General features: G+C 34.1%; 1 protein-coding gene across 4 annotated transcripts; it reads right to left on the reverse strand.

Annotated features, from left to right (window-relative positions):
• Positions 1 to 414: 414 nt before the first annotated feature.
• LOC123546703 (cholecystokinin receptor type A-like) lies at positions 415 to 35,966 on the reverse strand. Of its 4 annotated transcripts, none has more exons than XM_045333195.2 (2): positions 35,854 to 35,966; positions 415 to 5,213 (listed from the first exon to the last, which is right to left on the reverse strand). In XM_045333195.2, the coding sequence occupies exon 2, from the start codon at positions 4,663 to 4,665 to the stop codon at positions 3,463 to 3,465; it is 1,203 nt and encodes a 400-aa protein (XP_045189130.2). In that variant the 5' UTR covers positions 4,666 to 5,213; positions 35,854 to 35,966; the 3' UTR covers positions 415 to 3,462. The 4 variants fall into 4 exon arrangements, with proteins under 4 accessions (XP_045189130.2, XP_045189128.2, XP_053406992.1 ...); XM_045333193.2 differs by lacking the exon at positions 35,854 to 35,966 and adding an exon at positions 23,227 to 23,405; XM_053551017.1 differs by lacking the exon at positions 35,854 to 35,966 and adding an exon at positions 11,282 to 11,551.
• Between the last annotated feature and the right edge of the window lie 28,680 nt (positions 35,967 to 64,646).

Genomic DNA, 64,646 nt, shown 5'->3' on the forward strand with positions numbered 1-64,646 from the left:
AGCATGGATCCTGACCAGACAGCGCGGATGCGCAGGCTGGTCTGAATCCGTGCTGGTCGCAAAGCCACTATGTTGGTTTTGTCATGGCGCGGCTCAACTGATTATTGATGAAACACATACGTTTGTTCCATTAGTAATGAAACCTATATCGAAATTATATGAGCCGTGCCATGAGAAAACCAACATAGTGGGTTTGCGACCAGCATGGATCCAGACCAGCCTGCGCATCCGCGCAGTCTGGTCAGGATCCATGCTGTTCGCTTTCAAAGCCTATTGCAATTAGAGAAACCGTTAGCGAACATCATGGATCTTGACCAGACTCGCGGATGCGCAGGCTTGTCTGGATCTATGCTGGTCGCAAAGCCACTATGCTGAGTTTCTCATGGCGCGGCTCATATAAAAGCATTGATTGCAACCGTGAAAGCGACGCGGTAGCAGAATCATAGTCTGTTCATGAAATGCATTGAAATATACTGCACCTCTCATGTCCCTTAGTACCGGCGTAAGGAGACCTCTATCAATCAGAAAATTAATATGGAATACATCCCATTAGAAAATATTGTGTCCACTTTCGGAGAAACTTCGTACGCCAATCATATTGCTTACAAGGTAATAAAGTATATATGAAAATCTTTTTGAATCGTATAATGTAACGAAGCAATATAATATCAAACACAGTTTAATTCGGTCTGTATGTGAGAGGTTATAAATATACAACACCCCTCACGCCCCTTATACCGGCTTAATTAAAACACACTTATTCAATGAAATATGATATCTAAGACTTTCGTCTCCTCTTCAATATCACCCCATACTTCGAGGATTTTATGATGTTTACTCTATATTCCCTCCAGTGAAAAGTACATGTTCATGCAATATCCTTTGCCTTAATTCATGTTAGCACTAAACAAATTGTTATTCCGGAATCCAAACACACTGAATGCAATAACAATGCCTCTGTAATTAATAGGTCAAGAGAAATTTACAAAAGAATTGGGAATATTCTATTTGACATAAAGAGATGACATAAACTGCACTGGAGGCGCTCGTCAGTGTTACGTCATATCCAGCTTTTGTTTTAATGGCGCTACTGATATATCATACCTACTGAAAAATAATAAAAAGTAAAAATATTTGTACTTCGTTTTGTTGTTGAAGTTTTCCTTTGTTGTTGACATTTTTTGTTTTTGCCTATTTTTAAATGCTTTTAAACTCGTGTAATTTAAAGTTTGTCGAATGGTACTGGCTCCATTAAGGCGATCAATTTCAGCCCGTATTAACGTAACCAAATATTTGCTTTTAAGAATAAGACCAAACGGTCAATTAAAACGTGTAACGGTAAACTTTGTAAATGCATTTCTTGCATGCGAGACAAGATTTTCCAGTGTTTTATCGGTGCTGAAAAAGGTGTAAAATGTCTTCTTTGCCGTTATTCATTAATGAAAGCGTAACTTCATGCGTTACTATAATAAAATAGTGCTTTATTGGAAGAATACGGTATGCAAGAAAAAGATTATGCCACTGGTAGAAGGAGCGGATAGAAATATCTGATTCTCGGGTAACTGTTTTTGTGGTAACTCGACAGAGCCTCGTTACCTCCTTAACAGTTACCATCGAGCCATATATTTTATTCGGCACATTGAACCAGTAAAAAATTCTTACAGTATGCACAATTTCTGGCAATTTTTAAGTTTCCTTACAGATGATATAGACTTAAGCGCATATTAACATCTCAAAATATAATTAGCAGCCCATTCACCTATTATTATATTAGCATGTTTCAGATATCATTCCAGAATGCTCCTTAATGTTCTTATGACACAGTTAGTTAATATAGATTATTGTTGTCATTTAGAACTAAATTGGAATCGATCCTACTGTTAATGAACAATATAATCACATAGCGCTCATTGTTTTCACAGATCGCCGATAATTGGATTTTCGGTGTTTGATAATGTCATGCGATTATCTAATTTTCAAAGGTTATTCTAAACGTTACTATATGTCGATAGAGTGTTTGTTTGATAACTACAAACAAACTTCTTGTCGAAAGCTGATCAGACGTTCCATTGACCTTTCGGCTAATGAAATGATCTTTACAAGGCAAGTAACGTCAGTTAATTATAGACTGTACCATGTTGGCGAGAACCACTGGCCTAAGACCACAGTTATTTTTACTATATGTTCTATATAGGCACTGGACACTATAGCAATTTTGCATGCATTCCAACCCCTATAAAAATACCTGAACTCAACAGAACTATCCAAGAGAAAAAATTCCAGCCACAGTAAACATTGGGTTGACCGGCTCTTTTTTCCACCATTTTGAACCAAATCACATGCGTATGAAGAATACTCTCTAGATGGCCGCAAACAGGCAAAACAGGCCCTATCAAAAAGTCATGTTATGCATATTCTGACATTTTCATTCTGTCAAATTGTACATGTACCTACTATTTCATATCTCCTCTATTAAATCATGCCATTTATTGCAGGTCTTTCACTCAAAAATTCACCAATATTCACCATCAAACAGAGGAACTATTTTCCGCGTAACCACTTCCGTATTGTGGTCAACCAAGGGCAAATAACTGTGGTCTTGTGCCTATTTTTTTGTTCCATTGTCTTTATATTAATCGGTTTACATTTATTGATAATTCTAACACAGATTCATCCGCGAGTGTCTATATTTAAATGTAAGATAAAACGTAATGCTAAAACTGCTGCATCCACTACTGTACATCTCTGTTTTTATTTGCGTTCGCTTGTGTAAGCTGACTTATATAATCGCTAATCTTTTCTTATTACGGTAGTGGGTCAGCAATGGTACTCGGAAATCTCCGTGTTATTTTCGTTAGGTTATTCGGTATTCTTCAGGCGCAAAGATAACGCGCGCATGGTTTGCTGTAAAAAACGGAGAATGCCGAAATCGCATACGGGGAATACATTACTCGGCCAGTTGTCATAACGTGCCCACTGCGTAAATAACTGTTTTAAATGTCACTCTGAAACTTCACAAGGTTTATTAATTTTTTAATATAAGCCCGTAAATTACACACCATGGTCATGTTCTAAGCGCGAAATCAACGGTGTTTGATTTTATTGGCAATTGTCTCATAGAAATTATAGATTTTTTTACTGAAAAGTTTGCCTTCTTTTATAATTTTCTTCAAACCTTTTAGTCGTTTAGACGAATGTGCATAAATTTTAAACAGGTTTTGCTGGTCAAATTACCCGTTTGCATGACGGGATGAAAAGAAATCATAGTATCGACGAAATAATAGAAATACATGCAAAGTGATACTTCGATCATTACTTCATATAAAAGGTCAGATTGAAATAGGTATACTACCAGTTGGCAGTTCATGCAAAGAGATGAAAAGTGCACGTTGAGATCTTTTTGTATTCTTTGGTATGATCAACATAATGATTAATGAAATCAAACACACACAATTAACCATTTTATCGTAGGTCTTCTGTTTCCATAGTTTTTGCTCTTGACACCATGCCATTTTTGTCCCCGTCTTTTGACTGTGAAACTGTCACCAGTTTCTGCGACTGTAATATTGACTGTCGTCTGCCTGTTGCAGGAAATATAGATCGCAAAATCCAAAATAATCCTGCCAAAAATTCTTTGTTACAAAAACAGTAAACGAACGGGTTAAAAGCTGAACATAAAAGATACGACTTTAACAACAATTGAAACACAGTTTTACCCGCGCTTGAAAGTGTGGTGTAGAATTCCGGACGCGTAAGTCGCAGACACACAACACTTAAACATGGTAAATAACAGATTTCATATAAAACTGTAAGAATAATCATCATAAATGTGATTTTTCGAATCCGACATGCAGACGCCTCTTTCGATTTGCCTTCTTGTTGGCATAAAGATTCTTTCCGTCGTTTGACTAAAGTTTTTACCACGTGACCATACAGAAATATGAAAGCAATAAATACTATTATTATAGAGATAATATATACAGATGTAGTCACTACGGCGAAAGGAAATGCAAGTTGTGTCATAGCGTCATCCATTAAACATGACTTTCCGTATATTACCATAGCAACACCTTCCGTGCTAGAATTGGTTAAGTTGTCAATGACTTCATTTTGTACTTTAAATAAAGGAATCGTCTGCGTTCCATACATAAAAAACATCGGTAACGCAGTTATGACTGAAAACACTATATTTATATAGCACAGGTATCTCGATGTTTCCGCGGTGAATTTCTGTTTCCAAGGCTTGCAAACAAGCCTATATCGTTCAACAGCAATGATTAGAAGTGTTAGGCTGGATATATTATTCACAGTGTAAGAAAACCATCGGAAAGATTTGCACAACCATCTTATGTCCCAATCGAAAAAGTGTGTCATTATAACAAGTTCTGTTGGCATGACAACGGAACATGTTAGTAAGTCACACGTCGCCAGTGTCATCAGAAATTGTCTCGCAATCGCTTTCTTCAGGCGCCGCGTGTAAACAAGCAAAGTTAATATATTTCCTGGTATACCAATAATCATTAAGATACAAATCACCGTAAATGTCGGTAAAAATATATGGAACTGTTTGTCGTTGGCGTTGAATATCACTGTGGAATGAATGTCTCTATGACCTGGATAGACGAGGACATTAGATGCAACTATGTTATAACTGATATTTGACATTGTCAGCTGTACAATGACGTTTTAAACACAAGAGGTACAAAGATCTTAAGTTGATATCTTGCAAACTGCTTAACAGAAATTATTAGTTTATCAGCTAAGATAACGATAGCTCATCTAGAACTGGTAGCTTTGAAGCTCATATAATGACAGTTCATGTGGAACGGGAGGTTTTTGACGGCTCATGTAATTGTAGCTCATGTGAGTTAGGTAGCTTGACAGCTCATATAATGGCAGCTCGTGTAGAATTGGTAGTTTGACAGTTTATGTGGTAGGAGCTCATGTGGAATCGGTTGTTTGATAGATCATGTAATGGCAGCTCATGTGGATCTGCTAGTTTGACAGCTTATGTAATGGCAGCTCATGTGGATCTCGTAGACTGACAGCTCATGTGATGGCAGATCATGTGGATCTCGTAGACTGACAGCTCATGTAATTGCAGATCATATGGATCTGGTAGTTTGATGTAATGACAGCTCATGTGAAATCGGTAGTTTAAACAATCATTGTTGGTACGCATACGCCAAACAAGTAGTTTCGATCTTGTTTACCTGAAATGAATATATCCATAATACAATATCCATTATATTTGTGTCCGTCAAAACGTTGAAGGATTTACTTTTTTCAAAATGCTGTATATACCCGTAACCCTGCAGTCAGTACATTTATGCGTACTTACATGTAATTAAGCCAGTCAGTCATAAAAACTACATACGATATTCCATAGACCTAGTGTCGAGTTAATTAAAGTTCCATACACATCTTTAATTAACGTCACATATAACATATATTTATATGAAACGCACACGCAAACGTATCACTTCTCCAACCTGTAATTTCAAGCATAGATCTTTATAAAATGTTCTATTTAGAAAATCGGTCGTAATGTTACAATCAATTTAATACCATGATCAATGCTGTTTTGTGCACCACTTATCGCATATTTGCTTTCTGATTTATTATAAAAGAGACATTTTTTGTGAAACAGTAGGACAAACAAAGCAAAAGTATTTTATCTAAGTTATCGCATAATCTTTTTGAGTCATATATTTGGATTATCTGTTACCGAAGGAACCACATACCATAGCAACAAAATATAAAAGGATTGCATGTTTTCCTTATTGTCATCTATCCATGTATCAAGTTTCATGAAAAAAATATACTGTCTAAGTTACAACATATTCCGCCATTTATACTTGACTGAAGGACAGGCAGAAGGACAAACGGAAGGACAAACTGAGAAAATAGAATAATGTGCATGTTTTCCACATTGTTTTCTACTAATTTACCTTATTTCGTGAAAACAATCTCTTGTACTTTTTAAGTTAATGCAGAATTCACATTTTTTGTTATATATTATTTCGTTCCTAAGTAACTGTGTTTTTTTTTTGTTTTGTTTTTAGCCATCGCAAGAAAATATTGGACATGCATATTTTCCAAATAACCATGAATCCATGTACCAAGTTTCATGAAGATTATCTTGTACTTTTTTGGTGACGAACTGAAGGGGATGGGGATGAAGCCTAAGTCCCAGCCTGTGAAACACCGGCACTCGACTAATAAACTCCATAGGCAGGGCTGCCATTACTATAAACTGCGAAAATATTTTATATATTTCGCTATCATAATTCAGATTTGTTTTTTAGATTTAATATGTATTTAAGGAAATTTCTGCTACAATGTTCATCAAAATTTGACTGTTATTGGGAATGCATTTTACTTGTTTATCTTTGTAAGTTGTATCAAATTTCTTTTACAAATTTAGTAAGATACTGGGATATGGCTAGTATCATACATAATGTACACGATTACTTCTTGACAAACAAAAGTTAAAGAACTCAACGGAATTGCTTTGATTGAAATACACGAGATATGCTCAAAGACTCATTATTAGTACATTTATGTTAAGACTGAGAATTTGTGCGCAACATTAACTAGTTTAACTCCCCAGTAGTGTTTTTATCACTGACAGTTCAAAGGCTGGGTTATATTACTCTTGTCATCTAATGTTCTTGCTTCGTCCGTGTATTTTGTGTAGATTTCAGTCATTTATACAGGATTTTGCTTTTGACAGCCTGCATTTATAGAAAGTGACTATTCATATTTTGATTACGGAATGCAATATTTGAAGCCAAATGAACTATTTAACACTGACGACTGTGTAAGTTTCTTGTAAATATCTTTCTTTACAATTCAGTAAATTATTATAGAATAAAACAGAACTTCAGAGGTAATATCTTAACAAATCTGTTAGATTCGATCACTTCCATTTCTATAATAGTTCTAGCAGTTTCATCGTTTTAATAAAATGAATAGATGACTGATAAAAACGTCCATTGACGTTTCTTTCAGGAAAGCACAAATATTCAACACAATGTGATATCCATAAACATGCCGTTATTTTCTCCGCTATAATTATATCTCATATCTTTCGATTTTTATTATATTTGCTTATTTTTCCCTCAGTGAGCAACAGCCTGTGCATTAATTCATGTTAGAACGTAACAAATAGTTATTCCGGAATCCAAATGCTTTTATTAAATAAGGAATGGTTGGATCAATAGGCTTCTACTAAAATATAGTAGGTTTGTAAAAATATGGAACTTAATGACATAGTATTGAAGACTAGATCCACATGTAAAGACATAATAAGTGTAAATCGGGGTGAGGAAAGGTCTAGAAAATGTGGAATGGCACTTCAAAATATAATTGTATATTGTTACTCAAAGTAAGCCGTCATATCAATTTCTTTATAAACAGTTTTTGACAAAGTTAGAAAAAAAAGAAAATATATTTTGATTGAAATACACGAGTTACGCCTAAAGGAACTAGAGCTATCACTGAAGGTGATGCATGTATCCCCCGCTGTACGCACTGTACATTGCAATTTGAAGTCCCATAACTCTGCAGAGTTTTTATTTAAAAGAACGTAACCTGCATCATGCACAAGTAGGGTTGGTACTGATTACTTGTGTGAAGTTTCATTAAGTTGTGTGCAATGGTTCGGGAGATTAGGCGCGCACAAGTTTGCATATGCAGATTGTATATAGTATATTAACCAAAAAAAGTCCCGTAAAAATGTGCAGATTTTTTTTTGAAAGAACCTTACATGCACCATGCATAACTAGCTAGGGTTACTACTGATCACTTGTTTTAAGTTTCATTAAATTATGTGCATGGGTTCAGGTGCACAAGATTGCATGATCACTTGTGTGATGTTTCATTAAATTGTGAATTTTGAGAACAGCTTATACTTCACACATAATACTTACTATATAATATCTTTATCGTTTAGCTCCAGTTTGAAATCAAATGTTGCTCCACACTGCATGCATAACACCACATTTTATTTATTATTCTAATACAAAAACACGGCGATATGTGCCGTCATTTTGACATATCATATTGTACAATACAAGCGCAAAAAATTGTGCTACCACATCTGATCTACTTTTTTGTAGAAAAGACACTTCAGGATCGAAACGATATAATAACAGAATGGTGTTAGTCTCGCATACCCTGACTTGATTATTAGCACTGAAAGGCGCACAGAATAACATCAACGATCTACTAGATTATTTCGCGGAAGATGTTACCTACTGCGTTTTGATATCATTAAATCACAGTTTCGCTGATATTATGTCGACCTTCTACATTTGGTGCTATACATGTGCCATGAAATAGTGCTTCTCTCTTTCATCCGATGTTTACATAGAGGACATGAATATAAAAAAAAAACTATAGCAGAACCATATTTAAATACCCCAAATCAGTAGAATAATTTACTCGGACTACGCCCTGCTGAAATTATTCCGCAGGTGCACAGCTTCTTCGTTGTGTCAGATGATGAAATGAAACATGGTTCTGCTTTTCTTAATTATAGCATTGCATAGCACACTTGAAAACCACTTCAGTATTTATGGCATTACCAATTCATCTAGATTATTGCTGTCATTTGAATTTAAAGATAAATCGATCCTCAAAAATAACAAAATGATGCAGCGTGTATACATATTTTAAAAGGCGGCGGAGGATAATTAGTTTTTTCGGCGTAAGCTGAATAACATAGATTTTGACCTAGATTCTGTAGTTATCGGGACACGGAACAGGCCTAGGTGCGCGCTGAGAAGATAAACCATTTATTAAGTCTTAACTGACATTGATTATCCGAAGGCACATATTAAATGGAACATATTTAGTAGTTTTGTTACCCTAAACTAAAATGATATATTTTAATTTAAAGTTTTTAGTAATTTTATCACCGCTAGAGAAATCGAAAGTAAACTTCTTCCCCCGTTGCGTACCTCGCTTATGGATGAATGAGTGATGGCTTGTTGTAACTGTAGAGTCAGTATACCCGGTGTCGGACTGTACGCGGTTTCGCACACACGGCAAAGTCATGCTCTTCGTGAAAATAAAGCAGAAAATTTAACGATTCTTTGTTATTGTTTCACGAAACTGAGTTATTCCCTACATAATTTGACACCAGGGGTCTTTCCCCACTGGAGCCTCGCTCTGGCAAGAGCAAACACAAACAATAAAAACACCAATGGAGGCCAGTAGGTCAGATGAATATTTTTAAATTTCATGAAAATAATGATTATGCAAACAACAACAATGTGCAAATTAAATTTAAAAATCACTATTCCATCATATATTCTGTAAGTATTTATATTACTTTACCCAAATAAAAAAAAACATTTCAACATTTATTGAAGGTATCCCAATCTGCAAATGTTTGATTTTTTGCTTTAAGTTTTTTTTTAACTGAGAACTTAAATCAAGTAATTAGAGTTATGGGGGTCACTAGTGATTTAAAAAGCAAGTGTTTTTTTTATGTCAGCTGCTTTAGCCATTTCAGTCCAACTAATTGTTCACTGGTCGACATATTGTGCTAGTGGGTTACTTATGGGGGATTCTGACCCAACACGAAATTATTTCAGAATCAGCCCAGGACGTCAAGTCACTTTGACCTTCTATCACTGAAAGGATACCTCTTGATCATTTAAATTTGCTACTTAGTTGGAATATTTGCAAATGAATAATGTGTTCGTATATGCATATCCAAATATTTTCTGTCTGTACATTCTGTTTAATTCTGAATTTTTCATGCGCCAAACATTATTACCTCTACGCCGTTTGTCTTTTTAAAGACATTTCTTGTTTCTGTTTGATCTTTTTTATGCTCATGATATTATTGACTTCTGTTTTACTGGGTTTGATGCAGTTATAAGTTATAACATCCATAAACGAAGAACATACAATCAATTCCACTTCAAATTCTGTTCAAGGCGGATTCAACAGTTTTGGTTTTTATGTGGTTTTATGCTGTCTGCAACAACATTTTCATAAACTGAGAAAACGAGTACTTTTTGACGGTCTAGAAACCCAGAACGAACTTATTGCAATTTTTTAACTTCCGTAACAATCTAGACATCAAATTTCGTATTGACCATTATTTTGTTTACATCATTTATTTTTTGTTCTCAGTAAGACACCGAAGACTGTAATTGCTATTTGAAACTGTCACATTTCAACAGAAACGCTTGCGTAAACAATCATTTAAAAATGTTTTGTTTGCCAGTAGTATCGGGCGTAAATTTACATAAATTAGAGTCACTTGGTTTCTTCAGTCCTGTCAGAATACTTGTGACAAATGAAGCTAGAATTATTTGTTTTTCGATGTACTTCTATAAATCAATTTCTCATTGTCCCTAGCTGATTGTATAAACCATTGACCATACGTAATTGAATTAAATCTGCACTTTAGTTGTTGTAAACAAGGGATTTGTCCGTGTCTACATTTACCGGTTCAATTTCATTGACGACCATCCATATCGTAAGGTGCACAATTTTGACATTTTATTTTCTTAGTGATTTTCTTACTGTAATTACCAAACAGGTTATTGAAAGTAAAACAGATGTAGAAGTACTTAAATAATAGAGCTGAATATGGCTGTAACAGAGATAAAAATCCAGAATATTAGTCAATACGCTTTTACGCAAGTACCGCATGGCTTATGCCTGCATGTCAAAGTAATGGTTTTTTTTTTTTTTTTGTTTTTTTTTATTAAGTTAAATTCACGAATGATATAATCAATAAAAACAACAACATCGAAAAATTAAAGCTAAAAAGAACAAAAAAAAAAACGCAAGTTTAAAATTTAACATACTCCTCCTTATAATAAATTAGAAAAAGAAGTAAAAAAAAAAAAGAATTTTACTGTCTTGAATATATAAAAAATAAACTTTTACTTTATTTTCTTCAGGTAAAAGAACCAAATACCGAGAGAAAAATACACAAATGAAAACAAGAAAAAATAAAGAAATAACGTTGCTGAAAGCACGTAAATTACAAATTTCTCAATGTCTGTTTCCAGAATGGCGAAATATAATTTATTATAAATAGTTCAATAAACAAATAACACATACCTGAATTTTAGGAGAAAATAAACATACATAAACCATAGTTGATAGTTGAACGCAAAAACATTGAAGTATTTTTCACACATAAAGCATAATTGAACGTAAAAAAATTGAAGTATTTAATAAACACTACACTTCACTAAATCCAAGTGACACATATGCTGTAGAATAGAATGAACATTAGTATAATTACGTGTTATCAACTGTCGCATTGTACTGTCATTCTCTCTCAGTACAATATGTTAACATCCGTATGGTGCAAAAACTGGTAACGAAGGAAACTAGCTAGGCATCCGTTAAACCAATTTTCCAATATTGTTTCTTTCCCACTTCCAATGCAAAACCTGAAACATTTTTTGCATTTATTATTTTCGTACAAACACGATTTCTGGTTTCAAATATTCTGTATTGATGTGTTTGAATTTATTTCAGCAAATTCATCTAAATACGTAAAATAGCATTTAACACTAAGAACATTTTTGTTACCATCGAGCCCGGGTCGTGGCTACCGGAACAGCTCCAAAGACTTTTGTGTAAATAAAGCAGATTTACATACTTCGATAACCACATAGATGACAAGAGAATATTCATAGTTACACCAAGTATTAGGCGTTTCATGGTCGCCACAATTCTCGCATAGCACTGTTGTCAAATGATGTAAATCAAGTTAACCGGAGCATACATAGCACTATTATAAAATAATGTAAATTATTTAAACCGGGTCCAGGAATCAACGCGACAAAGCTTTTCAAACATGAAGCATTTAGGACTTCCGTTGATTAATCTCCATAAACGATTTACAATTGTATGTGCTTTTTTTTCAGAATCGGGTGCGATATGAAATGTTATATTTACCACGTTTCATGTTGCTTGTTGGTATGTCGTTTTTTATTTTGTTTAGATTTACAACAATTACATAATATATTTTTACATTTACTTTTATTTAGCGAGGTTTTCTGTTATCCCTTTTATAGTATACACAAGATTCCTGATCCATATATTTGTGAAGGGTTATTACCTAATGTTCTAACTTATTTTATTTACAAATGAGATAGTGTATCCCTCAAAACGAAATGAATAAGAGATTTAAAAGCACTCGGATGACACAGTTGACAATAACTCCAACTTACCAGTTTTAAAAAACCATTTAAAATGCAAAAATTGATGGCGCTTGCCAAAGACGTTTCTCATAATGGCAAACAAACAACATACTAGTATTCGCAAAATTTTACACTTATTTAACATATTTAGTTGTACCAAATGAGATGCACATAATTGTAGAATATTGCGTTTGAAGGTTCAAATCTAAAAAAGTGATTTGTGTGAACATGAAACCTGACTAGGCTTTACATAATACTCAATTTCAAATTTCTCTTAACTCTCTAGCTTTTATAATATACTTTTGTTACTTTTGTTTAATGGAACAAGATTCTGAGAACTAGATATTGCAAAGTAGAACTATTTGACAAAACACTGTTTTCCGGATATCCAAACAGCGAGATATTTATGTCATGTTTCAAATATATGGTGCATTTCTAGACACTAAAATGAGCATGGAAGTACATATTAACTCAGCTTGTAGATCAGGATACGGACAGTTACGTCAAATAGGCCACATCAGGAAATATCTAAATACAGATGCTACAAAATCGCTAGTAAATTCTCTCGTCACTTCACGCCTTGAATATTACAATTGTATTGTGTTCCGAAGTCCTCGTTGAATAGACTTCAAAATCTTCAGAACACTTCAGCTCGAATCATAACGAGAATATCGCGTTATGATCACATTACAGCGGTCTTAAAAGAACTGCATTGGATACCAGTTACTCACAGAGTGGTCTTTAATATTCTAGTTCACACATACAAAACATTGCATGACCAATCACCAATCTATGTTAAAGACTTGCTAGAACTCTAGCACCCAGCAAGAAATTCGAGATCCATGAACAACTCAAAGCAACTAGTTGTTCCAAAAAGCAAAACTGCGAAGTACGGTGATCGTAGTTTTTCATCAGCTGCACCGAAGTTATGGAATACTCGTCCGGCTACCATTAGAGACGCTAAAACTTCAAGGTCTATGGAAACTAACTTTGCATTGGAACGCAAGCTGTTGTATGACTGTGCAATAGAAGCTATTTATTGTTGTTTATTGTTCTTTAGAATATCTAGTATAATAAATATGTAGAGTCAGACCTGATTCTAGCCAATTACCTCTGGTAACTTCTGTGATATGTAGTTTGTACAGCGCTTTCGAACGTTTATTTTATAGATGAAAAGAGCGCTTTAAAAAATCTGATAAATAATAATAATAATATAATTTATGTCGATATCTATATAATACAACAGTGTACTGTTGATATAACTCTTATTATCATCAGTATAAAAGATTGGAAATATATACAATTTCTACATATCAAATAATTAACATGTTTATGGGTACTAACAGTACTAAGCATTAGATTTAAACAGTTCACACTTAATACATACATAGTAAAACAAAGTATAAATGTGTACCACCATTTAAAATGTTTTTTTTACTACTGACTGTTACTACGTGACAATAAATTTATGAATGTAGTTCTAGACACACAATTGATCTACATTTTTGATTAAGCTAGATATAATGAAGATTCTCTACATTTGAAGTATACATGTAGTATAAAATATTGTGGTGAAAAATTAGAATTGGATATCGTAAAAACAGTGCCTATCATAATTCTTGTTGTTAGTTTTAAACCATTGTGAGCATAATGGTCTGAATTAAACTTGATCTTTAATCCTCCCAAGAATAAGCAATAAGTTTCTCAGTATTTAATCACTAATCAAGAACTGTACCTTCTAATGGAACCGAGATTTAAGTCATTCTCTAACCATTGAATTCCTACGTAATGCTTTCTTCTTCGAAAAAGGATGGCAAAATCACTCTTATTTTGCATAGATATCTTAAGTATTGTATTGCGTCATAAGTGTGATTGAGTTTAAGATCTTTGCCAATTGAAAGTCCATCCTCTATTGTCGTCTCTTGCAATTATTTGAACCTATTCTTGCATTATTTCTGCCTGCCTAATGAATGTGTCACAAAAATGTCCTTGAACAGGCTTATCTAAACTGAATCCATAACTGATTTGTTTCACTGTCGTGGTAACATTTAGCCATTAGAAGTCAATGACTTGATAAAATTCTTCAATAAAGTAGCAACATATCGTTTTCATTGGTAGTTTTTTTTTTTCTATAGTGCTGTCAGCACTGTGACTGTGAACGCATAGACATGATAGAATTACACCTGATCACATGCAATTATGACACTTGTAAAATATGGTATGAAACAGAGGAGAAACGTTTTAAAATAACGGGGTTGACTTTGTGTAACACTTTCATGATATACAGACAAGAGTTTACGTTAGACACATATCAAACTCATCCAATAATATCTTTGTATTGTGGTCTAACGCAGATATAATGCATTCCAGGTCTATGGTGCATGTATATATGCAAAAACCTTGAATAACCAAACAAGGGACAAGATATGTTCAGGTCTGATTGTAAATAAAACCTTTAAGACATAGAACAATACAAGCAAATAAAATAATAGCAAGATGGGTTTGAAATAGTCAATTCATGAGAGGAAATGACATGTGTATTGCCCCATTATGACCTGGCAACGACAAAAGCATATGTACACTGATTGGACTCGGAAAATCAGTCAAGGATTAATTAATACACACTCTTGATTTATATTTGCCACTATGTATTATATTTCCTGATTAATATTGTAAAACATTGAACATTGTCTAGACCTCAACTTCTGGCGGTGTCCATTAATTTACCAGCAAGTAATTATTTCCAGTAGGAACAACTTCATTCCATATTTATTGGTAATATGGAACAGAAATAGCTTGATGTATATTGCAATAAATTTTATAACATTGAACATTCGTTTATTTATTGCAGAGAATATTATTTCGGTTTTAAGAAAAAGTTCTTTAGGCACAATTCGCCACTGTGTTGAATTTATAGCATATTACGTGACCATGCAACAGTTTTTTTTAAATATTAGTTTTAAAGTTCACTATACACAAGTAAGAAAACACGAAACCTTACCAAACTATACTAGAAAGTTTGAATCAAAATGTTAGTAGCTGATACCTTCTTTCCCTAATTGGGCATTATCATACGATTTTATTATACAACTGTTATTTTTGAAAACATTCAATGACTCTTAATAATTCTATGACTCTTAATAAACAATCCATTTCAACACCTTATAATATGAGAACTTAAACCAATTTGTAACTCCTTATAAAAGCGTGCATGGAAAACCAACATATGGTGCGACCAGCTGATCCAACCAGCGCGCATCCGCTCTGTCAGGTCATCTGTGCTTTAAAGCCTATTGAATTGGAGAACAGTTCGAACAGCATGTCTGACCGACTGCGCGTCCAGGTGGTCTGATCTTGCTGGTCGCATCCACTATGTTGTTCCATCACGCCTAAAGTCGACTGGCATGTTAATAAGTTGTTCTGTTTATCCAATTTCTACTGGCGAATCATTTTAGTTTGCTGTAGAAAGCAATAGGAGATGCCAATACATTCATTAAAAATGACATTCGGTGCTAATTTATCCTTCTCAATGCTACGTCGTAAAAAAATGGAGGTATTCACAAAAACTCGTCAAGTGTGCGTGTTTTCGGGTTTAGCGGCATTTTGTCAAGTGCTCAAGTGGTGTGTCTTTTTACAGCTGACAGTTCAGAAGCGATGTCCAACTGGTTTGGTTACTCTTGTAATCTAATTCTCTTGTTTCGTCCATATATTTTTTGTAGATTTCAATTATATATACAGGGTTTTACTTTTGAGGGCCTGCGTTCAGGGAACGTGACTATTCGTGTTTTTTCTTCTTCTTCCTTTACAACAATGGCCTCGTTCAATTACTGATACATTTTGGCCATGCGTGGGGGCTTAAAAAGTGAAAGAATATCAGGTTTCCCAAGCTACTCAATCCACCCAGTACTCCCTAACAGTTTTTTTCTTGTTTTTAAACAGAATGCAATATTTGAAGCTACGTTGGAACGTTTTAACACTGACGACTGTGTAAATTTCCTGTAAATATCTGTGTGTACAGTTTAGTGATTTATTATAGAATAAAACAGACCTTCTGACGTAATATCTTAACAAATCTATTAGATACGATCACTCCATTTCCATAATAGTTCTACCAGTGTCATGTTTTTAATAGAACTGATGACAAATCTTTCAGGAAAACACAAATACACAACACAATGTGACATCCATAATAATCGCCGCTATTTTCTATGCTACTATTACCTTTCGATCTTTATTATACTTGCTGATTTTGCTCCTCAGTAAGAGTTCATGTTTACGCAACAGCCTGCGCATTAATTCATGTTAGAACTTAACAAATAGTTATTCTGGAATCCAAATGCTTTTATTAAAAAAAAATTGGTTGGATCAATAGGTTTCTACGGTGGTATGTTTAGGACATGCAATTATTTTTTTAGGATTAAATTATCTTGAGCGATCAACATCTTATCTCGTGCGCACGACATCTTATCTTGAGCGATCAACATCTTATCTTGAGCGATCAACATCTTATCTCGAGCGCACGACATCTTATCTTGAGCGATCAACATATTATTTTGAGCGATCAACATCTTATTTCGTGCGCACGACATTTTATCTTGAGCGATCATCATCTTTTCTCGAGCGATCAACATATTATCTTGAGTGATCAACATATTATCTTGAGCGATCAACATCTTATCTCGAGCGATCAACATATTATCTTGAGCGATCAACATATTATCTTGAGCGATCAACATTTTATCTCGTGCGCACGACATCTTATCTTGAGCGCTCAACATATTATCTTGAGCGATCAGCATCTCATTTCGAGCGCACGACATCTTATCTTGAGAGATCAACATCTTATCTCGAGCGATCAACATATTATCTTGAGCGATCAACATATTATCTTGAGCGATCAACATCTTATCTCGAGCGATGAACATATTATCTTGAGCGATCAACATTTTATCTTGAGCGATCAACATCTTATCTCGTGCGCACGACATCTTATCTTGAGGGATCAACATATTATCTGAGCGATCAACATCTTATTTCGTGCGCACGACATTTTATCTTGAGCGATCAACATCTTTTCTCGAGCGATCAACATATTATCTTGAGTGATCAACATCTAATCTCGAGCGATCAACATATTATCTTGAGCGATCAACATCTTATCTTGAGCGATCAACATCTTATCTCGTGCGCACAACATCTTATCTTGAGCGATCAACATCTTATCTTGAGCGATCAATATATTATCTTGAGCGATCAACATCTTATTTCGAGCGGTCAACATATTATCTTGAGCGATCAACATATTATCTCGAGCGATCAATATCTTTTCTCTGTCATCTTATCAATATCTATTAAGGACCTTTGTGTGAATTCAGATCATTAGTAAAAACATACGGCTGCCACCGTTTTTGATTTTATTTAGATTGTACTTGATTATACTTATAACCGTTTCACGTTTGCAAGGGTAGACATTTAAATACGGAAACTGATAAAAGGCAGCAAAATATCAGTGATTATGTAAAGAAATAAATTTAAGTCCTTGACAAAAAAAATAGTATGTAGGCTTCGCTATGGAAGCCCTGGAGGGACAATTGATTTCCGTACTTCCCACTTCTGACCTCTAACTTTTGCACTTCTCACTTCCAACTTCTGACTTCTAACTTCCGCACTTCTGACTTCCAACTTCCTGACATTCGACTTCTGATTTCCAACTTCCACACTTCTTACTTCCGACTTTTGATTTTTTACTTCATTCTAACTTTCGCACTTTCGACTTCTAACTTCCGCACTTCTGACTTCCAGCTTTCTGACTTCATACTTCCGACTTCCAGCTTCCACACTTCTTACTTCCGACTTCCAAAAAAGGAAAGTTGGCAGTCAGAAGTGCGGAACTTGGAAGTCGGAAGTCAGGAAGTTAGAAGTCAGAAGTGTGAAAGTTAGAAGTCAGAAGTGCGATAGTTAGAAGAGGGAAGTAAGAAGTCAAGCAGTCGGAAGTAAGAAGTGTGCAAGTTGGAAATCAGAAGTTGAAAAGCAGGAAGTTAGAAGTCAGAAGTGCGGAAGTTAGACGTCAGACGTGCGGAAGTTAGAAGAGGGAAATAAGAAGTCAAAAAGTCGGGAGTAAGAAGTGTGGAAGTTGAATTCAGAAGAAGAAAGTCTGGAAGTTAGAAGTCGGAAGTGCGGAACTTAGAGGAAGGAAGTAAGAAGTCAAGAAGTCGGAAGTAAGAAGTGTGGAAGTTTGAAATCGGAGGTCGAAAGTCAGGAAGTTAGAAGTCAGAAGTGCGGAAGTTAGAAGTCAGACGTGCGGAAGTTAGAAGAGGTAAATAAGAATTCAAAAAGTCGGAAGAAAGAAGTGTGGAAGTTGGAAATCAGAAGTCGAAAGTCTGGAAGTTAGAAGTGCGGGTGTTAGAAGTCAAAAGTGCGGAAGTTAGAAGGAAGTAAGAAGTCAAGAAGTCGGAAGTAAGAAGTGTGGAAGCTTGAAATCAGAGGTCGAAAGTCAGGAAGTTAGAAGTCAGAAGTGTGGAAGTTAGAAGTCAGAAGTGCGGAAATTAGAACTAGGAAGTCAAGAAGCTGGAAGTGAGAAGTGCTAAAGTTAGAAGTCAGAAGTGGGACGTACGGAAATCAATTTTCCCTCCAGGGCTTCCATACTTCGCCCATATATTAAACGATTTTCCTTGTTTTCCCTTAATTCATACATGCAACATTTCTGCGCGAATTTATCAGTCGAACTGAAATTTGTTGCTGTTCTAACATGCAGTATGCATCATTGGTTATGTTCATTTGATTTTAAAGTTAGGATGTCCAATTAAATGCATTGCTTTCCCAATTGATGTGATAAACTTGTACATGTACTTGTGGGAAGTTTAAATAACAGCAGAATAGGCGGAATTAACAACTTGTCCGTATGTTTTACTGATGACTTAAATGCACACGCAAAGGGCCTTAATATATATAAATAAGATGTCGTGCACTCGAGATAAGATGTTGATCGCTCAAGATAATATGTTGATCGCTCGAGATAAGATGTTGATCGCTCAAGATAATATGTTGATCGCTCGAGATAAAATGTTGATCGCTCAAGATAATATGTTGATCGCTCGAGATTAGATGTTGATCGCTCGAGATTAGATGTTGATCGCTCAAGATAATATGTTGATCGCTCGAGATAAGATGTTGATCGCTCAAGATAAGATGTCGTTCGCACGAAATAAGATGTTGATCGCTCGAGATAAGATGTTTATCGCTCAAGATAATATGTTGATCGCTCAGTATAATATGATGATCGCTCGAGATAAGATGTTGATCGCTCAAGATAATATGTTGATCGCTCAAGATAGTATGTTGATCGCTCAAGATAAGATGTTGATCGCTCGAGATAATATGTTGATCGCTCAATATAATATGTTGATCGCTCAAGATAAGATGTTGATCGCTCAAGATAAGATGTCGTGCGCACGAAATAAGATGTTGATCGCTCGAGATAAGATGTTGATCGCTAAAGAAAATATGTTGATCGCTTGAGATAAGATGTTGATCGCTCAAGATAATATGTTGATCGCTCAAGATAATATGTTGATCGCTCAAGATAGTATGTTGATCGCTCGAGATAATATGTTGATCGCTCAATATAATATGTTGATCGCTCAAGATAAGATGTTGATCGCTCAAGATAAGATGTCGTGCGCACGAAATAAGATGTTGATCGCTCGAGATAAGATGTTGATCGCTCAAGATAATATGTTGATCGATCGAAATAAGATGTTGATCGCTCAAGATAATATGTTGATCGCTCGAGATAAGATGTTGATTGCTCAAGATAATATGTTGATCGCTCAAAATAAGATGTTGATCGCTCAAGATAATATGTTGATCGCTCAAGATGATATGTTGATCGCTCGAGATATGATGTTGATCGCTCGAGATAATATGTTGATCGCTCAAGATAATATGTTGATCGCTCGAGATAAGAAGTCGTGCGCACGAGATAAGATGTTGATCGCTCAAGATAAGATGTGCGCACGAAATAATTTAATCTTAAAAAAATAATGACATATGTTCTAAACATACCACCGTAGGTTTCTACTGAAACAGGCTACAAGGTTTATAAATAATATATACATCAATGTACTAAACCCATGCGTAAAGATATTTTAATTTTAGAATAGGGAAAAGGGAAGGTATAGAAAGTGTAGAAAGGCATTTCAAAATATAATATTCAATTGTTACTCAAAGTAAGCAATCATATCGATGACTACATAAAATGTTTTTCACTAAATTAAAAAAAAAATTTTTGATTGAAATACACGAGTTATGCCTGAAAGAATAATTAATCGTGTGTTCATTTGGGTAAAATATATACTTCGAAACAAATACTGTATCAATAGACATTTCCACGAATATTTATTAACATTTCGTTCTCACAATGTCCTTTATACATATCTGACTAAAATCTGTAGTAACAGAGCCACCGAAATGTCCATTACGGGCACCGTTGACGGATACATAATGCACAGCCTTGCCTCATGAACGGCTCCGGGTGAACGGAACGCGTGTGGGTTCTGACGTCGGCGTTATTCAGCAACGCCAATATGGCGGCGGGTGAGAGGGTGCTGAATCGTTTTAAATTGTTTGTTTTTGTTTCGCCCCGACACAATGATAGGTCATATGGCGACTTTCCAGCTTTGATGGTTGAGGAAAACCCGAGAAGCTCCTTTCATCGTGTGCGGAGTTAGCCAGGTGGATAGCTTCCACACATGTTAAAAACATTTTGCCACTTTGTAGTTAAAGACACACTCTTGAATTGTAACAGTTGCCCCATCAATGGTGCGGTGAAGAATAAAGTTCATTTAAACATAAGAAACAAAAATTATGTCAGGCATTTCGAAAGTTTGCTGATTTTTAAAACTTAAATTTAAAAAAAAAAGAGTTTTATGAGAAGAAGAATATTTTCATTGCACTGATTTCAAATCTTTATAATTGCCACAATTGATACGTGGGAGTTCACACTTCATACATGCTATATAATCTTTATCGCTAAGTTCCAGTTTGAAATCATTTGATGCTCCGCATTGTATGAATAACATTACATTTCAATTATTATTGTAATATGTAAAAAAAAAAAACCCAAAAATTGGACGTCACGTCGACATAAAATATTACGCAATACAGAGGCCGAAAAAGAGTGCTACCATATTCGGTCTACTGCTTTATATAAAAGACACTCCAGGATCGAAATGATTTAATAAAAGAATGGTGTTAGTCTCACATACTCTAACTTGATTATTAGCACTATACGACCCGCATTATAACTCATTAGACATCAACGATCTCCTAAATTATTTCGCGGAACGTGTTACCTACTGTGATTTAATATCATTAAATCACAGTTACGCTTATATCATGTCGACCTTCTACATTGGTGCTATACATGCGCAATGAAATAGTGCTTCTGTCTTTCATCCGATGTTTGCAAAAGGACATTAGAATCGAAATAAACTTTAGTTGAACCATAGTTAAATATTCCAAATCAGTTATAAGTACGCCACGTGGAATAATTTACTTGGACTACGCGCACGTGAAATTATTCCGCAGGTGTACAGCTTCTTCTTCGTGTCTAAATACAATAAAACATGGTTCTGCTTTTCATAATTATCGCATTGCACAGTACACATGAAATACACTTCAATATTTATGACATCACCAATTCATCTATGTGTCATTTGGATTTAAATATAAATCGATCTTCAAAAACAACAAAATGATGCAGTGCATATACATATTTCGAAAGATGGCGGATGATTAGAGTTTCGGTGTTTGATCTTGTTTTATGCTCACTATAGGACTGATTTCTGTTTTTCTTGGTTTGGTGCAGTAATAACACCCATAAACGAAGAACATACAATCAATTCCACTTCAGATTCTGTTCAAGTGAGATTGAACAGTTTTTCGGCGTTTTGTTTTTCGTTTTGAGGCTATCTCAACAACATTTTCGTAAACTGTGAAAAAGAGTACGTTTTGGTCTAGAAACAAGGAACTTATGACAATTTTCAACTTCCATAACAATATACACGTCAAATTTCGTATTGACCGTTATTTTGATTACATCATTTGTTTTTGTTCTCAATAAAACACCCTTGACTACAAATAATATGTGACATTATGACAGATATGCTGGCGTTTACAAACGCTTAAAATGATTTGTTTACCAGTAGTAACCGGCGTAAATTTACATAAATTCGAGTCACGTGATTCCTTTCGTCCAGTCAGATGACTTGTAACAAATGAAGTTGGACTTGTTTGTTGTTCTGTGTAATTCTACTTTTGTCAATGTAGTGTTGTAACAAGCTGATCAGATAAACCATTGACCCCACTTAATTGAATTAAATTTGCACTTAAGTTGTTGTAACAAGAGGCTTTTCATGTTCAGAACGACGCTTTGACTATTTCTCTATACATTTACCGGTTCACTTTCATTGATCCATTCATGGCGTAAGGTGAGTAATTTTCACTTATTTTCATACTGATTTTCTTATTGTATTACCAAACAGGTTATCAAAAGTAAAACAGATGCAGAAGAGCTTAATATAGCTTTAAAACAGCTTTACACTATTAACCAATTCGCTTTTTACGAAATTACCACATGGTTTATACCTGCATGTCAAATTTAAAGTGCTTTTTAGATTAAGTTAGAATTATGAATGACAAAATCGTTTCAACAACATTATCAAAATTAACCTAAAAGTAACAAAAGTACAAATTTAAGATTTAAAACATACTCCGCCATATAATAAAATAGAAAACAGTGGAAAAGGATTGTTATACAGTTTTGAATACCTAAAAGTAAACATTAACTTTATTTTCATCAAAATGAAACAACCAAATACTGAGAAAACGTAAGGAAATGGAAACAAGAAGAAACTGAAAAGAAAACACGTTAAGTAAGAATTTTCTCATTGCATATATCCAGAAAAGCGAAATGTGCTAATCAAAAAACATGTAGTCAGAATTTCAGCAGATAATAACTGAAGTATTTCTCACTCACCAATAAATTTACAAGCCTGCATCACTTCACTAAATCCACTGATACATATGATATTGTAAATAATGAACATTTGTATAATAATGTGTTCCCAAACTGACGCATTAATTTAATATAGCGCTATTGTCCTTCTCTTTCTCTCTAAGTACACTATGTTAATATCCATACGATGCAAAAACTGATAACGGAACGAAACTAGCCCAGTATCTATTGAGCAAATTCTCCGATAATGTTTCTTCTCACTTTTAATAGATTATGCATACGTTTATTTTCGTTTTGCAAAATTATTGCGTTTTTGTTGAAACATGTTTTTGCACTTAATACGCATTTACCGTACAAAACACGATTTCTGGTTCCAGATATTGTCTATGATTGTATTGATATGTTTTCACAATATTTTTTTAATACGTATTTTACAGTATAAACATTTTTGACCGGGTTCATCGAACACGCATCGGCCGCTCTGCAGACATGGCAACCGAAGCCATCCAAAGAATTTAGCGCAATTAATGCGTATTTACATCATCGTCATTGAACTAAACGATGGCGTGATAACATTCATAACTATCACTAACTATTAGTGCGGATAGGCGTTTCCACGATGGCCACAATTCACGCGTAGCACTGTTGTTAAATATTGTAAATTATGTTAACCGGAACATACACATAGCACTGTTGTAAAATAATGTAAATTATGATAATCGGATCCAGAAATCGACGCGACAAGGACGGAAGGACTTCCGTTGGTTTCTCTCCATAAATGACTTTAATGTGTTTTCGAAATGTAGTTTCGATTCTTGACAGGTTAGTTTTCAAAGTTCAATGTTTCATGAGTTTGTCCTGTTTGATTGTTTGTCTTTATATTGTTTTAAACTTCATGAATTTCTACTTTTATCTTGAATTACCGTAATCACATAAGAAATAGATAAAGCGAAGAACTAACTCCAGAAATCTACTTTTTACTTCAAAACTAAACATGTTTCGTCCATTGGACTTCATCAGAGTATAATAACAAAATAGTATGACGTCACAGGAAAGTACGACGTCAATGACGACGTCAAAAGACGTTACCCATTTTGGCGATATATTCACATATAATATAGGATCAAAAATAGATACTTATTCCCTGCAAAAATTGCAAAGCAAAAATAATATTAATACAGGCAAGGAAAACTAACTTATATGCAAAAATACATTAGGAAGAATCTGTGTGAAAAAATGAAAGACTAAAATAATATTTTAGCATTCATGCCATGAGGCCAGGCTGTATTCAATGTATGAATCCAACGAGTCTCTTTCAAGAGCCTAAACCAGTCATTTTTTACCAAGTCGATTGGCATGAAAGAAAAATCACTAACAGAGTGATTTTCAGAATTGAAATGTTCAGATACATTTGTAGGAGTATCAGGAAAATGTCTGATATCAAATTTATGGCTGTTCATTCTTTGAGAACATTTCTGATGTGTTTGTCCCACATATTGTAACTTACACTTTTTGCATGTGATTAAATAGATAACATTTTCAGATATGCAGTTAAGATTTTGTTTAACATCGTAAGTTTTTAAAGTTTGAGAGCTTGTAAACTGTACAGATTCAGTGATATTAGCGCAATGAGAACACCGTGTTCTATTACATTTAAGATCACATAATACATTCTTACATTAATCTATGTTGTCAGTTACCTCTTTTTGGGAATACAAAGGATTCCTGATCCAGATATGCATATCGACTTTATCAACTAAATATTCTGCTCAAAATTATATCATTTATTAAGGGGATAGTGTATTTCTCAAAACAAAATGAATGAGAGATATACAAGTGTAAGGGTGACACAATCAACAAAAACACCAACCATTAAAGTCAAATAATGGACAGCGCTTGTAACGTTTCTCAATATGCTAAATAAACAACATATTAGTATTCGCATGGTTTTGGCTTTCTGATTGTTTGACAGATTCAAAACGTTACCAAGATATATCACGTATTTGATTCTTAGTGAATTGCCAAAGAAATATGTGGGGTCAGTTTGATATATGGGTCTCTAACAAACCCAATATTTCATTTGTTCAGGCGCCTAAACCTTCATGAAAATCCACTGACCCTCCACAGAAATGAAAGGGGGACACAATGTGACCACCTTTTAACAATTGAATGAAAACGCTAGAATATTGTGTGGGGTAAAACAAACTCTATTTTGAGAATATCGAACTTGAACTGTAAACAAATGAAACTTTACTAGCGTCAAATATCTTTGAAGTTAAAACATGTTTTACTTTTTTTGATGGAACAAGATTCTGAATACTACGTATTGCTAAAAAGTACCAATTGACAAACACAGTTTTCCAGATATCCAAACATGGAGATTGTATTTTGATATCTATACAACACAACATTGTACTGCTGATATAACCACTTTTAGGGTATGCAAGACCCAAGTTTCATATTTGAAAATGTAAACAATTTCCATATATGAAATAATTAACATGTTTATGGATATTAGATTACTAAGCATAAGGTTTAAATAGTACACACTTAATACATATGCAGCTAAACAAAGTATAGATGTGTACTTCAGTTAAAAACTTTTTTTTTACAACTGAATGTTACTGCATGACATTGTATTAATGTAGCTGTACACATAAAACTGATTTATTTCTTTAATTAAGCTAAATATATTTGATGAGGTTTTTCTACATTTGAAATATGTAAGATGTGTAAGTATAAAAATAATATTACAGCAGTATGATAGATGAGCATTGGAAATCTTTAAAACAATATCAATCATAATTCTACTTGAAGCGTTTTATGTGATGGCCTCGCCTGAACCTGACTGCTCTTTGATCCTCCTAGGTATTAAAAAAAGTATTTTCCGTAAATCATCAACATTAAATGTCTCGTTATTTAATCTTTAATCAATAACTGAACCATTGTGGTTCCATTAGACTTAAGTCTTGCTCTAATTATGGAAATCCTAGGTAATGCTTTTTCATAATAGCAACATCACACTTGTTTTGCAGATATCTTTAGTATTATATGCGATTGAGCCTAAGGCGTTGGCAAATTGAAAGTCTGCCCTTTTTTGACCTCGTACAATGATTTGAACTTATACTTGCGTTATTGCTTCGTTTTGAATACGTTACGAACAATGACCATGAAAAGGCTTTTTTGAAACTAAATCTACTTGATGTTTACCCAGCTGATTTGTTGCCATGTCACGACAATGTTCAGATTCCATATTAACCCTTAGAAGTGAACGGCATGTTTATATTCTTCAATAACATAGCAACAGATGGTTTTCGTGTGCAAATTCTATTATACATAAGTGTTTGTCCATCTATGATCGCAGGGACATGATAAACTTATAGCTGATCACATGCGAGTGTGACACTTGTAAATTATGGCATGGAAGAGAGGAGAACCATTTTAAAGTAACTGAATATTAAATGACTTCTGTATAATATTAATATACATAATATACGGACAAACGTTTCATTTAGACGAATATCAAACTCTAATATAATGTTATGTAGGCATTTGGTGCATTTCTGTATGTAACAACTCAGCTTGCTTAAATAAGCAACCAAGGAGCAAGATCTGTTCGGGTCAGGTCGTAAGTTTACGAGAAGAAGATAAGAAGATCCTTTCGAAGCTCAGAACACAACGAAGCAAATTTACTGTAAGCCTGATTTAAATGAGGCATTTCATGAGAGGCAGTGACATGTCTAACTCCCAACCAGACCCCCTCTCAATCCCTCTAGCACCCGCATAAGCAGGTGTACACTGAATGCACTCATTAGTCCCGAAGAACCAGAAAATAAGCCAAGGACTATTTATTTTGTTAGTCAATTGTATTTTGTCATTATCACTATGTATGATATTTTCACCGTAATATTGAAAACATTAAATATTGTCTAGACTTTAGCGTGAATAAATTATGACGGTGTCCATTAATCTACTGGCAAGTAATTATTGCCAGTGGGAAGCATAAGTAACATAGCTGGATGTATTTTGCAATAATATGTTAGTAATATTTATGCTATACTTTTTAGAAACATTAGTTTTAATGTATATGGGAACCATATGGGAAACGTTTGCACTGTTTGAGATAAAGTTTAATGATCCGCCATAAAGAAAGTGCTTTGCATTGATTTAGTAACTTATTACACGTCCAAGTATTACACGTTGTAAACAATTTGGAAGTATTTACTAAATTTCGTAAAGTTTGCGTGCTTTTGGGTTAAGCGTCTTTTATAACATTTTTTCAGCCACATGAACGTCGGTGTGTACTTGCAGCAATGAACACAATGCCCAACTTTGTAGCGCTTCCTTGCTTGAATATCCCGCATTACACGCAACCCAGTCACATTATAAAACTGGATTGACTAGTTCCAACACTATCCCCCTAAATGCTGAACGCCAAGCAAGTAAGCTACTTCTTTAGTATTATTTTACGTCTTTGGTATGACGCGGCCAGGGAACGAACCCACGACTTTTCGCATTCGAAGGTATATGGACTGGTAGGTTTCTTGCAGACTTTACAAAATATATATAGAAATAGTTGAAAAAAGGTTGAGGTTATAAGTAATGCATCAGTAAAGAGCTAATATAAAATATGAATGAAGTAACGTGTGCTAAAGTAAACATATATCAGAAAAAAGTGTTTTCTTAAAAATGTCATGCTAGAATTTTACAAACTGAAAAAGCCATACATACTGTTGAAAAATAATCTGATTTAGTCCGTATACGACTTCAACATACAACATAATGGGATATTTTGCGTGTTCTGAATGATGCACTACCATTGCTTTTTTTTACACATTCTTCAAAATTCATTTGAAATAAAGAAGTAAAAGTAATTCGATGTGTTTTGGCAGTATATAGATATGAAAACATTATTACATAACGTAATCTATAAAATATGCAAAATTATTATTTACCGCGTTAGTCACTGTAAAATATTAACGTTAAACGGGATGGAGTTAACTGTGTATGTTTATCCTATATTAATATATATAAGCTATCTAGTTTATTATTGATATTGCTACCTTGATACTTTGATGTGCATGTGCACGTGTGTGTGTGCGTTCGTGCGCGTGCATGAGCTCATCTACCGGTTACCGATATAGACAGAGCCACAACATTGGTTTGAAGTACCATCGCAGATCAGTAAAAATGTATCTACACTCATGGAATGCAGTGTACGTAAATGATCATGTGAATCACCAGATGTAAATATTTATTGTTGAAAAGTTGATAAATAAGACAGCTGTTGTAATCACTACCTGAAATCTCTCATCATCTGTTTAAACATACTCCATACTGTCAGTTTCAAGAGTAAATGCAGCGACTGTTATACAATATACAAAAACTATTATGAATTACTCCTACATTTTATGAAAATGATTTTCTTGGTATAATATTCATTCATGTCGTAGTCTAGGAAAACAGATATGAGCCGTGCCATGAGAAAACCAACATAGTGGGTGTGCGACCAGCATGGATCCAGACCAGCCTGCGCATCCGCGCAGTCTGGTCAGGATCCATGCTGTTCGCTAACAGTTTCTTTAATTCCAATAGGCTTTAAAAGCGAACAGCATGGAGCCTGACCAGACTGCGCGGATGCGCAGGCTGGTCTGGATCCATGCTGGTCGCAAACCCACTATGTTGATTTTCTCATGGCACGGCTCATATTATACTGACAAAAGAAAAAAGGCTTAAAATCCTTAAGGTCACAAGGAAGACTGTGGCATGTATTAAGCTTACAAAGCACTCCTGTAACATCTGGAGAATGCCGAATTCGCATACGGACATTAGGCAATCTGGCGGAAAATCACAAATGTCATTAAGGGTACCATAACAAAGAGTATTAAAGACTACTTCTTGGGAACCAGTATTTAAAAGGAAACACATTTCAAAAGGTATCTCATTGATCACTTCCACTATACCTCAGTTACATTACCGTCCCATATACATTTAAACTGCAATAATGTTTGCTGATTTTCCTTGTAACGCATGATTGCCTTAATTATTCCGGAATCTTAAAGATACATTATGCCATAGAAGAATTCATCATAAAATATATATTTAATTGGGCGAACTATATAGATTTACTAAGTGCAGCTGAATTCATAATTAAATGTTATCTGGTAACAGCCGTTTGTTGAAATAACTTTCAGCTATTTTAGTGACATAACATAATAAATTATTCAAACTGCACATACTGACACGTATAGTATTTTAAGCGTCACATACGCTTGAACAAGTTTATTCGATGCATACATAGATATTGTTTGGTAATTGTTGATATCTATAAATATGAAAATTGATTATAACATGGGAAATTCCATGAGGAAACAAACATGTATCAGTGACATGAAAATATTTATTTTATACAAGAATTGTCAGAGAACGGCCAATATATATTTAACTTCCGGCTTTAAAATACACGTAAATGTTGACCAAGTCGAGTATATATGAACTGGGCGTCAAAAGGAGAGTTAGTGAAAAGCAATTACGTCATTGTAATTAGAAAACGTTTTATTGTGTGATAAAGTAATGAAATTGTAAATAATCAAGTGGTATTTAGTTTTTGAACGTAATGGTTATACTAGCCAAACAGAAAGGGCATTGTGTTATTCCAAATATTGTGTAATTTAGCAATACGGTTCTGTTTAAAATTTTAAAAGTTATGTATAACAATTCCCGAAGAAATGCAGTAACACATGATTGCCTTATTCATTCTGGTTTACGTTGTAGTGTGGCTGTTATTAAGGAACGTGGCATTCCTTTTCTATATTCGTCCTTATTCACCTTTCCCCTTCGGGTTCCTTCCCCCCCCCCCCCCCCCCCCGCCGCCGCTAGCTAACCCCCGAACCACCCGCCCCCGGCCTTATTTTGCTCCTTACCATTTCCTTCTCCCCCATATATATTTAGCATAAATTGATATATACTTGTTGGATGTTTGAAGCAACCCGTCTGAAATATTTTTCCATGACAGCGTCTTTTTGTTGTAGGCCTACTTTGCAAATGCGTGGCTCTGTGACTGCGTTTTAGTGATCTGTGCTTCCGAGAAATGTACCCTTACCTATTATCTTTTGGTCATAAGTAAAAACATTTCCGCATGAAAATTTTTATTGCAGGTCAAAACTTTTGAAGAGACATTAAAATACAATTCTTGAAAATAAACGATTGATAAAAAGGTTTATAGGAATCTGAAGGAGACCCGCGAGTGTCTCCTGGCTTACAGGATTGACAGGCATTATTTCGTTGCTATGCAACAGAAAACTATTGATAAGTTTTTAGAAAAAGTCATAAAGCTGAAACAACAAGAGGGCATTAAAAACACATGCTTTATCGATTTTATTATGACTTTAAAGAATTTGATTATCATTGTTGCATTTTATACTGTTTGATCCTTGTTTCTTGCAAATACAATATATTCCGCATCATTGCTACCACGGATTAGTCTGAGGATTTAAAGGTCTATTTTTCTTGTTAAATCAACGGTAAATAGCATTTGTAGACAAAGGAAGAAATGAGGCATTTTACGTCGTTAGTTCGAAGCGACAGAATTTGTATGCAAATCGTTTACTTCTTGTAAGCGAAATACAAATTATTGATATCAGAAGATAAAACATTATTTTCCTGCTTAGCAAGTATGGCATGATTAAGACGGATGCATTTGCACTATTAGCATATAAACAAATGCTGCTCTTTTTAGAATTGCCTACAATTAATGTTAATAGACATATAGTCTAGTTACAATTTAGTAATTGTTTCTGTAGATATTAATATAACAACAAGAGCAAACATACAATAACAACTTACTTGAAGAATACACAACCAAATACAAAATGTAAATGTATAGAGAAATTCTTATATTCGGGGTATGTTCTTGTCAGGAGCCCTAGTAACATTGTTTAAAATTCTCGATTAGTGAATGACAGAATGCAGATAAATTTTGATATTCATGCAAAATTAAAATTAGCACGTCGAAATGTTTGCGGATATTATCCATCTTGCTTTCCGAACAATATTCACTCCACAGTATACGCCGAAGCTGGTGTAGTCAGATTTTGACAGAATTACTGGGTCAGTGAAATCATTTATTACACTTCTACACACACTTGCAAGCTTAAAATTAGGATGTACGATCGCTAAGGCATAAATATTTATTGTTAAGATAAAGAGAGAAGTTCCACAGCTGTTGATATAACCAACGTCTGGCTACCGATTAGATAATCTATATTAAGTTAAATATTTTCTTTATTTCTTTTCTTTTTTTTTTGTCATTTTTCCCCTCCCATTAAAAGCGGTCTACTATCTTGTTCGTATGTTTTCGAAGATATGTGACATACTTGTACTAAATTTGAATACTTTAAGGACTTATCTCCTACAAAAACATACGGACTGACAATAGTCTATCATAACCGCGTTGGATTCAGTCAAGTAGTGAATCAGGTATGATTATAACTATAGGCTGGAGATATGAATTTATCAAATACTAAGAAATGTAAAACATTTTGTACCAAGCTGGTTAAAATATGCAGTCGTTTTGGAAATCAAAATTTTACAAAAGCAAAAGACTGCTTAAGATGCAAAAACAAGAAGATTTTTAAAGTAACCAGTTGTTAAAAAATATTTGTCATAAAAGATTGTCTGATTTTAACTCTTTCGTGTACAGGTGCAATAAAATAATTACTGCACAAACATAGGCGTTGGGACGGGAGTGGGTTACAGTGACCACCCGGCTCCTTCTACACACAACTGTGTGATTCGAAGGAAGTAAATGCTTTGCAACAATCCCCCCCCCCGCCCCAACCCATTAATTTCTGGGCCCCAAATCTGATTTATTGTACAGAAAAGGCACTAAAATAAGTTGCCAATTGTCAATGTTGAATGTTTTGCTTGTTTCATAATTTGGCTGTCAAAAATGTGGAGGAAAACTATGGATAAGTTCGACCTATCGGTCCCCTATGCCCCTGCCAACTTTGAAATCGCTCCTACGCAAGTTACAAATTGATATACACGTTTTACACGAACCGAATGGATGTCAGCATTGTCCAATAATCATTTTTTCCAGATGATAACCGCCTAAATTATACAACAATAAAAGCGTTTGCATGACGTCTGTTCAAACAATTTGTACAAAATGCACATGAAGCAAACCAAAGATAAATATACGAAAATAGATCAGAGCTAATTCTATAAAAGGTTTTCTCTTTTAATGAAGTACTATAGTAAATGTGTTGTGAAAGCGCATATGATCTTGTCTGAAATAATGAATTTCAAATTAACTTTTGAAGTTTCAACAGTTCTTATTATAACGCACATATTTTACATTTATTATTCCAGAAGGTATTAATTTTCTGATCTGTCTGTCATTTTGCAGATTTAAACCTTATTAATCAAAATAAATAATTTGAATTGAAGAGTAATGGTATTAGAAGTATGGTTTCAATGCGCGTAGATATTTCAATAAAACAAAAGAAACAAGAGACAAGAGAGACTGCTTCTATTTCCTGTTAGTAATCATGAAAAGTTATGAAAGCTATTGAAATATATTAGAACATCCTTTGAAGTCAAAGAATTCAATCAAGCAAACAAGCAAAATAATAGCAAAGTCTGCTCAATATGTTTCCTTAAAGTAGGATGTAAAGTAACTGATTACATGTTAATAACGTCTTAATCTAATGCAAAACTTAATATCTGAACATACATTTACAATGACTATATTATTTTAAAAAATACGATTCGACTTAAAAACTCTTGTGACACTAATCAAAGAAGAAAACTATCTAAAAGCGTATGATTTGTTTCCTTTTTATAACTTTAATGTTTTGCTTTCATGAAATAATAGAATTTTGTTATCAAAAAGAAATCGTAACAAAAAATATCGTCATGTGTAATTTAGTAAGCTTAAACAGGCTATCATTTTCATTTACTTGAAGTAGTATTCTTAAAGTTCTGAAAACAACAAAAAATCAAATTATCATGGCCTTTGTAGAAAGCAGTATATGAATTGTAACGCACATGCACATGTACATAAAAGTACAAAGCAAGCACATAGAAACAGTAAAATTCCGAAAACAAAAACCAATGATAATATTGATAAACGACAGTAATTATATTGACCTATTCGTCTGTCTTGCTCCACTCGCAGCCTTACAACATATTTCAGATATTAATACTATTCTACATAGTTACTGTTGAACCACTAAAATATCTGAGAAATATCTATCCATCTAGGCTATTGTTGTCATTTGGAATTAAATATGGATTTATTTTCAAAAGCAACAGTAACAAAAGATGTAATGTATATATTATTTTTGACGAACTGAAGATACCGTTTATACGGCGTTGCTCGCTAGCTGTGCGTAAACGGTTTGCAATTGCGCTTTGAAGTAAGATTTTTCTGAAAGAGTATTTACTTGCCCAAAAGACTGCCAACCATTTGTAAAGATTTAAAATAAAAATACGGACCTGGAAGCAATGTACATGTCAAAATTCTCATGATCACCTTTCTAATGGCTCATTGTCAAAGGGGCAAACAATTTTCAAATGACTTTTTGGCATTTTTTTTGTTAGTAAACATAATAATTGTAATATATTTAAATGTATATGGCTCATGGAACCATACTATATCCTAGGTACGCTACTGTCATCTGTGTTATATTACCGCATATTGACAAAATTGTGTTTGATTTTTGTAAGCAGGCTAGCTGTTCCCAATTAATCGAAAGAAATACTGACGTCCTGCCTAATCGGCTACCTTTGTAAATGTCACAGGGTGAGAAAAATGTGCAGCCAGACCGGGACTCGAACCCGAGCATTGACCGTGTCCGGAAAAATATTCATGTCCAGTTTTCTTTACATTAACTGGTACGCTTTCATACGTTCATATAAAATATAAATTATACAATTTGGAATTATAAATGTTGCATGTACCTAATTTTGACGCGAATACCATAGTTATGGTCAGGATCATTTTTGCTAGATGTCATTCTTCCACATTTAGTAAATAATTTTATTGAAGGATGATGTTACATCAGTTTGAATAAAAATAAATAAAAGTACAGGCCCTATTCTAGTCTAATAAGTAAATATCATAGCATGCTTTTGTTAGGTTAAGTGTCACAACTACACAATGATATGTCAATGGTGCCATTTTTTTTTTTTGGTGATAGAGGAAGACCACAGGCCTTACAAACTGAAAATTACCTTTAACAGGCCAAAACTCCACAAAAAAATAATCCGAATGGGACGTGTCAACGTTATTTACAACTTGGCTTTATACGTTGAAATCTGGGCAGAAGTTTTGGAGATGAAGCACGGGCTAGAATCTCTACGTAGACTTAACGTCTTAAAATCAAAGGGCCATAAATCAGTTAAACATTATTCTGTCGTAAAACCCGAAATATATATGAGCCGTGCCATGAGAAAACCAACATAGTGGCTTTGCGACCAGCATGGATCCTGACCAGCCTGCGCATCCGCATCCATGCTGGTCGCAAACCCACTATGTTGGTTTTCCCATGACACGGCTCATATGTGCATAGCAAAGAAGTTTCAATCAGATCAAGAGTAAAGGAGAAGTCATCTGGATTATTTGTATTCCAAAATTACATTAATAAGGTCATAATTCTGCATAAATTAAAAACACTACTACTCAGGCTTACTACAAAAAAAGAAGCACGTAAAGTGTCATCGAAATTAAGCGTAGATAAGAATATCTGCATAAACGTCATGTATAGTAATAAAAAAAGACATAACTGACTTAAAATTCATTCAACTAATAAACAGCAACAAGTTGTTATGATGTAAAATCTATTCGTACAAGCAAAATATAAAGCGAGATAAATGAAAATGTAAGCTGTATGCTTTAGAAGTACAGAATATATGGTACATTTAAACAGCAAAAAAAAAAAGAACAACAACAAAAAAATACATATTCTGGGCACTTCGCCGCACACACGGACATAAGACATTCACAATTTTGTTAATATTTTCCAAGAAATTAGTTATTGCTTCACATTGAGCATTAACATCTTTTTTAATGTTTGTGCTAATGGTAACAGAACACACTAAATTCAAAGGCATACATTCCAAAAGCAGAGTCTCTTCATTAATGACTAACTAGTATCAAAGTCGATTTTCAAAATTCTTATTTATGTTGTTTACACTGCAGCAAAATCTAGAGTATCGCATTACAAATGAACTTGACCGATAACATTAAATACAAGTTTATATTCAGATATTTTTGGTTTTTCTTACATGAACTGAAATTATTTGATTTCTATAGTAACTCTTTTATCTTTTAACATTATCTATTCTTTAACATTAGTAAAAATTACAAAAATGATGGTTTGAACTGTTCCTAATATCCATGAAAATGAAAATAAAGAACCAACTTAATGTGAAAGATTAGATAAAGTATGTTATGACAAGATGAACATCTCTATTCTAAATTTTCCTAATTCTTCTACATACGTTTCAAGTGTATAAATAATAATTACCTTGATTAAAATAAGATAAAATACCTTTCATTGGATGATTTTTCACTGCATTCAAGTACTAATAATTACCAATACGACATTGTTAAACGCACATAAATAAATATTTCCCACTCACCAATATATGAACAACTCTGACACAATGATATTGTTTTACACAATACGATTTACTGCAACTTATGCTGTAGGAGCGAGTGTTTCGTACTCCAGAATATTGGCAGCCTGACACTGCCGCAGTCATCCAATACACCTGTATTGTCTCTCTCTCTCGATACTTTATAATAACTCATATTTAATGCAATCATATATATATATCTTTATTCTCATTTATATACATACATCATATAAAGCATTATAACACATTCACAAATATCACATGTATATAACCGCTCAAATTTTGAGCTATATGAGATTAGTATTTCAGTCAATAATACATGAATTCTGACCATTAGGAATATTGAACATATCATTAAATTTTAAATAAATGAATAAAAATTACATCTATATTAAGTCTAACTATTTACAGACTTAAAAGATAGAAAACCAGTGCTAATCCATATTTAAAAACTGCCATAAAAGAACCATATGTAAAACACTGAAGACTGTAAATCGAGGCCCTAACGCGCATATAAAAAAATAGTTTTCAAAAATCGAATATCACTCTTGACCAGGTCAAGAATGAACTGATTAGCACTGATTGTCTACATAAGTATAAAATGGACATGACACATAATACTAAAAAACTACAATACATTATTTACAAAGTAAAAATTGTCGTCTTCGTAAAATTGAAAAACAGGTTTTGGCACATTGTCTAATCAAGTCTTTATGGGAAAACAACAATATAAACTGATCGGTTTTCGATAAGTTTGGAAACTCAGAATTACACTCGGTTGCTTTTGAGAACAATATATCTCTCAAATCACTGTAAACATGGCATTCAAGGATGACATGGAATTCATTTTCAACAGTATTACTTTGACAGAATGGACATGTTCTATTTTCCTCCCTGAGTCCTTCGTATCGTCCAGTTTCAATACGAATGGGTGCAACACCCAGTCTAAATTTACTGAAAGCAGAGCGGTGTGACAAAGGCATTGTAAGAGTACAATATTCTTCTACACTGTAGTTAGACTTTAAAAATTTATATAATCTAAGTTTATTGCGTCCTCGACCTGATGGACCGATATCATTATTAATTCTGTTTAACCAGCTATTCATATAACATTCATATGTCGCCTCTTCAACCATAAGGGCGAAAGAACGAGGTATACTATTTTCTAAAGAGCAATACATATTCATATCATTTTCTTTAAAATAAGAAGTTACATTGTATATCCAGTTTTTACATGAACGACCAGATTTGTCGTATGACCAAAGTGCCACCCTTTTGTTGAACCTCGACCCCTCCATACATGCTAACTTAGACCAGTGTAGGGAGACACTTTTCCATTGTCGGACTAATGGCGGCTTCCAGGCCATTTCACCAGAAATACCATCATTCGGTGAATATTTTCCAACACCAAGGAAGAAACGAACAGCCCGGTGATGAACAGCATCGATGCAAGAGTAAGATCGATATCCCCATAGCGGTGCACTATAGCTAATAACAGGCCATACAACTGTGTCATAAAGTTTGGTGTACACATGATATGGAAGACCTCCAATAGATTTACATTTGGCAATCAACAAACCCAAGGCTCGACTGGCACTCTGAGCAACAGACTTTACAGTTATATTTAGATCAAGATGTTCTTGTAAAACAACACCCAGGTAAGTATATCTATCAACAATAGAAAGTTGATTTAAACCACACATAAAAGTAAACGATGTGCATGGCGTTGAATTAGGTCTAAAGTGAACTATATTACTTTTATTACAATTTACAACCATATCATTTGTTTTACACCAATCGTTTAAACCATTAATTAAAACTTGTAAATCTTCAGCAGTTTCAGATAACAAAACGATATCATCGGCGTACAACATTATACATACTTTTTCGTTTTCTAAAGACACACCAACGTCAAGTGACTTAAGATATAATGTCAAATCATCAATAAACAAATTAAAAAGTAAAGGGGACAGTATACAACCTTGGCGAAGGCCACATTTTACATCAAACCATTCAGTTTCAAAAGCATTTACTCGTACACATGCCATAACACATGAATACAGTGATTTAATAGCTTTTAACATTTTACCAGCAATACCAATATTTTCTAGACGTTTCCATAAAATGGTTCTATTTATAGTATCATATGCCTTTCTAAAATCAATAAAGGCGCAAAAGGTATCTTTATGTATCTTCTTTCTGCTATCAACTATATTTGTTAATGATAAAATTTGGTCTATTGTGCTTCTGCCTTTTCTAAAGCCATTTTGTTCATCGCTCACCTTTAGGTTTTCCTCAGACCATTTACTTAATCTGTTGTTTAAAACATTGCAATATACTTTATACATGGATGAAGATAACGAAATACCTCTATATGACAAAGGATCTCTTTTATCCGATGACGATGATTTGGGGATAGGTTTTATAACGCATTTACCCCATAAAGAGGGAATTATACCGTTATCAAAACATATATTGAATAAAACATGAAGGAAAGAAACACATGCATCATTGTTTAATACTTCGACTGGAATATTGTCGATACCATTAGCTTTACCCTTGTTAACAGATAACAATGCATTTTTAACATCCAACAAACTTATGTGACTATTAAAACTAATATCATCTGCATTCAAATCCACGTTAACATTACTATTATCAATGTGATCTAGTGAGGCCTTTGATGTTTGGAAAAGAGAGATAAAGTCATGTTTCCACTTTTTTAAAACGGTATCCAAATCATGTGAAACAGATCCATCTGACGTGACGACTTCCATTGGTATCCCGTTACTTGTAGAGCAATTTACCCCAATCTTTCCGATAGATTTCCAAAAATTGGACGAATCAACGTTACACTCCTGTAACAATTGTGTTTGTATTGAATACCAATGGAAACGCTTAGCTCTCTGGACCATTCGGTCAAAATCCCTGCGTTTTACAATATAAGATGACTTTAAAACTTTCTTACTGCTAATATTATCACAAGATAACCAAGCCTTTTCTGCTAAACAAACTTCGTTCCATATATCTGTCAGTTTATCAGACCACCAAGGCTTTCCTGGCCGTCGTTTTTTATTATTAGACCCGTATTTAACAATCTTACACGGTAATCTATCAGACATACTTCGTTGGACTAAGTTACACCAATCATTGTAAACATCATCAATATCTGACTGTGTTCTAAAGCTACATTCAAGTTTAGATATAGTATAATTTACATCTTGCAAAGTACTAAAATCTAACATAAAATCATTTGGCACATTATTAACATCAACCTTTTTAAAACTAGACACATTACGAGTGTTCATATTAGTCGATTCAATATAAGTATCCACAACAACATTCCAAAGTAATAATGAGTGGTCAGGAAAAGAACTAGATGCAACATCTGAGATAATACCAGCTTCATTGATTAACTCAGACACTCGCTTAACATTAAATTGTTCAAATGATGATAACTTATCATGACTGACAAAACAATAGTCCACAACAGAATTACCTTTTGAAGATACTGATGTAAAGTCATTACACACATTATTTCGACCATTAAGCATGCACATGTTAACATTTATTAGAAAGTCTAAAAATATTTCTCCATATCTGTTTATATTAAAATCAATAATTTCTCGGTGAATAATATCATCTACACCTCGTATGAAGTCGTCATTGTCGCCACATCTACTGTTAAAATCGCCACATACATACATAATACCATCATCCTTATACTGATAAATCAAAGATAATAGAGTATCATAGAACTTATTAACGTCAAACCATCTAGATGAGTGTTCCGGTGGCAAGTAACACACGCAGGGCAAAATTGAAAAATTACTGTATTTGTGTCGTAACTTTAACAATAGGATACCTTCACACGAATTGTCACAGACTGTTATATTAAAATCGTCAACTAAAGAGTTTGATACAAAGAAACCAACTCCGCCGGAACCAGTTCTGGCGTTTCTGTGGATCTGTGTTCTGTTATGCCCGAACCAAGTGAAACCATTAAGATGTAACACTTCGCTTCCAGTTAGATGACTTTCGGCTATACCTAAAATATCTATATTAGAGTTAAAAACACATGACGATCTTAAAACATAATTATCTGAATTAGAGTTCGTTTTCCATCCTCTCACATTCCAAAACCCGGCTCTTATCTATCTGCGGCCGCGGTTATAGCCACCAGAGCGTCCCCGATAAGAGCCGTGCCTTGGACCATCACGATCCCTGTGACCATGATAATCCGGATGACGAGAATCATCCCAGCTATCACGACGGTCGTCGTGATCACTTCTCCCGTTTACACGACGATCCCTGTTGTCCGAGCGGTAACGGTTCGAGTTCCGATTGTCATGACCCAAGTCACGATTGTCACGGCTAGAGTCACGACGCTCATCGCTATTGCGATTGACTATTCGGGATCCCCTCATTGTAAGCTGATCCGACTTAAGCACATTAAGAATAGTGGCAAAGTTTCGACTATTCTTTCGCTGTTCTGGGGCAAGATCATGATTGACATAAACTTTTGAGTACTGACTGACATGCCTAAGATCTGGTTTAGCTTTCATAACAGTCTGTTTGTCCTCCTTAGACTTGAACGTTGCTATAACGACACCAGGTTTAGACTCAGTATGTGATTTCTTACGCTCGGCCTTTGACACCGTGATACTTGACAATTTCAAACCGTCTCTCACTAGGGCGTTCACTTTCGATGCCGTGCTCTCACTCGCAGTCTCAGGTAAGTTTCGAATTACTACATTTAAAGTCCTATCCGTGGTAGCATGTTGAGTATCAGGAAGAACAGGGAGGTCCATGGAAGACAAACTGTTTATCTGCCCCCGTATTGCAGCTAAGTCATCTGCTAAATCAGATTTGATAGTCTCTGAGAATTGCTCAAACTTGGTGTCCACTTCTGATCAACACTACGTTTAACTCTCTCCAGCTCACTGTTCACCCGTTTGTCAAGAAGTTGTGAGACCTTGTTAGCAATCCGGGAATCAAGAGTTTTCTCAAACTGATCAAACCGGTCATTCAGCCCTAAGTACATCATATTAACATCCGACGAAAGTTTATCGAACATCTGTTGGAGTGTAGGTGTGGCGCTGACATGCACATCCGCCTTGTCGACTACAATCTTCCTTTGATCGGGTTCAGGTGGAGATTCTCTGGAATCCTTATACAAAGTTCTCCTGGCTTTAATAGCAGAGCGATCCTCTAGAACAACAAAAGGCGAGTCTCCTCTCGCCTTTTTGGCTGTTGTATCACAGGTGCCGGACACGGAAAGGTTACGTTTGCGACTACCGATGGCCGGTGTTGCCACTTTAGTAATACCCTGAGAGGACATGATAGAATCCACATAGTCAGCTGCCTCTGAAACCGTCTTTTCAGCCATTTTATGCTTAGTCATTTATATGGTTAGGCGAGCTAAATATGACGAGCGAATAATACACAAATACCACAGTGAACCCTTGTTTTACAAAGCGCGTCAATTGCCCGTAACGCCTTGCGATAATTTTCCAATATTGAACAGCTGATCAACTGTCAAACAATCACTGTCTCTTCTCATGCGTGACGAAATTTTGGCTATACCGGGTTTTTTACACTATGTCCACGGGTAATTAATATTCAAAGTACTTGATCGATACTATAAATAGTATCAATCGATTCACAAAAAGTAATAAATCAGCTCAAAACCAGCCGGCTAATACGACAAAGTTTAAAATTTCACAGTTTAAAACAGTACCTCTATATATAATCCACATATATTCCAATACAATTTATTACAAAATCCCTATCCAACACTATATAAATTCAAATTTTATCTCTCACTGATTGTCAACAAACTGTCCACCATTGACCGGAAGCTATCATATGGCAGCGTGTGTGACATTGATATTGTCAAACTTCAAAACAGAAGGTCACCACTCGGCTTTGACGTCGGGTGACATTCTGCCCTCTGGTTGACAATATCAATGTCACACACGCTGCCATATGATATTTATATAATATTAGATATGTGTTGCTATTAGTTGATATAAATAATTTATAAATGGTACATGTATATTTGGGTATAATAATATGACACAGCTTTTATAATGTATGCTAGTCTCTTGTTATACTACTTTAAGGATGGATATGTAAATCTTTGTTGTTTGTATTTTATGTGATGGTTTTCATTTATCATATTGTATGTTAGTTATATTTCGGTCTACTCACACTTCAGAAATTCACATACCCTGTTTCACATCAATCATGGAATTGTGAAGTGTGAAGTTATCAATTTAACACTTTTATACTTCAATATTTCTCTGTTTTAGGGCTAAAATCATTAAGTTGTAAAGTGCGAAATCATGAAGATGACGTTCGTAAACATCATGACTGAAGAAATAAAATATCATTTCTCGTAAATAAACATATATTTCATTTTCAGGAAAAACAAACAACTTCATATGATTACGTGAATTGATATATGACGTAAATCCACCCAACAGTTGTATTTAGAAATGCTTTTGGATTAACTATTTTATTATATTTGCACTTTAATATCCATTAGAAATATTGTAATAAATTGGTAGCTTTAGTTTCAGGCTTTTAAATGGTTCATTTCTAACGATGTGTATATTTCAGTGTTATGATGTGCAGGTTTGTTTGCAAAAGCTGTCTGGTTTTAATTATCTGAATTATCCAACCTTAATACTCCATCCATTCGCAGAACATAAATAACTTGTGGGCACGAGATAATATCTCGGTTCCTCACATTCTTAACTCTTGGCAATGACTAGTAATTAGTTGCCAATTAGTTAAAATTAGAAAAACAAAACAAACAAGGATGGTTATGCCAAAGGTAACCTACGCTAAACCAAGCTATCGCAATTTTCGTAAATTGTTATGCTTGGTTTTGAAGGAGCAATAGTTATCCCAACAACATGCTTTACAGCTTCGTTAACTTATTAATATATTTCATTATATTTTGAAATAAATGACACACTTTGGCCATTGTCGAAGACAGAATGCTCAATACCAAGAAATAATAGATCTAAACTATAATCTATTTATACAAAGGTGCTGCTGTCCATTATAGATTTCATAGTATTTTCATGACAAAATCTTGATTATTAACTTGCTATTTTGGTCAGTCAAAATTAAATGTTTTCCATGACCTAAAATGTAACAGTCAGTAGAATTTAAAAGCTTAAGCTTAAATATCCGTTTCAAATAAAACTCAAGCATGAACGGCATACTAAATTCCGTATATCATTACAAAAAGATTAAATTCAATACGACTTGGTATCACTATTGGAAAAACAAGTAATTTTAAGATTTAACTTTTTTCTATGTACTTTATTATCGAAAATGGCTGAAGTGAGAAATTTATTTTAAAATATTACTGGGGCATAGACTATGTAACAACTTAACGCAGCTTATACTGCTGTGTATAGACTGCAGCAAGTCTGTCCGTATTTGGACTCGATGGTGTTATATTTTCTGGACCTATAGGATCATGGGGTCCATTCATTTGTTTGTTTATTAGACTGTGGATGTTTCTAAATAGTATTTGTGGTATTTCTAACATTTTGCAAATGTGAATTCTACTCAACCCGGGACGTCAGCATATATTCCCACTACCGCTCATGAGGAGGTCCAGTCAAATCGAGCCTTCAACATTATCATTTTTGTCGTGTTGGGCGACCTGTGGGTTTATTCTATTCCACAAAGGCTGGTGCTAAGGTGCATGAGAGGCGTTGCAAATTTCATTATTCCTCAAAAATAGACTCACCCAATCTAGTCTGCTATTGTTTTGTATACATGCGAACGGATCTTCGCCCAGGAGAAGGTCTATATAAACCATCGGCTTTCGATCCTATCCTAAGCGTATTTCTGAATTTGTTACATTGTATACAATTTGTAAACTATATATTTCGTTAATAAAATATGTTTAAGCCAAAAGGATTTTCTTAATATTTTAGGTGGATGTCCTTTAGTGCATTGCGGAGAGCGTAGAAAGTCTCACTGTACTTTGACTTTGTTTGTGGACAAACATTCTTGATATTTGGGATCATTAAATATATTCAATATTGCTATATAATATGGAATTCAGCTTAAGCTGGTATTAAGAGGTTGCGAAGCATATTGCACATTCCATATACTTCTGATGAACAGACTGAATTAAACCAAATCTGCTATGACTTTGTTTAGTTGCGTGGTACTCTTCCATAGATTTTATTATAATACATATAATAGATAGCAGTCAGGGAAGTTTTGCTACTTGAAATTTAACCACACAGTCGGATATAGGTCTCTTAGGATAACAAATCGAATACTTTAGTGTATATTTGCAAACTTTACAACACATTAAAATTTTCAGAAAGCACGATTTTATCAAAACAGGTCTTTCTGTGACGTTTGCTAAAAATGCACGCAATCTTTTGACTGAAAGTAATGTTAATTGGAAGAAACATAAGTACAACTCTGTCAAGGGACAGGAAGCCATCCAGCTGGCTAACGGAAGGTCGGTGGTTCTACCCAGGTGCCCGCTTGTGAAGAAATAAAGCACGGAGGGGCACCTGGGGTATTCCTCCACCATTAAAGCTGGAAAGTTGCCATATGACCTATGTGTCGGTGCGACGTTACCTGTACGAAAAAGGACCTGTTTTACAGCTGTAAAACGTCTGTAAAAGACCTGTATTTTGAAATTACAACTGTAAAAGACCTGTACATGGAAAACTGATCAGAAATACAGTTAAAATTTTCAGGTGTAAAATATGAAGGTGTCAATTTACAGCTGTAAAAATTTTACTGTTGAAAGTTACAGCTGTAAAATGGTCATGTCTCAAAATTACAGCTGTAACATTTTTGGAGGGAAACATGAGTATTGTCAGCCATCTTTAATGCATTTTGGCGGGGTATAACTGAAATTCACACAGACATCACATCTTGTAAAATTTTGGAATTTAAAGCGGTATAGAGTAAGTACAGATGTTTAATTATCTATTATAGTTGTAAAAGAACATGTATAAGTACATACATTAACTATTTACTCTATACTGGAAGCCGATAAGTTTAAAAGAAATAATTACAAGATTGTCATATGTTTTCATGACTGACAAAGAAGTTTAATAAACAAGATCTGTATTATGTCCTACTTTGTATCCTACTCTTGAATTTTGCTGTTGCTGTACTGTAATCATACCACATATACTTTACGTACTAGATCATTTATTTTGCTATTTTCATAGTAATTGCTACCTTATCTAGAGAATTGCTATTCATCCTAAAACTTTTTGCACCTCTACTTTCGTCCCTTAAAATAATGCCCTCTCTTTCAATACCTATAATATTTCTACAGCTGTAACTTTTGGGCATTTTTACAACTGTAAGTTTTTTCATTTTTACGGCTGTAACTTTTTTTACAGGTGTAGCTCATTTGCATATTTCGAACTGTTTTACAGTCGTTTGACAGCTGTAATTCGAAATCTACAGCTGTAAAATCAATATTGTTATATAAAATCTACAGGTGTAAATTTGGAATAAGCATGATTGTTATTTTGAACAAAAATACAGGCCTTTTACAGCTGTAAAATTTCGTACAGGTAAACCCAACAAAATAAATAAATAAATAAAGTGTCAAGGGCCAGGTAAAATCCAATCCAAATCGGTCAATTATTATACCGTAGATTTTCGGTGGACCCTTTTGATAATATATAGATATTGGAAAAGCGGGATGCTTTGTGAGATTGCGTGCGGGAAAATTATTAATTATTTCAGCTATATACACTATACACATATTAGGATATACAATCACTGTTTCATCTATTATCACGTCCAAATATTTATTGTTGATATATTGAGAAGTTCCACAGCTGTTGTATTTACTATTCATTGCTCCCAAGAGTGATTTAACAACATATTTCCTGAACCGTACAATTTCTAAAGCCCATGTGACGATTTATCATACAGGGTAATTATGAAAGATGATTGCAGTATAAGTTTTCGTTATTAGATTTCCATATAAACTTGATGAAAATGGCTTAAATCAATGCTCTTTGTTACCCTGCACTTGGTGTGTTTATGTTGGTCTTTTTTTTTTACTGTTTTATGTGTGTAGAGTTTTTTTCAGTACTTGTATATAATAAGTTGACTTTTCATGTCTATCATACATGGGGAAAGTAAATTCACTTTCAGTTGAATATGAGTATGTGGTGATTTGGGGCAGAGGAGATGGTTCCTTGTTTAATCACAGAAAGTCGTCAATTTACGTTGCCGCTAAAAATAAAAGTAGCATATAATAAGTTGACTTTTCATGTCTATCATACATGGGGAAAGTAAATTCACTTTCAGTTGAATATGAGTATGTGGTGATTTGGGGCAGAGGAGATGGTTCTTTGTTTAATCACAGAAGGTCGTGAATTTACGTTGCCGCTAAAAATAAAAGTAGCTTTTCCTTGATCTAGAAATGACTGCTTGAATCAAAATGCTTCTCAATTTATAACACATGTGCAGATATCATAGTCAAACTGAAGACATTATTTTCATTTTAATCAATATTCGGTTAAATTTCTACTTTCTGCCTTAGAACAAAAAATTGTGAACAAAGTTTCACTGTATGAAAAGTCCGTGAAACGTAACGCTTTTACTTGGTCAGAGGACGGTGTCGACACAACATTTGGTACGGTCGAGACATTGGTTAAGCATCATTAATACTGGAACTTGTCTGATGCATTTTAGCTGCAATGATACTGTTACATGCTTGTTGGTCTTTGTTGATCAATTAACCATAACAGATCATATCAAGTGCAACATGATTTACTTATTTTGACAATAACTACAAACAGTGTCATTATCTGTCCATCAAGATTACAGTTGTCATTCGAAACTAAATTAGAATCGATTCATTCTTCAGGTAATATGAACAAAAGTATACAGTACATGTATACAAAATTTCCATTTACAGTGTGTCGATTAATGGAGTCTGCAGCGAAATCTCTTGTTTTCCTAGTTAATCTAGCTAATAATATATTTGCAAAAAGTGTTTGTTTTATTCTTTAACACAAACTAGTTGTTCAAAGTTAATCGAACAGATTATTGATCACTCGTAAACACTTTGAAGATCGTTGGTATAATAAGTTACTTTGACGTTAAACAATAAAATGTCCTTTTCGTATTCGCATTTAACACTCATTGTCTTAATACACTGTTTTTCCTTTTTAAATATTCGCATTCAGAATTATTTTCTGATCAAACAACAAATGCTTCCGAATGAGAATTTGTGGTAAATTAGCTGAAAAAAAGCTTTTTACTGCCATATAATCAAGACTGTTCATAATTTCTCGTAACTGTGTATGTTTGACGTAAAACTTAAAGCATGAACGCATGATTAAGCAGTTTGGTTTAAATTCCAGTTTGTTTAGTTCTGCCCATTGTTTTCTCGTTTAGGGCAAACCCATTTTTCTAACGGGACCATACGCCGCTTTTCATGGAATTACACGCTAGAGTATCATTAAAGGTTCCATGTGCACCGCCGTATGAGCACATCTGCGAATGTCTCTAAATTGTTTTTGTTAGCATGTGTACATGATGAGTTCTGCTCAACCCGGGTCTAGAGGGCGTGGGCGGTGGCATAACGGTACGGACGACGGGACAGGCGATTCCGGTTTAAAGATACAGGTACCGTCCATGAACAGACTCGTTCAAACCGAGCCTGCAACATTTTGTTTTTGTCGTGTTGAGCGGCCTGTGGAGTTTCTTTTTTCTGTTTTACTTAATAATTGTCCTTATATTTTTACTTGTTTTTAAACTGATGTGGGAGAGACAGTCATTATTTGAATTATGGGAAATTAATCATTTTCGGACCATGCGGAATTTTCATTCAATTTAAAGCGATTATTGATGCTTTCCCAGTTTGTTTTCATGCACAAGAATCATACGGTACTAAAGCGAAGTTGTTTATTTTGCATATTAATCGAAAATATGAAAGCCGTGACCTGTAGAACAAAACACACACGTACGATAAGAACACGTTTTAGGATGAGTTGGGCATTGTATTGCTTTAGCTCGTACTGTACATGTTTTCTTTTGATATACCGGTAAGTGATAAACTAAAATAAATTTAAGGATATATTTCAGAGTTTGATCTTGAAAAATAATCTCTTTCAATGAGGAAAGCTGTTTGTTGAGAATCTTCAGTATTTGCTTCATGCTTCATTTTCTAATAATCGATGTCGCCTTTAAACTTTTCATCTTCTACAGCTAGCAATTAACTATTAATGATTTATAGTTGCGAATTGAATAAGCATATTATACGTAATGTAGATGCTTTTTCCATGTCAATGTATTTAGTGTAAGCATCTGAATTCAGAAACACAGTGACAACAGAATATAATTATTCTAAAACATTAACATATAATATGTGTGGTACAGACATTTCTCAAACAATGCGGTAACACGGGATTTGCGGCAGCACAGAATTCGTAAGAGCACTGTCGCATTAGTCAAATAGACCGGTATTAACATTTTAAATGCAAAACCTTTATGACAACAACCATTTCCATTAGTAGAAAACGAAAACGACTGCTGCTTCATCTAAACAGTCATAACACTTTTTATTACAAACAATTTACCATTGTTTCCATTTGCAAAAGTATCGTATGAAAGCGTCCTGGTGTCATATGTGTAAAATGAGATAGTATTTCCTAATATGGAGATATTACCGTACATCCTGCGTGACAATTTGTACTTGTAAATATTCTTATCGAAATGAACAGATTACTAGTGTTCTCCATTAATGGTACAACAGGCATTACAAAATTTATAATGTTTATCACAGGTGCAGAAGCAGGGGGCGGACCCAACCCTAACTTAGTGTTTTGGGACGTGTGATTAGTCTCACACATTATTGCTTTCTTAATTCTAAATTTTCAAGAGAAAAATTAAAGGTAAAATGACATAATACATTTTTGTTGTTATTTCTTCTGGTTGTCTAGAAGCATAAATAGATATGGAAAATTGCCCATACTGAAGCCCATCTTTTTAGCCTCCTGTCCTTACGCCAATTTTAAGGCGCCAATCACAAATCTGCTTTGTCACCAATATTTTTACAGTTGAATCTATGTCTGACAATTTATGTTGCTGTTATGTGTAAGAAAAGCAGGAATTATTTATAAATAAATATCCGCGCCTTTGTTTACACTAGTGCATTTGCGTGTAGGTAAGATTATATATTCTACGCTGTAAGTAGGACAGGAAGGTGGGGGAAGGAGGGTGGTCTAGAACGTGGTAATTTTTATAAAAAGTTTTATGAACCTATTTTGCACTTACATGAAATGCAGTAAGACCCGGATATTCCATATTTAGTTAATAAATAATGCTCGCTGCCGCCTTTTTGACAAAACGTTGATGTTCATTTGCAAGCCTGTAGTCAAGAAAATACACTAAAATGTCCCAAAGCCATGGTAAATACAGCATTTTATGTGAACAGGATGGTAAAGTATCTCACTTTAATTGCCAAACCTAGACTTAAATGACAACACAACATGATTAGTTTAACTAATTAAGATAAGCAATGAGAGTGTTGGAGCTTTTAGCAAAGATTTTTAAAGATTCACTGAATTTGTAAAAACGTTATGTTTTGCTTACATATAAGGTATTGTAAACAAACAGTTAATAATTATTATTTGATGCACATTGTATTTATATGGAACCATCAAACGGAAAAAAAACGGAAAATTGAAATATAGTTTTAGTATTTGGGAAAAGTAACTTTGACACTTTTTCAACAGGTAGAAACATAAATGTGTGATTTTTCCAACTTTATACTAATTTGCATAGGTTTAGCACCAATACTTTACGTAATACCAAATAAATGTATTTCGATTCGAAAAACTTAAAAAGATGGAATGTTTTCATCCAAACTGTCAGAGCTTTTTAAACAACAATACGAATTACATACTAAGGTATATGTTTGCTGTATGACAAAAGACATCTGAAAATTTAGCATTTCTCTATTATTACAAAGAAAATTTTCTTAAACATACCGCCAACCATCCTATCAGATATGCGATCTAAAGTTTTGTTTACTACTTTTATCTATATACCATTAAAACTAACCCTTCTTTATTTCATTGCCATACCAAGAAACGAAGCTACTGACAGTGACCCTTAAACATGCAGTAAGAGTTTCAATACAAACTGTTTTAGCAGAAGTGGCACCCTGCGTTTGTTTTTAAGACCAGAATGAATAACTTAACTAAAAGAACCCAGATTGGAAAGCACTTTGGTAAGTCACATACTGGCTTTTAGCTGAGAAAGCTGTTAGTGTATGTCAAGGCTGTTTTGTTTCGATTTAATTGTGTATATATTTTCAGTATAAAGAATGTGATGGGAGATTCCTTCGATATTAACTTTTATTAGGAATAACATAACTAGACGGTGCAAAATTTCTCAAATAACTTTATATAATACAACAATAAAAGTTGTATACATGTTGCAAACTTTCTGTCATCAGCGTTTGATTCCCGATATTCATCAGCGCTCTCAATGAAAGAGGACCGCCGTGTGAGCAAGCTATCCAGCTGGCTAATGGTAGGTCGGTGATTCTACCCGTTATAATTCCCTGATGGTTATCTGGGGTCTTCTTCAACAATCGAAAGCTGAAAAAGTCGCCACATTTCTACATTGTATCAGCTTTACTCTAAACTCTACAACAAATAAAATACGACCACAATTTATATGACTTATCCGCACTGTGTTTGGTCTGCATATGGTGTTGTCCATATTACAGATAGAAAATGTTCTTTATATTGGTAAATATTGCATCTTAATTCCATACAGTTTTCTACAAAATCAACACGTTTTATGCTATAGTTTTCATAACTGGGATAATGCTGTAAATCATTCTTACTTAAATTAAAGAAGTATGTAACTGTCATTTACTAAATGTGACTGATACTTCTTTGCTATTTTTGCCATGTTATATTTTAATCAATCACAGTTTTCATCATTTAACACTTTTGAATACTTTATTCATTTATTATTGTTCAAATTATATTGATACTGCTATATATAATAAGGTCAGATTTTGTTCAAACTGACTTTGCATGAGTCTCTACATATATTGTCATTCCTAGTCTCAGGACATTACACTTTGAGACAAAAATGGCTGTCATTGCTTTACTGTTGAAGCCTGTTCTGTAAATGCTGATTGAGCTAGGTTAAGCCGATGAATATAGTTTCAGATTTAGGCTTGATGTTAGCAAAGTTAGCAAGAAAAGTTTAGCACAATCTTCTATTCTCAAACGTGAGTTAATCCTATATGGATGAGTTCCCCGTTTTTTGTCAACTGTCAGTACCTGGCTAGTATGTTTGCCTCGTATATCACCAATGAGACAGGAAATTCAAGCATTCATAAACATTACACAAAAATGCCCATTTGTGGGAGTCCTTACTAACATATTTTCCAATTGAGTATAAATGCCTATAATTTTTATTCAGAAAATTCGCTGCCACTTGATATAAACATTAAAAGGTTTCTGTGCTGTGTTAATCTTGTGAGTGAAATATTGTTGCTTTAGTCGTTCTCAGCTGGAAATGGAACAAAAATGACATTGTTTCTTTGGAACGTTTTGCTATTTTGCTAAAATAACACGAAAACATATCTTTGACAGCACTAATACATTTCCCCTAAAGGAAGTGAACCTCAGGAAATATTACCATTCTACTTTGTCAACGTGACTTGTGTGGTTATAAATTGTGGTCGAGAGCTCCTTTGATGTATTTATGGTAAACGTTTTCATTCATTTCAGTACGGAAGATGTATTGTCATTGTTGTCAATACTAACAAAGAGTTTTTTCCTTTAGTCCTGATGCTGCCTGATTAAGACGGGGTCCAGTTGGGTTCTCATGACCCCAGTATTTCATTTGATATGTAAATAGTCAGTCGTTTGAAATATTGCTGATTCAAGATCAAATGCCTCCGGGAGACTACATTTTGTAATATTGTACAAACATTTTGCGTAATTAATAAATGCAGTAGGTAGAATTTAAAACAATATCGAAAGTTTGGAGTTCGATCCACGGGCAAGTTGAATGTGTTAATATATGTCATTACAGAAGATAATGTGTCTAAGGTAATTCTTCCTCCACCATTTATTTGTGGAAGTCCTCAGGAACGTTGACAGAAAAATCCTATGTTGAAACTGAACAAAAGAAAGCTGTTATGGAAAATTATAACTACCTTACGGTTGAAAAACGGCGGTAAAATCAAATAAATTCGAGACACAAAAATAAGGCACTTTATTTATTCACTTTTTGCAAAAGTATTTGCCTACGTTTATACGAAATTTTATCAAAAAGGAAAATGAAAATATATTCTTTAAAAATTTAGTAACGTTATTTTTAGAACATGAGAATTGAGTGCAGCATTTTAATACAACTTGAAAATCATTCACGTTAGTGAGATTTGACTTTTGCTGTTTGATTTTTATCTTCAGTAATGGTTGTATCAATTTGTTTTTTCTGATATTTTTAATTTCTATTAATTAGTGATATTTATCCAGCATATCGTCGAAAATGCCGACAGTTAAAACGCTCACATCAGCCGTACACTGAAGCTGTTAATTAGGAATTGAAAAACGCTGTTAATGACCGAGACACGAGATGGTCATCAAATTAAATAGCGGTCAATAAGTGTACAAGGCCACTTTTGTAAGGTTAAAAGCGGTCGTGCAAGTTATTCATCTCCACGGCTAGGGTAATTTTCAGGTCATATTAAGGTAAGACGGTTTTACATAAATACATTCTTTTGAAACAAGAAATATCTTTTAAAAAGATACACGGCCGCATTAGTCAATACACACTTTAGGCTACGAAACGGGCATGCACTCTGCACTTTTACATACGATCGGGTATTTATAAAGCAAAACAACATGTAGTTTTTAAAGTAAAATTTTCATGTTTTTATGTAGAATATATTTTATAGAACACATATTTACATCATAATTATATTAATCATAATCTAGGAAACTTTGACAGAAATAAGACTAAAACTGAGGGACCGAAAAGTGGGGGGTGAAATGACCATTTTTGAAATCGTCAAGGGATACGAAATGGCCAAAAAGGGGACAAGCTCATTTGGGGCGAGTTGACTAGGGGACGAGTTGACAGTAAATCGTTCACGGAATTCACTCCGTATCAGGGTGGCAGAGTTGACCTCTGCCCCAGGGGATTCAGGTTTATGACGTTTTGCAAGCTATTTCCACAGGAGCCTTGAAACGGATTATACTGTCTATCAATACAGCTCAGAGCACCTGCACACCCCTTAAGAAAATATAATGAATATGTTGGATTGTTTGTTTTGTTGGATATACTTTGCTTATCAACATTTTTCTCAGTCAGATACGACAGTCTATTATGATTACCAATGTCAATGGGTTTCTTTTCAATGTAAAATGTTTCTCCGAAACCAAAACTTGCAAACATACATTACAACTAACAATTTATCAACAGATATAACAGTAACAATTTATCCTTATACATCACATGTGAAAATTATCCACATACTTCACAGGTGACGATTTACCTACATACATTACAGGTAACGACGATTTACCTACATACATTACAGGTAACGACGATTTACCTACATACACCGCAGGCGACGATTTACACCGCAGGCGACGATTTACGGGCATACATCATGCACATTTCGCAAAGGTGACAATCTACTTCCATACATCACAGGTGTAAATTTTTCCATATACACTGTACATCACAGGTGATAATTTATCGATATACTTCATAGACGACAAGCCACTCACACACATAGGTAACAATTTACTCTTATACATAACAGGTGACTGTCACAGGAGACAATTTACCCACATGCATCACATGTGTCAATCTACTCACATACATTGTACATCACAGATGTCAATTCACTCAAAAGTATCACAGGTGACAAGTTACCCACATACGTCAGAGGTGAAGTGTTAACCACATTTATCTTACCTCTCTTTTGCCTATATACAATGATAAAATCCTATTACCCGAGTAAGAGATATTTTGACTATCAAAAACATTTTCAACCTTTTTGACACGTGACCAAGTGAAAGTGACTGTCAGGTCATGTGACCGCGCTAATATTTTGAATGTCATATAAGGGCAATTATCGGCTTCAGTTTTATAACCATATTATTGCCTTCCTTGTACACATACAGTAGTGACGTCACTATTTAATGTGTACACAGGCGATTACCGCGCTAAAGATAAAACTGTTAAATTAAATTAATTAAAACATTTTAAAACATTTTTATATACTAAATTTTGTTCGGTATAGTAAAATAAATATCATATGGCAGCGTGTGTGACACTGATATTGTCAACCCTCGAAGCAGAATATCCCCACTCGGCTTTCGCATCGAGTGACATTCTGCCCTCGGGTTGACAATATCAATGTCACACACGCTGTCATATGATATTTATATAATATCACAGGTGACAGGTTGCCCACGCACATAACAGTAGATATGTTACCCAACCTATATCACGGATGAAGCACGAATAACTTTACAGAATGGTGTTAATACCCATGGCGCGTACGACCCTCCATAAATCGAAATGTATAAGTAATTACAGTTTTTTAAGAACTGTCGAAGTCCCTTCATAGTAACGGAGTGATACTTTGCTTTAGTATTTTTGCGTGAATGATTTGAACCACTGTTTACATTTTTGGCATGGCTTAATGAAACTACTGTATCAATACACATCAGTATAGCAAATATTGTGTAAAGATTTAACAAAATTCTGTAAACACAGTAAAAAGGTTTAAATTTCGATAAGAATTAATGGCCACATGTAACCTTATTCGCAGGTACATTGTATACGATTAACTCATTCCCAGTATGTTCCCTGTACTTTTTTGAATTGGTGGCCTCAGGCCATTATAATAACAATTATAAAAAATAAATGGTAAATTAATTTTGTAGATCTGAGTGAATAATAAATGTTTGGAAACAAGTTCATATGGCATGTTTTATAACAAAATCGCCATTCTCAATAGAAACGGGTGCCTATTTATGTGCGCATGGCTAGTTCTCAATTAAGGGAATAACTTCTACAAAGTACATAATAATTTACAGAAATTGGATTATTACAGAAATTATTCTATACTTTTGCAAATATGTTTTATCATACAAATGCAAACAATTCGTTAAAATAACTGATGTTAGGAAAACAATAATAGGACATGCAGTGAAACTACTAAAAAGTGTTTTTAAATGGAAACATAATGTACAAAAATCAATAACATTACAGTACAGAAAGTAGAAATAACGCAGAAAAGGTTTCAATAATGCTTGTTCTCAGAGGCTCATATTATAACGTAATGGAAAAAAGAAAAAAAGCAGCTTTTCAACAATAACCACTCTGGGGTTTAATAATTGAGCAAAAACAATCGAAATAAACGTAGATAATTAGAAATGGCATTTTTCCATTACCAAATAAATTTGATACTTCTATCTAATAGAATGTCTTGGTATTCACAGCTGCCGCTAGATAATAAATCGAGAAAGTTTTATTATGATCTAAACGAAAATCAGTCTGATGATAAATAAAATCACGGATTTTTGCTAGAAGCAGGTGACTATGTCTGCATCGTCAGTTCCCATTCCATTTATAGGAATAGGTTCTACAAGCATGTATCCTCTTGCTTATACATACGTTTTGAGCAAACCGATTTGATATCAGGGAAATTGCAGCAAGAGAAGTGATATTTTGCTCGATCGAGACCGAGGTACCAGATGTGATTTGTAACAGTTGAAACTCGGTATCTCAAATTCTAAGGGATCTTGGGATTTACTTTGAGATAACTCAAATTCGACTTAAAACTGAGATTTTGCGCACGTGCTTTCGGGAAGGCACTTGAAAATGTCTACGAGATTTTTGAATTTTGAAAAAGTAAGTCCGAGATACCAAGTTGCAAATGTATAGCAAGTCATATATTTTTAACCCTTAGCATACTGAACACGATTGATTCTGTCCTTCCGACCAGTGCAGATCAAGGTCAGCATGCACATATGTGCAGTCTGATCTGCACTGTTCGCCATTCAGTCAGTATCGGTTTGGTAAGCACCCCTTTAACAGTTAATGGTACTGTCAAAATTGAAAGATGGACAAGTTCGTTATAGAAATTTAGCAGGGTAAGCGTTAATATTTCAATGAATTTAATGCAATGAAACTTCTATAAACGAAATCAAAACTGTTTTCAGACTAACAAACCTGCGTGCGGCTAAAACGTTAATAGATACAAATATGTGCTAGTTTTAATTTGATACAACACCCGAAGTAAAATTCACCTACTGGCTATACAACAATGTATGGAAACGGAAATATTTTCAAACAATATCCGCTCTTGGGCTTAGCAAAGAATCTAAATCAATCGAAATAAACGGAGACAATTAGAATTTATGGCATTTTTCTAATAGTGAATACATTTGATACCATTATTACAGTTCTTAATATAACAATTTTCGCTTGTGGCGCAATAAATTTGAAAGTATTGTGTACATTCAAATTTATTTTCTAGACAGTTTTAAAGTGTATCCACTCTGGCACTTTGAAATAGATTTATAACGGTCGAACTACATGTAGAATTATATAAATGGCATATTTTTCCTTTAGTGAATGAAATTAAATGCCAGAATGGCATTTCTGAATATTCAGATTTTTTTTTTATATTAAACAATGAATCGGAACCCTGTGTATTTGCACATTTATTTTTCTTATATTTTTAGCAATAGTTTTATAATAATCAAAACTAAACGTAGAATGATATTAATGGTATTTTAATGAATGAATGTAACACAGGAATCGTATTATTCAGGTCTGGTGTTTGTACTTTCCGTGAATATTTTGATAAAGCAAAAAGGAAGCCAAGACGAAAACTTAACAACGAAGATTCATACATACGGTCTAGTATTTTAGACCTCATGTGATTTATATCATTTATTACATTTTAAGACTTTGTAACCAATAAAATTGGAGCTTTCTCGGCAAGCTATAGAAACATTTTCTATCTTGGTAAATCTAGATAACATAAGAATATAACGTTACTCGACAATATAACCGTAAAAAGAGTCTATAAATGGATATTAGTTGCTTGGCACCGCAATGGAATTACGAAGTATTCAGCGGGAATTTAAACCATGCGTGCATATTTTCAAAGTCCAGTCTAACAGACTTATCGTTACGATAATTTTCAAAGGTAAATATAACATGAAATCTAAACTATACAAGGTTAGTCGACTTGACATTTCAATCACCTGTCTTGCGGTATATTTGGCGGGTCGGTGTTCAGTCACGTGAACGAAATGTCTTGTCCATATCATGTTGTGACGATCAAATTTCATGAAATGTCGTGTCGTCTTTAATTCTATTTTTGTGGTGCTCCCGTGTAGCGACAGGATAACCGGACGAAGAAATGGCCGTTTGCGCAATTATTTCAGATTTTCATATCGAGACATACTTGACTAAGCTGTTTAAAAATTCCCATTTTCTTTATTTCTACGAGACATTAAGAAATATATATCCGTCTTTAAACCAATATGCAAAAACGAACCTTTCTTGTTGCACATCTTGTCATTACGTTTGAAAAATAGATTCAGCCATAAACTTTCTGTTGGTAACTTCAACAAAAATATGCAACACGAAAGGAACGCCTGTCATGCTTAATCAGTATTTCAGAAAAGCACTATATTTTGCGATATCTTTTAAATGATTTATTGATCAACTGTATTTCTAGCTATCAAAACATGAATTTTAGATAACCATAACTTTTGGAGATATCCAATATTCTATTTTGTGATACCTTTTAATCATTAAGGATATCAAAAAGCTTAACAGTATCTTAGATACACTACAGTTTTAGATATCATTAAAAACATTTAATGATATCATAAAAAGAATCAGGAATATCACACAATATATTAGATATATCTCAAAATAGAGGGAAAAGGTAACACGACACATCATATCATTTCGATAAAGACAATACAGAAGTAGGTATCTAGGAGGAAAAATTAACATTTGTCCCCCTAAAGACATTTATGAAATGCGCATCTAGATTAATTTCCGCTGCTGTCTCAGCAACAAAACGACATTCTTAGTTTTGCATACTATTTTTCCCAATATTCTATGGCAAATAGTTATTCCGGAATTCAAACACTCTAAAGTAAATACGACATGATTTGATCAATAAAAAAAACTCTTAAAAGCGTTAGGAAAGTAAACAGAACAGAAATCATTTATTAATCATACGACCTACCGTAACACATGTGCAATAAATAAATAACACTGTATACATTCCAGGGCGGTATGTGAACTACCTTGAAAGAACGAAACCTTTACCCGCACTTCTTCGTGTACCCACAGGCCATTAGCATCATGTTGTCTTGAAGATGTATATAAAAGCTAATTCTGCAGAAAAACAACATATTATAATAGATGAAGTATGATACTTATAGTGTTTATCAAATAAATGTGTAAAGTACGTCGCCACTCATTAATAAGTTTGTGTATTTTCCAACTCTTGCTTACCTTTCTTCATTAATTTTCATACAATATTTGATTACTTTACTTTATTCCAAACCATGTGGTTTTCTTTTACTGTGTGGTTTTATTTTGCCTTGTGTCATATTTGCCTTTTTAAGTATTTTATATTTTGTCACATTTGTGTTCTTTTTTTGATTTTCGTCTTTTAGTAGGGATTGCGAACTGGGCCATTAATAACCAATAAAGAATGGTGCAAGCAATGTTATGAGATTTCATAAATATTCAAAAACACAGACTACGACAACTTGCTAATTGGCTTAATTGACCCAGTGGAATGCCTGTTCTTCGATAGAGCCGATAGAACTAAAAACCAAATGGTGTCCAAGAGTATGCCAGTTTGTTTGATAATCTTGAATAACTCTGTCAATAATTTTTAATATCAAATTATGTCAATAAAATGACAGAAAAATAATATTGAGATAAGAAATAGATTTACTACATGATATTGATATAGTATTTATAATGAGCGTGTCTTTTGTTTAAATTCCGTGCCCAGTTATAGACATAGTACTAGAGATCAATCAATTACCCAAATTATAGTCCTACCTTGCATTTACATTTACACCTTATGACGAAAATTAAAAGGCAGAATGCTGTAACTGTATGGTTAAAAACTTAGTGATAAGTCGTTTCATTTAAATGTCCATTTTCATGGTAAATACTGAAGAGTTTTTTCTTGTTTTTATATATGATGTGTGATATGATATAAATAACATTATATCTAAATTTTAGCGTTAAAAGAGGATCTAGATTTATTTTATGAGTCTTAAAATATTTTGTGATATCAAACAAAAAGCATGTATTTGACAATTCTTTTGCATTGACATAAGCTTTTTCTGCAATAATCCAGTTATAATTGGGAATTAAATATTGATCAATGGCTAGATAGGTAGGACTATCTGCAAGAGCGAGTACATGGAAAATAAATAAGAAGTTTCAGAAAATCATCAATAAAATGCTTGAAAATGATCAGATCAAGACTTGATCATTTTTGTTCAGTCCTAATTTATATATACAAGCATTCATTGTTAACTTTTTAATGGTTTTTCATAATTTGAAATTTTAGGTACTATCTCTACCAGTTAAAGCGTCTCATTTGATTTGCCTCTGGTGGTGTTATCGCCAGTTGTACATTAAGGTGTGTAATTCCAGAATAATAAATTTTAATGTATAAACATTTATCTCAAATGCATTGGGAAATTTTACAGCCATTGTAATCGCCACATTAAATAATCCTTTGCTCTCAAGAGCGGTTCGTGTTGCATGCTTTCTAGCTTGTTTTCAGTTTTTCCCTCCATTTTATCCATTTGTTAACGACTGTGTTATAAATTTTAAAAAAACTCATGTTGCAAAAAATCACAATGTTTCTCTTAGGATGAAGTAATAAATAAAACTTGAATTACACTTTTCACATGATTCACTCGTTCAACAAAATACATTTAAGGAAGTGGATCCGTAATGACAATGACGAATTTGCCATAAACGATTTTGGAATTCTACGAGTTTTGCGGATATCCATTTTCAGATTGAGCTACATTAATATCCCAATGGATAAATGAAAATATGTAATTACACAAAAATTGCAGAGTTAAGACTCGTGTGAGGTTTGCTAGCCACAAATGGATTTAAATACTCAGTTTACTTCTTTCCAAAGCGGTATCCCAATTTTAAACTTTTGTGTCAACGCCGTTTTTGTGTTCAAATTTTGTTGTTTTGTGTTTGTCTAGTTGTTAACCAGCCAGATACGGGTAAGTCATTTTAATATAACTACACGTTTTGAAAAATAATATTTTTTTGTAACAGATATTTGTAACATAACGTCCGTTACACCTTCCCAGTAAAGCCATTTACCGTACCGATCCGGAAGTTTTTTTGTTTTTTCTGGATTTAACATCGCACCGACACATGATAGGTCATATTGCGACTTTCCAGCTTTAATGGTGGAGGAAGACCCCAGGTGCCCCTCCGTGCATTATTTCATCACGAGCGGGCACCTGGGTAGAACCACCGACCTTCCGTAAGCCAGCTGGATGGCTTCCTCACATGGAGAATTCAACGCCCCGAGTAAGGCTCGAACCCACATCGATGAGGGGCAAGTGATTTGAAGTAGATCCGGAAGTGGACAGCTTTACGGTATGTCCATACTCTGATTGCGCTTGCAATCTTCAATGTTTCAAGGGATTCCTTTATGCTCTATCTTTTACTAAATACCTGATATCTGGTAATTGAATGTTTTATTTAACTAACTCTCGAAGTTTCTTTGCAATGTGTATTAATATACAATTAAAAGAGTACTTCTTGTCGGCAAAGTATATTTGGGTTAATGTTTCGAAAGTTTTAAAAATATATACATGTATAACTGATGTTTTATGTGTCATTCATAAAAGAAATATTTGTCATATGACTGTTATTCTATGTGTTATTTATAAAATAAAGTTAGTAACAGAATTAATGAATTATAAGTAATGTATTCAAAAAGTTCCCTGGTAAAGTCACATTCGCACATAAAGCAATCATCCATACCACATCCCACAGACTGTTTGTACATATACAAAAAGAAAAAAAGAATAGAACTATAACAAATGCAAGAAATAGACACAAACATACATGAGCAAGGAACACCCGAAGGACACGGTCTTCGAACGGCATGTGACAAAGGTATAACCTTTTTTGGCGCTAAAAACTTTTCAGTGATAGAAACGGGACACTTGATACTAAATATAGTTACATGGCCCTCATCGTTCGGGGAGCAAAATCTCTAGTTTTACCATATGATGCATAAAAATATACACATAACCATTAAATGAAATATTCAATTGCAAGGGGTTTTTTTTATAACTTTCTACTGTTCAAATTATTTTTAATGTCCTAATAAAATTTGTATTCAGTTAGCTCGTAAATTAGAAATTAACTTTACCTCCCAGTCGGGGCCAATACATTACGAGGTCGGTTAACATGTTTTCTCATTTTATGCTGATAAAAACAAAACTGAACAAAATCCCTAGAAAGATTAAGAGAAGCTCTCCAGAGGAAAAAGAAATGTACAATTTACATTTTAAACTGCCACAATACACTTAAATCCAATCAACTGGAGCAACTTTACAATACACAAACTTGAACTGATACTAATAATGCCTATCAAATGTAATCCAAACCTAACAAAAACAAACTTGCCTTCGAAACTTAATGCATATGTTTATAATCATATAGACTAGCCACTAGACTGATAATAAATATATTTCTACATTTTTCCCTCTTTTTTTTGACGAATTCAATTTCATAGAGATAAAAGCCATTTTAGAGATTTTCACAGAGGATGATATTGGACATAGGATATAGACTGGCTCAGTTCACTACATTTAATCATAACAATGTAAAAAAAATATATCAAAGTCTAGGAGCTAGTCTAATAATCATATTTAATAGAGCTTCTATTAATCAAAATCAAGACATATAATTTTTAGTAGAAAATACGCCATGATTCCGACTAATTGCTATATAGAGATATGTTGAAGTTCTAACTACTCATAATATGACTTTAAACATGATACGAATAACAAAAACGGATAAAATTTATATAATAGTGGATATGGAGAGAAGGGGCTGTTGAAAATCTCGTTGTGAAAAATAATGACTGTCGCCGCAAGTTCATTTCCTAGAAAAGTTCGGAGAACGCCAGTAGCTGATATGACTCTTCTTGAGGAGATATTCTAAGCTCAATGAATCTAAATAAAAGAGAAGCTAAATTCCAGACAGTTAATGAATGTTTGGAGCAGAAGTTTAACAGGAATAAAAAGGTCACAGAAAAACACCGGATTCATCAACATTTGATATTATTCCTTTTTTTACTCTGACGAATATTTGATTGGGTTGCTCCGGCTAATGTTGAGCTCGCCAATGCCCGCCCTTAAGCGTTTAGTGGCGACGATGGACTCCTTCACGCGTACAAATACGACGATGCTTTCATCTTGATTAAAGTGATCCAAACCATTTACGAGGATGACATGGTAAGTCAGCTAGAAGTTTCGGCGGTGGAAGTCGTAGTTTTTACAGGACAGTAGGTAACAGTTTCACCGCATGAGAAGGATAGAGAGTTGTCGGGAGACTTTCTGAAAAGAACAACAGCCAGGTCAGGGACATCCATGTAAAATTTGATATATTCTTCAACTTTTATGATATGTATGGCTTACAGTTATATTACTGTTTTAGTGATAGACTTCTAACAAAAACGTGTACATGATAAAACGTTCAGAGAGATCAACTTAACATCCTTCAAATGATTGCTTTGTTCAGCAAGCCATGACGAAACCCTGTCCAGAATCACATTTACAAAGATCCGTCACGAATAGTTGTGTATCGAGAACACTGCCTTACAAAACGAAATCCTACAGCGGTGTTTGTATGGATGTGGAAATGATGGACATTTACACAAACTTACATATCCAAAATACAACAATTAGACAGCAAGGACATAAAAACAAATAAGGCGACACAATGAATCAACCTTTCAGAACAGTAACAGTAAACACTACTGGGGAGTTTAAACCCTAATAGTGCACATCAAGTCCTTGCTACAGCGAAAACACAAGTGTCAGGTATTGTAAACGTTCTGAAATACCTACAAACGTGCTCCTGTCTTTTGATGGTGATAAAGTTCGGTTGTCCTAGGAATTATACTGCACTGAAGGCATGTGCTGCATAGTTAACAGAGAGTTCATGTTATATATCAGCAAATGTCAGACTCTTCAAAGAATGCTTCAGTTACATAACATCTCAGGGTTAGATGGCGTCGATGGTAGTTTGCTATTTTCACGACCGTCAACGATAGTCAAAATCAAACCGAGCCTGTAACATTTTCATTTCTTTCATGTTGGGCGACCTATGGAGTTTCCACTTTTTCTGTTCTACAGCTGTCGTGACTTTTTCGTTCATCTAGATTATCATTGTAGGTTTGGAAATGAATATTACATAGACTGTTATACACCTGATACTATAACCTCAAGAAGTTTAGTGTACAGAAGTTTTTGAAAGATACTCTTTGTTTGATCACCAGACGTTTTACGGTTGTTTTCATTAATCCATATTGATAAAGTGTTTCACACTTGTTGTCCGTAGTTACCTTGCACTCGAAGTAAATTAGATTAAACATTGCAAACTTGTCTTGTTATATCAGAGCGGATAACCGTCCAGAATGACGAAGAACTGGTAGAACTTATGTCAAATTAATACCCTGTATAGGCTATTGTATTTATTACTACACTTTCCTCGATGTTTCTAAATTTTGCTCATTTTGCTGGATTCAATCTAAATTTGTGAGCATTTGCAACTACAACACACAATATGAACAAGTTACGATAAATATATTGACTCACCTGATGGAGAAATATTGTGATCGCACTTCGTCTTCCACCATATAGCCAAAATTACCATTTTTTACATAAACTATACATTTCTGTAGAATGTTTGTGAAAACTGCATAGAGAGATGTCGGAGGTATTAAAGCCATTTGTGGGACTACTTCAATGAAACTAGACTTGGGCATCTGAATTTGTCAAACTAATATTTATAATAACACTACTTACATATTTACTATCACATTCCTTAACATTCTTCAAGAAACTAAAATGTATTGTATAAGTAGAAAATTTAAGTTCGGTCATGGGCAATATTGTTCAAATAATGTCACAGTTAAAGTCACTGATTAAGTTAGGTTAGCGATATATAGGACTTTTGCGACTTTCTTGCCTTGAAACTGGTTCGTTTGTAAAAACTGATTTGTGTATATTGTTTAAGAATGTAGTTTTTAACATTTCAGCTTAATATTTCTGACAGTTACCACTCCTATACAAAACTATCCACCAATTAGGACTAGAGCATGCTATCTCCGCTGGTGTATAAAGAAGCGTTTAAACACATTTGCACACTTTTTACCAAAACCAGTAAAATATTCCCATTGAGAATCTATCGCATCTCAAAGAACATGAATTCTTGATTGATATAAGTTGTTTATAACCTATGCCCTCTAAAAATGTTCAATTTAAAAACAGTTGAATGGTTGATTTTGAAATCTTGAGTTTCCACGAAACCTGAAGTTTTCAACATTTCCATTAAATTCATTTTTTGAGAAACTACTGTAGATATTACACGAATATATTACATACTGTCTTTTTATATCCGATTATGATTTAATACTACATGTA

Source organism: Mercenaria mercenaria, chromosome 9 (assembly GCF_021730395.1).
Source record: "Mercenaria mercenaria strain notata chromosome 9, MADL_Memer_1, whole genome shotgun sequence".
Lineage (NCBI taxonomy): Eukaryota > Metazoa > Mollusca > Bivalvia > Venerida > Veneridae > Mercenaria > Mercenaria mercenaria.

What these genes read in the sequence shown, in the direction of transcription:
- LOC123546703 (XM_045333195.2), bottom strand. Translation starts at nt 4,665, where the DNA reads ATGTCAAATATCAGTTATAACATAGTTGCATCTAATGTCCTCGTCTAT.